This window comes from Solea senegalensis, linkage group LG19 (genome assembly GCF_019176455.1).
Source record: "Solea senegalensis isolate Sse05_10M linkage group LG19, IFAPA_SoseM_1, whole genome shotgun sequence".
Lineage (NCBI taxonomy): Eukaryota > Metazoa > Chordata > Actinopteri > Pleuronectiformes > Soleidae > Solea > Solea senegalensis.
The window spans coordinates 11,908,558-11,971,368 of record NC_058038.1 but is presented as its reverse complement, the minus strand read 5'-3'; the positions used below and the strand labels follow the sequence as shown (position 1 = coordinate 11,971,368).

Here is a 62,811-nt window from a genome sequence, read left to right as displayed (position 1 = left end):
GTTCTGAAATATAGTCCTTATAAACTCCAGGTAAACCCCACGACACATTAGAAAGTGAAAATCTTTGGGAAAATAGGTTACTTCTATAAAGAACAATTGTGGAAAATATAAAGAGAAGGGAAAGGCGTGGATTCCCACAATTGCTCCACAGCAAGCAGAGCTGAGTGGCTCGACGTCATGGTCACTGGGAGCCCACGCACCCTCAGCATGCCAGAGGTAACCGATACGCCGTCAGCACTCATCCAAGCTCGGAAACCCACTAAATCTATGCTTCCTTCCAATAAAGTGCAAGGAGGGGCCAACCCAGCACACCACAGTTAATCATATCACACCAAAGGGAAATCATGGAGACTTGAGAAAGGGGCACTTTTAAGTGGGTAAGAGACTTGGCATGATAACCAAGATAAAGACAGAAAAGTGTGCATGTATGGGCGAAGACTTGTCCATTAAAACCAGCACGCACCAGAAGCACGACCATGCGTCATGCATTACTCAAGTAACATTTTGCATGAAACATGGACTTTTTCCAAGACCAAGTGGTAATTGTGTCATTTTTTCTTCGGATGCAGCCCCAATTTGAGGAAATGGTTTGGAGAGTGCTTGAGGCGTCTATGCTGCAGGAGTGTTTTGAACCAACAAGGTTTGGCTCTGGGCTGGATGTCAACCTCACTTCAAATTATCCTCATTAACGACATTTCCAAGGGGAAACGGCCATTTGTATGTGTGTGATACTCATGGTGAACAGGGAACTATAATAGTCCTGAATGCAGCCCAGTATGAAAAGTGGCATTTATTAGTTGGGGTCACAGGTTGAACCAAACTGCCAATAGCAGCTTTTCTGGCTCTGATACTGTGGGAGAGCCCAAGATTGGTTACTTGACGTCATAGACCAATGAATGGAGAAACACCCCCACAACCTCCTTTTTTCAAATGGTGGCTAAATAAAGAAGAGGGAAAAGGTTTTATCTGTAAAAGTGTCACTACTCATTTCTTCGTAAAACAAATGAATAAATCCCCAAAAAAATCTCAATGGATTGAATTCATTAGATAAAGGTGAACAGAAACATCATCTGATGGCGGATCAAATATGCATGAAACCCCCACACTGCCTCAGCGTCTTCAGAAAATGAAATGTGGGCAGTGTGTGAGCCCACCTCTCTCTCTCTTGTGATGACCCCACATCCTCTGTCCCATTAACACACACACACACACACACACACACACACACTCTCCCTCCTTGAAACTCAGACCGGAGAAAGTAAGACACAATAAAACTTGGCAGAGCTTCAAGTGAGGGTAAGTGGTCGACACAAGCTTGAAATTAAAAGTCTGTGGCTCGACGGTATTTGCTGAAATACTTTTCACATTGCAGAAATAGCTACATTAACACTTCCCATGAAGAGCGGGGAAGAAGAACAAAGAGGGGAACCACTATTATGTCCAAGACGGTGTCTCCCATACCTCCCCTTCCTCATCTCCCCCTATCATTTCCCAGAGTGTTTACTGCAAACACAAGAGCAACGCAGCCTGAGCTCATTATGGACAGCCAAGCTGTAATATACTGCCAAGTCCTGCCCCACAGCCTGGGCCTAACTGTTGTCTTGGCAACCCAGCATCCAAGTACATGGAGTGGAGGGGATTGTTGGTTGCGATGCGTTGGAGGGGGGGGGGTGCATGATGTCATCCTGTAGCATGGAGGGGGCCAATCAAGCCCTGAGAAAATTATGTCACCTTTTGTTGCGCGGGTCCATTCAAGGCTATAGAAGTGCAGTGAATTGAAAGCTGCAGAGAGGTCATTTTCCCCCTGAGCCGTGTATGTGTGTGAAAAAAGCAATGGGGGGCGGGGGGGCGGGCCAGCAAGCAAGCAGGGAAGTGCATTGTCGACATGCTAATGTTGTTGACCGTAAGCAAGACTATAAGGATGTCACGAAGCTCAACCTCCAAAACACCAGCGCTGGGACCTTCACAGGCCTTTTCTCTCTCAGATAGTGAGGCTGACCTCCCCGGCCCAGAAATGTGATTTTTAACATGGCCTATGATGCTACGAACGACTTGTCAGGAAAATTGCGGCAAAAGCCTGCGCACATAGCAGCGGAGAGCGGACCAGTCGGCTTTGTTTTATCACAGAGAAAAAAAGACAACAATAAAGCAACCCCTTGAGGAATAATCACCCCCTTGGCGACTCTCCTTCACCGCACTCTCACACCAGCATCCCATCCCCGCCTCCCTCCTCAGACAAACTTTATTGAATCACAGCCTGAAATTGACAGTGAGAGACAGTTGAATGGGAAGTCACTGGTGAATTGTCAAACTCACTCAAGCCAACCGAAAACGAAAGGACTTTGTAGTGTACACCGGAACGTCATTTGGCAGCAAACTGATCCAAAGTATGACACTGAAAGTTTTCATGTTGTGCGTTGAGCGTTAAAGTAAAAAGGGGACGATACATTTTCCCAGACAGTAACAGGCAGGGACATTCTAGCAAAACTAGAAATGATGCCAGGATGACTAACAATAACAGGAGGCACACATTTGCAGACATATAACGAACGCAAATGACCTTATCAGTTATTAATCTCACAGATCTGCAGCTGCAATAACAAAACAAACAGCGGGTTAGATATTGTGTTTTTATTTCTGCACATAAGGATTTCAAAGACACAAGAGTTGAGGAGCCATAAATCATCATCAGAATAAGAATACTGACAGGATCATTAACCACACACAGAGGGCCAATGTGTCACACTGAAATGCAGTGTTGGTAGGAGAGTTTTTTTGGTTTGCATTCATTAACACTGCGCCGATAATGGATTCTTTGTCATTAGAAGATGTCAGATGATTAAGGTGCAGAAATGCATCTGCGGAATCTTGGTTGAAGGAGTATCAATTTGTTTTACACCACAGGAGATATTTGTTGTTCTTTTCACAAGATAAACCTTGTGTGCACGCCTGCTTTGGTGTAAGCAAAAGGGCACTTTGCAAATATAGTCTGAAAACAGGAAAGTACCGTCTGATTATTTTCCATTTACAGATCCAGCACTTGTTGATTCTTGTCCCAGAATAACACAGTAAATGTCACAACGACAGTACCGTGTTTGAACAGCGTGAAAAAGCACTGGCTACTGGAAAATTGGAAATATTAATCCCAGCTCCATTTAGACAAAGTCACATACTATGTAGATCCATTACCAGTAACGTTGGTTAATGCACATTCATCAAGCATCTCCACAAATGGGACTGACTAAAGTCTGAGTGGCAGAATACCCTCTTCTCTGCTGTCCTGCTGAGATTATGTCAGAGCTTCTCCACGTCCAAGGTTGTCAGTGATGGAGCTGCTGTTGTCAGCAGCTATGCCAGGAGCAAACATCTGCTGCAGGGGATGCTGGTCTGCCGTCCAACGCCAGGATTTAGTATGATCCTAGAAACACAATACAGAGGCCAAACAACTGTTTAAAATGTTGACATCGACACGTGTTTCTCATACACATTATAAAGAAATTAGAGGCTTTTCTGGCAGTGTTTCTTTTCTAAATATTAAAGGTAACTATTACCTTTAATATTCAGCCAGCGATCAACACACAGCACATTTCAATCCTAAATTGATTCCATTACAAAATGGGCTAGAGAGTTCAAACTGGCATGAAGAAGCTACAGAAGAACCACCCAGAGCCTCATCCACAGCTGAAATGATCACATTAAATGTGGTGACAAATCCCAGGATGTCTTTTGCTCCCAGCGACGTGGATACAAATCACCAGGCCTGCACACTGTGCAGTGGAAATGATTATTTTTAAGTCCAATACCAGAAATAAGATGTCACTTTAGTGCTGCGTAATCTGCCTCACAAAAAAACGCTAATCACAAAAAGCTGTCTCAGCCCACTGATGAAAGAAAAAAAATAAATATCATGTTTGTGTGCAACATGTGTGTGAACAGATGAGAGGGAAGATTGCAAAACTGATTTATATCCACAACAGCAGCTGGATGAACACGAAGCAGTCTTAATCAATGTATAACATCTGCTTTCTCACAACAATGCAAGAACATCCCAGGGTGAGGTAATGCAGGCAGGTGGCCTCTTGTCAACTTCTGCTTTGCTTTACCTGTGCTTGTGCATGCACCCTCCCACATAATGACATAATGTTGTCTGCACCCACACACCATCCACACAGTCCTGTGGTTGTCAAGGCAGCAAAGTCACCAGACCGGCCCATCCTGCCCATTCTATGCCCGGGGAGGGAACAGCATGTCAAAGTAGTCATCCATCAGTGTTTCTAATCTTCTCCCTGTCTGCACCTCTGAGCCGGTTTCCCTGCAAGAAGTCACGTTCCACCAGAAAACCGGATATGACCTCCCTCTATTCAGCTCTTTCTTCATCTCCCTTCTCCTGCTTCTGTCTCATTTTCCCTTGGGCCTCACACATCATTCTCTATGTATTTAAAATGGTATTCTCTACCGATTCCATCCAGTATCGATATACCCCCGCTCAACTGCTCAACAACCTTCCCTGTACCTGACCTCTCCTATGGCCTCTACTCTGGGTTTTCCCTTCCCACGTTTCTCTCCTATGCCTCATCGTGGAACGGAGCCAAAGGAGCAGCATCAGCATACAGGACCAGGCCCCAACCTGCCTCTGAGCGTCAGCCTGCCCGTGTACGTCTGTCTGTGCCTGAGGCTGTGACCGAGCCTGTCCCCTATCTCCCTCCCTCATCAGCACATCTACTGTACCCGTCTGTTGGCTTCCTGCCATCCACAGACACACAGGCCCGCTTCATTTAGTGAGAAGTCTAAGATTTAAAAAAAAAAATGCAAGTATGAAGTCTGTAAAAAATAAATAAATAAAGCAAGTTTGACCTCCACTGAGAACACCCACAGCTACCCTGAGAGGGCCATGCCTACAGTGCAACTCATTCAGTCCATTGGCTGGTGAGCACAAACCCATCAACAGGTTTGTTTGAAGGTTACCGACTCTGCGGTGGGCCATCAAAGCATATCTTCATTCAATTCCACTGAAAGGATCTGAGGCACCTGAGAAAAGCAGTGTTTGAAGTGATATCTCTGTGCAACTACATTCTTTACGGCGCTGTCATGACTTGAGTTACAAAATTAAGAGAAAAAAAAATAAAAATAACGTGAGCATTAAGCCAGTAGCCAACCAACCCTGATCGTGTCTCTTGAACATGTGAAGTACCACCGCGACGAGTGAAAGAACCTAATTGTGCTTATTTATAGCAACTGTCAGTGTTCATAATGAAACTGAACGATGAACATCGAATATTCCTCTGACTGAAGATCAAACAAAAAAAACAGAGTCATCCCTACCTGTTGAGTTTCTTGAGCTCGGGTTTCCATTAGTCAGCCTCTTCTCAGTGCTCATCTGAGATCATCTGTAAGAGATAAAGGGTGAAGAAATTAAATATCTCAGCGAGACGTTCAAGTGTTTAAAGGGAGGATCACATTTAAATTGTTGTCAAGTTCTGCCTTACCCCGCTTTCAACAATAAACTTAAACTTCATTTTGTCATTTCTTACATGGAAAGGCATCCAAACTCTACATTATTCAAATACACACATTCATTATTTGTCGGAATGGGCCCTACGACAGAAACTGTTTCAGTATACATCTAACTACTTTAGTGTAAAAGGTCGTTTTTAAGTGTTAGCAGACAGAATTTACAAGCCTGGCAAGCTGCATTGTCTACCTGGAAAAACGTATGTTTATGATAAAGAGTAAACATTCTACTTTTTAAAAGATCTGGGAATTTCTTGTTGTTTTTGGGGGAGGGAAGGCCACCATGGCTTTACTGACCTAAGACATTTTACCATGATGCTGTTGTTTTGGACACATAGACACATGGTGACTGCTCTGGATTGAAGTGTATTGCTGTCATGGAAGTCTGTACTGTGTATGGATGCCTTGCTGTGGACACTTTCCTTGGCACCTTGCTTTATTTCTCTTTCTTGCTCTAACTGTGCAAATGTAAATTCGGAGACAAAAAAATAAAAAATACGGCTCCACCATGTCCTTTTACTAAGGCTAAGGTAGCACTCAGTTGCCCTGACTACTGTCTTGTTGCATTATTTTTAAGGATCTTTCCTTAAAACTGGTTTTATAATGACCACATGACTCAGACCCTCTCCGGTATCTTCACAGAACATTTAAAAAGTCAAAGCTGGAGTAGCGACATAGATCACCCTAAATCAGTTTTATGTAAATCTAAGGTTTCAGCGGAGCACCACAGCACCTGGCAGTTCAGGAGAATGGAAGCATTCAAAGTGGCTTTTCCAATGCGCCATTTGTGTTGGATTTATTTTATAAGGTCAACAGGTTTAGGTGGTTATTGTACCAGGAAACGTGTATGTTTCTTAATACAAATATGCGAATGAAGTTGTGTTTTCTGGACCACTGACAGCTCAGGTCCCTCCTAATCCAATCACAGACAAAGGTGCTGTCAGCCCCTGAGTTTCACTATCCCAGACCGGTTACCCTGGAAACAAATGCACTGTTTCCGAGTGACACAAAGCCCGAACTTAAGAACCTCCTTTCAGGTCGAAGGCTCCAAGAGTTGAGGGAAAAACAGCAATAACAGGGCGGCGGGGAGAGAAACTGAATACCAGCAAATTGCTTCCCAGAGTTTCTGGAGGACATGGTAAAATAATTCTTTCTTTCCTCTCCCTTTTGAAATACCTTTCCCTGGCACCAGGCACCATAGGTAGTTGTGTGCTGGTCCCATTTCTTTTATATCCCTTCTCATATTCCATTCATGCTAACCATCGCACTGAGCTAAGTGAGTTATCATGTACACCAGCAGGCCGGGGCGGCATGTGGCTATGGCTAAGCCTCCAGATGAGGTAATGTTTACGGGATTGGTAGGCCAGGAGAAGGGTTGGTCAGGTCTTGATTAGACCTGGGGTAGGGGCTCACTCTAATATTGGACAACCCTTTGTGTGGTGAGATTACGACCTTATGAAAAACCGCCCCTGCTGACACGCCTGATGGGATCAGAGCTTCCTGCCTGCTGCATCGTCCTGCTTATGAGCTTTCCACACATGGGAGAGAGAAGAAAAAAAAAAAACACAGTCAAACACCACTAACACACATCTGCACCTCTCAGGAAAGACAGTATGGACTGTGAGAGAGCATGTGCAAGACTCACAAGTTTCTGTACACGCTCACAGGTAAACAAGCACGTGTGCGCAGACTGCGAACCGTAAAGTCATGACCCTGACTGATGACCACCAGATGGAAAACAACCTGCATCTATTAACAAGGCCAGATGCAACACACACACACTCATGCACGCCCACTTGCTGTTGCTGAGGTTGTCTCCTCCAGCCACTTACCAATGAAAATCACATGATGGACCACATCCAGCTCTGAAAAACAACAGAATCTCCACCCCGAAAAACATCAACAAACAACGTTTCAAAAAGCCCAGAGGATTCAAAGGCAGAGCTTTCAGAGGACTTGATCCCAGTCGTCCTCTCAAGAAGGCTGGAGATATAGGATGATTTCAATTATTTGATATAATTTCTGATGGTCCATTAGTTCAAAATAATGCTCTGATTATGCGAGATGTGTAAACACAAGGCCGCATACGAACCTTACATCGGTGTCTGAAGCAGAGCTGTACGTTTTCCAGATGTGTAATCGGCTCTTAATTAGAAGAGGCCTTACTTTCCCACATAAATCTCATTTAAATTCATCCAAGACGTGAATAAATGCACCATTTTGCTTTCTTCAACCATACAGCAAACTTCCACACCTTCCTATGTCTACTGTTTAGGAGCCTCCGCAAACAAATGCTCACATTTCTGCAGCTCACAGAGTGGAAACGGACAAATAATGCACGCACATGCACCTTAACGCACACAAGCACGCACATGCACCCGGGGCACTGGCACAACGTTGCGCCAGTGGTCCTTTAAACCAGTCATGTGAAAATGACCCATTCCCTTCTGCAAATCAGATTACATCTCCGAGGTGAGGTCTGCAAGTCCACCCACACACACACACACACACGACATACACACACACACACTCAAAGCTTGGGCCTCAGGTCTGTGCAACACACACAGCACACACAGCTTAATCAGATTTTGCCCCACAAACCTCGTCGCCTTTGCGAAAGTATAAGCCAGGCCCAGAAAACAAGAGTTCAGAATGTCCCTTTAAACTTACAGAAATGATATACAGTATATTGGCTATGGAGGATACAGTGGATGAGAACAAGTGCATCTAAGGCCACGGATTTCTTGAATAGATCAAAACAAAGCGAGGTCTATGTCAAAGGAAATCATAGGGGGCTGTGATAAGCCTCCTTTCAGCAGCGCTCGACTGCTGTTTGGCAGCTCTGCGATGGAATGAGCACATGTGGAAACACGTTTCTAATATGTTTGGCAGAAATGCAAATGATAGACGATTTGCAAATCATCAAGTCATATTCAGGTTTACCAAAGACTGATGTATTACAGCAGGGGATCAAGGAAACTTCGTTTGTTGTACTTCAATTCTAACCTAATTTTCTTTCTTTTTTAAGTGATCAAGTAAGCAAATAAATGAACGGCTGAATAAATCAGTAGGATGGAGCACGTAGGCTACTGCATGTATTTTCCTAGTGTTAGCTTCTGTGGTGCTGGACACTTGACGTCGTTGCACATTTTAGATTTACTGATCAGATTAGCAGCTATTGCTCCAACTGTTTCGTTTTAAGTCATAGTGCAAAAGCAGCTTGTTGGCTGGCTGGTGGTGGACTGGTCTGCTTAATCATACCCAGACAGCTGGAGCAAGTACAAGTCTCAGTCCCTACAGGATCTACATTAAGTCTGCTAATCAGAAAGCCCTTCAACTACACCAGCAGTCCCCTCTGGCCCGAACCAGCAACAAAATCAGATTTGTCTTTACAGCTTTTTTTCAGGAAATTTGAATTACTTCTCTAGTGAATCTGGGAACAACAACTGCTGCTAACTCAGTGTTTATTATATTAAAGTTCGCTATGTAGCCTACTGTCTGTGGTCCTTTTGCCCTTGAATCCATGGAAGTCAGAGTGTGGGAAGTTGTGGGTGGCAGGAAGCTGAGATAGTTGAGGCTACAATGGGGTGGCAGGATTCTGTCAGTCAGCCCAACTCAAGTTCAACTCGAGCAGGTCATTTTCCCTTCACAGTGACATCTGAGAAGACCAGTGATGGAGACCAGCAGCGAGGGGAAGGGAGAAGCAGAGGGACTGTGCCCTGGGTTAGATTGCACTGAATGCTCAGATAAGACAACAGCAAAGGGCAGATTTAGGCAAGTCAACAAGGGAGGCTGGCTGAGGCTACTGTTACCCCAGGAAGAGCTCACTCATCCCTCAGATCACCTCCCACACCTGTGGAGGCCAGGATCTGATATACAGCACCACCAGCGTTGGTGGTGTTTGGAAGTGGTCACCAAAGCCAGAGATTAGTTATTCGTAAAGCAATGGACAAGAAACAATTGTTCTATTTCTGAGGTTTTATATGCTTTGGTTTTTATTAACATTACTGGGAACCACTTTAGAAAGCCAACCAAGTGTTTAGATTTAGAATTTGCAGGTAAACATGCATGCAAACACTCGTCAAAGTTACATCACTGTGCCTTAAAGGAACTCTCAAAAAAATTGAGGTTTGAAAAAAAAAAAAAGGTACTTCTTAATCCAACAAATGACCACATGTTTGTCATTGTATTTATTTATTTTGGACGCTCTGCTTCTCTTGTTGTGGATTACAATTTGTGACAGTAAATAATTCCAACGCCGCAATGGACGGATCCTGTATTTATTTATAGGACAAGATGATAAATAGCCCTTAAGACTAACTTAAGAAAAAGACGAGCCCATTTTTAAATAAGTCCATGTTCATCTTTCCATTGTATTTACACCGTTTAAAGTGTGGGTAATTGGAACTTCTTTTTTTTTTTAATCATATCATAGTGGAGCCTTCATCGAGTGCATTTCCTGCCCACTGAATTTGCATACGGCTCCTAGTTCCTCTTTTATATCACTGCATGTCTCTGTTATAGTTCCCTACCTCGAAACAATATAGCTCTCATAGCTAAAGCTGGGACAGAACTGTGAGCTTAGACTTTCGTTTTGGGTGTTGAAAATCTGAAGAGCATATACTCCACATGGGGGATTATGTTGGCTTAAATTTCAGCTCCCAGTTCTGTTTAATTCTTACATCAAGGAATGGAGAGTGAAATCATCAGTATCATATGCTGACCCAAAACCCCCTGTCTTAAAAGGGAAATTTAAGAGGATATTAAAGTTACACAAAATCAGCGTTTTAATAACACACATTAGCCAGCTCAACCCTGCTCAATCACTATGCTGTGGAAAAAGGCCTAATTTGTGCACCGAATTTTACAAGGTGAGAAGTGAGGAGACGGTTCTCTTTAGCAGGCACCAGCAGTGATAAATCGTCTTGTTTACCTTGTTTATCCCTATAGAAGAAGTGACCAGGAGTGGTCACAGAAGCTGTGCAATGTTAGTTTTAGAATGAAGGTAAACAGCCTCTCCCATGGTGGGCCTGTGCCCTACACGGAGTAAACACATGTTTCCCATCGCGGTTAAAAGGGAAGGGGATTAAAGTGTAGTGCAGTCGATGCCATAGCGATGCACCCCACGGTGGGATCGCAGTACTTTCAGGTTCAGTACTGCTGATGCAGCCTAGTTGGAAGTGACTACTGTGCAGGGAGAGTAGTGAATCAGGGCCTTCTAGACCCTACTGGTCCTGTCATCTTGGGTGATCTTATTACTAGTGGACAGGCAGCTCTATGTCACAGGACGAGTGAATCAATGCAACGCAAAAAAAAAAGTTGGAAAATGAAATGTGACGGACAATGTTGACTGAGAGAAATCAACATATTTTGGTTCATTATTTAAATGTAATGTGTCCGAGGACATCAGCTCAGTAGGTGGATCTTCATTGTGGCTATGGACACAACTCTGTTTACACTGCTACAAACAACACACGTGTGCCCGTCCCACTTTTGAATGTGGCCTGATTAACTGGATCTAATGTGTTTTTAATGCATCTTAAGTAAACACACCTGTACTGCACACTCGATCGGATCACGACAGACGACGACTGCGTTTGAGGCCTTTATTTGGGGCTGAGGCATTTTTACCATGTTGACAGAAGGGCCTGACTACGGCTGGCAGAGAATCATACAAACACGCGATACGTAAGGATTATGAAAAGGTGTTGAAAACACATTTGCCTTTTAGAGGCCCAATACTTTCTTTATGATAGAAAGCACTATCAGAACTCACTGAAACATGAGACTGGGGGGAATGCAGGGTTCGACTTAAAAACCTAAGTAAGAACAAAATGTCTAATTGTTGTTGCTTTGGCTGCTAAATTCACTCCTGGGCCATGGGGTCAAATATGCCACAATCACATACCACAGGGGAGAGTTAAAGCACAAGACTGTGACTGTGCAGCCAATTAAAGGACACTTAATAAAGGCAAATAGTGCAAGGGACATTGAGGAAGATATGCATAGTGGAGCATATCTGCACATACCAAAAAAACTGCCAATTAACCAACACCCCATGAAGCTCAGCTGTGACCGATTCAGCAGGAGAGCTTCCATGTGCAGAGAGTAAAACCTCTTTCTGTGCAGGGTCAGAATGGCTGAAGAGGGAGGGTGGAGCATTCGACCCGTCAGTCTCATTCAGTATTAGAGTCTCTCCTGAGCAGCTGAAGAGAATGATTTGTCATCTCGTGATTCAGTGCGTCTTAGATAAAGATCATCACTAAATGAGGAGTAATTGGATTGGATTTGCTTGTTGTTTCCTGAAGATTTTCACCTCTCATCCAAGAGGCAATTAATTCCACAAATGACCCTTCATGAAGTCCAGTTAGCTCTAATTTGACACCTTAAGATGGACTGGCCTTGGATATTTTAAACATTCACAACAGTCTAGGGGGAATAAAAACATACAACTCTAGGCCATTTACTTGCATCATGACATGTGACTTGTTGTGGATGTGACCTAAATGACTCGAAACTGCTCCACCCAGTGAGATGGGATTCTCACCCAGACAAGCTGAAGTCAAGCATTCCAAAAAAATTACAAACTGTCATTCTTAACCTTTTGGCCTCAGAGCCCACACACATAAACAGAGATAATTACATGCTGTACTTCTGTCAGTCTTACAGAGTTGGTGTATCGGCTTCTGTCTGTGTTTGTGGGAGGAAGTGGGGAGCATGAGTGGGGAGCAGAAACTAAGTGTTTGTGCCGAGTTGTGTGACTTTCTCACCCACAAAAACACTGTGCGGGGGGAAAAAAAAAAGAGTAAGGCATGTTAATGAGCACTATACGCTTGCGCCGCTCTCTCTTTTTTTTTTTAATGACATAATTTAAATGTACATTCAGTGTCACAAATCCATTGGTTCCTACCGGGTTTTTAGAGATGCTGCTTCAAAAAAAGGTTTCTCTGAACTGTTGGATACAAACATGCCTCAAGCTCAGCCACATGACGCACATGATGCCCTGAAATGATCACAGCATCGCATAGGATGTCTGTGAAAGTCACTTGACTGCAACACACACGTATGCATCACCACTGATGCCGAATCATGTGACCGCATTCACATGAACGTGCACATAATATACTCAACTCGTGGAAGAAGGTGGGATGAGGAACACGTCGAGGCTAATCTCGCCAGGGATTAGGGAGGAGGTATATATCAGCAGTAAACAAATGACTCACATTCATCCGTGTGGTTACGAGCCCCCAGGCTCCAGCTAGAGCGCAACAGGGTCTGGATCCAATCCCTGCTGTTTATCAGTGCAAATAGAAGCGGTCACTTGTCAAACCTCCATGGAAATCACTCGGGGACAAACCCAGAAATGGCAAACAGAGCGAGACAACAAATCACGTCCCCCAAATTGATTTAGAGCGCAGACCTCAAAGACCATAGCCTAACATTGGGACTGAAATTGCCATTTTGTTGCCACTCCATTATTCACATTGACACAGCAAACTTGTTATCCATAGTCCATGTGGGATCACTATCTGATTTTGAATGACATACGGGGCCTGCGTCATTTTCGTTTCATACCGAGGCTGCATTTTCTGCGAGGAGTTCAAGTTTATAAATATTATTCTTAATACAAAAAAAATATATGGGACAATGTTCATTCATTAATTTGAATTTGACACGCATGGTTGGACTGATTGGAAAATTTAAATATTAAAATCAACTGCTGCTATCAGTTGTTTCACATGTTCCTCGCTGACCCACTGATACCAAACGACATCGTCACAAACCGGAGGTCGACCCGTGAAGGGCAGCAGAGCGGCACTGCTGTTTGGCATTATTGACAAATATTGATTACTTGTCTCGGCATCGCCATGGAGATCACTGCAGAGGAATGTTGGATAGATAATGTGATGAGCCATAAATGACCCAAGCAGTGACAAGGTTGGTTAATTAGCAGCATGTGATGAAACTGAGACCAAAGGTAGGGCGGTGGAAGCAGGTTGTGAAGCCTTCTGCAAAGGGGAAATAATGCATATAAGAAAGGGCTACTGATCACCTCTCTTTTGCCCAATGTGACATCAGATAAAAGAATCTTCTAAAACTTAATTTAGATTAGATTAAAAAGTCTTTCCCTGGCTCTAATCCACCTATTGTGTTTCTCAGTTGCTCCGAATCAAGGTAGAAAAGTACAGAGACAGCAACACTTTTTCTTCACTGTCTGTCTGTCTGTCTGTCTGTCTCACAGCGTTGTACCTGCTAAGTCCAGAGACTCACCAAGCTTGAACGACTCTGTTGCTTTAACCCTGGTCCCTATGTCTCTGGCCAGCACAAAAGCCATCTGGGGTGCAGCTGAGAGCTTTAGCAAGGAAATAACTCTTTCAGTCTGCTCTCTGCATGGCTCCGACTGCAGGGTGTTGAGGTCGCCAATACCAAGACTCTTACTGGACCTCCTCCTCTTTCTCCTCCACCCTTCTAATCCTGGCCTACATGACTGACTCCGAGTGGAAGCCCCACACACGCCAGAGGTGGGAGCCAAAAGCACTGTGAGATTCAAAAAAGACCACCTGCTCATCAAACTAAATTGCACTCACTGGAGGCAATGGGCGAAAAGAAAAGGGAGAATGAAAAGGAGGGGCGCAAGAGGGAAAAAAAAAATGAGGAAGAACAAAACGAAATACAAGTCACAGCTCTCCCTCTGTGATCCTGGCAGACAAAAGAACAAATTGCATTTATGCATCACGGCACCCAAAGGTCAACATCGAGTCCCACTTAGTACTGTTTGTGTGTGAACATGTTGATATAGGTTCCATCAGTTCCTACAGGACAGCCTTTCATCTTTGTATCTTTTGTGTTCCCCTACACTTGTGTCTATTGTCTCTCTCCTCTATTGGACAGAATTGACTGTTATTATTCCAAACAGCATTATCTTTATTAATGCCACAGGTCTCAGGACTGTGCACTTCCTGGGAGCTGGGTCTGGACAGAGCTGCAAACAATCTCCCTAGATAAAAGCTCAGTGGAGAGCTGTATGCACGCCAGACAGCTTGGGCAAGCCTTCATCCTCACTCCTCGTTCTCACAGAGGAGCGTCGTCCCTACAAAGACAGTGATATGGCTTTAATCTTGGCACTTTCAGTCAGGCAAACATTTGAGCTCAGTGCAGCGCTCTGAAAGGCTATCAGAAGTCACTCCGGGTTGTTAGATGTGAGTCAGAACAAACAACAATTGTATTATTAGCAAATACATTTCTATAATATTTGAAAATTGGAAAAGAAAAACATCAATGATGGAAAGGAAAGTTTTGAAAAGCGAGGGAGAGCTTTGGCACGAACCAGCCAGGTTATAAATCATGAAACTATATGTGCGAGCGCGAATGAGGTTGCCCTCTATTTTCTACTGCTGCTTATACTGGTGGTGGCTCATGTGAAGCTGGAGCTGAGGCCGTTTCCCAAAGTAAGCCATGCGTGACAAGTTATTTTAAAGGTGGTGTGGAGAGCTGACGTGTGGCCAGGCCAGGGCAGGGCAGTGGTCGGGGTCTCGGCTTAGTGACTCAAGCCCTTCGCTCCAGTGGTCACACAGCATCAGCTCCCGGCCCAAGTCCTAACACTGATTTATGGGACAGGGGGATTACCAGCCATGAGGACCACCCAGATGGTGGCACAGGGTGACAGCCACACACACAAACACACACACGCACGCAAACACAACTCTGATGTATATACATTCACACGCGCATATTATGCACCTCTGTACACATATGTCCACAGAAATAGTGACTAAAGAAAATAAACAGAAAATACTGCCCTTAAATGATGTTTAAATATTAAAGATTAATCGTCCTGGAAATAACCAAGCATCGGGAGCTGCATAGGTAACTTGTGATAGCTCCGTTAACCACTCGAGTGCAGTGGGGGGGATTAGTGCGCCAAACTTTCCTCATTACTACAAATCCAGCTCATCAGGGTTCACATAGATATATATATATATATATATATATATATATATATATATATATATATATATATATATGTATATATATACACATATATATATATATATACATATATACATATATATATATATATATATATATATACACATATATATATACACACACATATATATATATATATATATATATATATATATATATATCCCATTATTTCATCTGACATCTCAATTAAGTTGGCATAATGCATCTTTGAATATGCTGCTTAATAATAAATAAATGAATAAAACCACGAGGCCTCTCTGACTGTGTAATCCCTCTAACGTGACGTTCACCTTGATCACGACGCCTAATGATTCACTTTTCTCATTTGGAGCCGTCCCTTAATTATTTTTACCACCATAAACACTTTGCCGTCGACTCAAACGTCCATCCAAGAACAAGAGGGGGGGGGAAAAATAAGAGAGGGAGGCAGATATTTTTCCACATGCCAGGGCACAGCACAACTCAACCTCAAGGCACCAGTTGGATGAGCTCAACAATAAGAGTCAATGACAAATCGGACGCAGTGCATTCCTTGGGCAAACACTCACCTCATAAAGGGAGACAGGTAGGCAAACACTCACCTGCCCTAAGCTAATAATGCATGTGGAGGCAAACACACACACACACACACACACACACACACGCGCGCTTGAGCTTGTCGATATGTGGAGACAATGATGAGAATTAGACCCGCACAAAACCGTGTTAGCGTAAAGATGAAACTAGATTTTCGAAGAAAAACAAAGACAATCCCTCTTTCAGAAAGACAAGGAGAATGTTTCACACAAAAAAAATCACTGTCACTGTGTCTCTTTGGACTCTTTGGACAAGTGCATACTGTGACGGCCATCTGTGGTATAAAGAACAAGAAGAACGAGCAAGGTTTTTCTTAGTCAAAGCACAGCAAAAGAAGAAAATCCAAACTCATCACAATGGCAGCAGGAGGTGTCCATCGCAAACCTGCACGTACTTAAAAAAACACAGTGAAGTGTCGTCAAAAAAAAAAAATCTGTGACAATCTTCAAAAAATCTACAAAACAAACATCATCATCATCATCATCATCATCACACATTTCCCCCTAAAGGCCAGGATTCCCAGCGAATCTTCGACGGCAACACTGCTCCACTCGATGGGACGCACCCTCTGCACTTCCTGACCATGTGACCCCCCCCTACCCCCCCGCTGCCCGCAGATTGGACGCTCATAGGCAGAGAAGACGCAGAGACAAGGGGGAGGTGAAACTGGCTGGCAGCGGCCGCGTGAGAGAAAACAAATTCCTGTACTTTGCCATGGAGATGAGTCAACAGCAGGTTGGGGGGCCGGGGTGGTTGTGGGGCACAGGCTGACCTGCTGTAGTTAACAATTCATCCCCGTATCCGGCTCCCAAATGATTGGGCAAACACGGAGTGCCGTGGAGTCAAAAGGTCTCCGAGCGTCTGAGAGAGGGGCATCAACCCGAGGTGACAGGCGCACACTGGACGGAAGAGGGCGGACGAGCAAAAAGACAGAGACTCGGGGCTCTATTGGGGAGGAGGGATGCAGGAAGAAGGTGATTGGATGTGGCAGAGAGCATTATTGATGGACATGGCTTTGTAAAGCAGCGTGTTTAAATGATCTGTGTCAGGACGCCAATTTGGAGATGAAAACATTCCCTTAAATGCGCCACAACAAACATCACCCTGAACGTTCGGTTTAGATTCCTCATATTAAACTTGGTTAATAGCGGTGCCCACAGTAAAACGGGCGTTTTATAAGCCTGAACCACACTAACACTACAAAACTCTGACATAGGCCCTTTTTGTAAGACGGATGATTTCAGCACACGAGCATAACATGACAACCTGTCCCAACTGGCTGCTGTACATGTCAGACGTTTGTATTAAAGCGACATGTGAATATATTCAGTGTCTTCAGAGACATACAGTACATACTCACCAGAATATTCCTGGGAAGCAAGTAAAGGTTGACGTCTAATTCCAGGAATTTGGATTCCTTCACTGTGAAAAAAAAAATTAAATAATCAGAGGACAGACGTCACTTCACACACTGAATATTATAATATTCCATTGCTATACCTGGTTCACTCTTTATTCTCAATTTGTACAGCTGGCTTCATTTAGGTGTTAGAGCATGCGATAATATATGAGGTACGAACGGAAAATAGTCGTCTCAAAGTCTCAAGCCACAGGACCGGGATGCAGAATGCCGTTTGACAATAATGGGTCAGAGGCGGAAAGAAAACAGTTGACAGATGAGCGGATCTCATCGATGTCACTTAATTGTCAGGGTAGACGTCACGTAGCGCTTGGTTTTGCCTCACACGTTGCCTGACGTAACTTTATGCGGTGTCACGGCTCCATGTGGTCCCCAAAATGGCAAACCAATTCCCATTATCTCATTGGCCATCTGACTGTGAAGGGTGGAAGTGCCACCATTACAACAGACCTTTGAGTAAGCAGCTGTTTAAGGAGGGTGTGTTAGCAGAGAGGACCTGTCACTGGTTCGCCACTGCTACACACGTCAGACGAGTGTTTTCACAAACACAGCTGAAGCATGTTCTTCTCCTCTGGTTGGAAGTAGTGCATCGTCTGTCAAATCCTCAACGTGAAAAACAGAGCTGCATAATTTATAGAATTTCTGTGGGGAGAAAGGCGTTTGTGAGAGAGGAGGAGGAGAAGCCGAAGAAAAACACCAGAGAAAGTAAGATTAGGATAAAAATAACAGATGTTAAGAGTCACTTCTCGAAAGGTGTGTCATTCGGGGAGTTTGGGACACACGTCTGTCTGTAGCCAGGCTCTAAATTTAGCACATTTACTAAAATATAAATGAGTTCAGTCACTGGCACTGGAACTCTCTAAACCCCATTCATGATCTCAGCGGTGCAGCAGGCGTCACTCATGACGAAACGCTAACCATATAAAACAACAATGAAAGACCTCCTCAAATACGGCGAGTACATAAGGACACAACCACAACTTAATGCTCCTCATAAAGGATCTTATTATGGGATTGCAAGCCAGGGTCAATGGGAAAAGTGTGCTTTTTTTGACTTTCTATTTTTAGGAGGAGTTTGAGCATAGATTACCTTTCACATAACCAACCAACGCCACTATTGATCAGGCATATTAGGCCTTTTACTTACGTCTGTACTGTACTGTACCAAAGGTGATGCTGTGTGACATATGTATGAAGCCTCTGTTGTTGACTCTATCTATCCATACATGCTGAGGATGAGCCTCTGTGTGTGTGTGTGTGTGTGGCTGTCTGGGGAGGACGCCTCAGGGCCAGGCTGAAAGGTAAGTGAAGCATAGGTCCTCACTAAGCTCCAAAGCATGCGAGTATCAGGCCTGTAACTAAAAACACAAGCATAAACACAGGTGATGTTACGGATTACACCCTGCAATACTGCCGCAGGAAACCGCACAGAGCACAGGTGTAACCGTGACATGGCTACGGACACATTCCTCCCCATCTCTGTTCTGCCAATGGAAGTCTGACTGACAGCTCATCATCTGCTCCTGTTGTCTGTGTGAAACTTGTATAAATATCTGCAGGCATTTGTGTGTGTGTGTGTGTGTATATAGTGAGATCATTTCATTTCCCCTCCAGATTTGACTAGTATATGCTGTATTGTATAAAATATAGATCTCTACGTATGGGAATACATCAAAGAGAGGCACGGCAACATTTCACTGGTTGACCCAGAAAGGATGTGTTTAAAGCTTTGAGTTTGTGAGACAGCAAAAACACCCATATTTAGTCAAAACAGCAGGGAGGAAACGAGTAGGCTGCCACATTTATTCAGTGAACAGCACCCTCTAGAGCAACCCCTAATCCCCAAATCCGGCACTGCTCACTCTCACTGTTTCTGCATAAACTGCAGGGAAATTACACTCATCCAAAACAATTACAGCATTTTTCAATTACTTGAAAAATGAGAAAATCTGCGCAGCCTCAGGTTTATTCATATATCTTTTTTTTCTAAATGTATAATCATGCAGGTTGTCTTGGTCTGTGGCTTATTTGTGAGCCATAATCAAGAGGTGAGGCAGCACCACTAGTTTTCCCAGTGTGAGTTTGTAACAACGCGGGCTGTGTTATTAAGATGTTTATTTTAATCGTGTGGAGGGTTATTAGGGGCAGTTTACAGTACACACGAGGGAGTAAGGTAGACCGTGCATGACAGAGAGACGAGGAGGCCAATGATAAGCCAGCTACCCACGACGGTGAAACGGGCTGAGAAATATGAGCGCACAGTAGGACATGAAACACACGGCAAGACAAAAAGACTTTTCTCCCTCTGCTTTCCTTTCCCTCCTCCCGTCTTATTCTCACTCGCCGTTTGCCTCAAATCATGTTACACAATCACAAAGAAATGCCTCGTACATGGAGGCTTATTACAAGAGGCAGAAAAGAAAAGAAAAGAACAGTTTGGAGCGGATCGCACAGGGATCGAAAACAAGCGGTAGGTGTTCGGTTCCTTTATATTGACATAAAAAAAGGACGACATGGCAGAGAGACGGGCAAATACAGTTAAGACGCACAAGTACAGACACTGACTCCCCTTAACTGCTTCACACATGCTTAGTTGGCCCGAGAGACACAGTTCTCTGCACCAACCAGGGAGCACTTCATGCTTCCTCCACGTTTTTCCATGCCATTAACAAAACTAGACATTGTACGGTTTAAATACATTTTGTTGGAATTTAGGGAGCAATTGGAAAGCCATCATTTTATGAGCTTTCAAAACTTTCCCACAGATTTCCCTTTTTATTTTTTTTTTTCCATGGACTTGACCCACACACATTCAAGTAGCCCTCAGTAAGGGCCAGCACACGAAGCCTGCAAGGCTTCAGTGGTATGATACTTAGACATATCCCTCACCTGTGTTGCATTATAACAGCTGTTCTATGTGTTTTTCCCTGACATGCACACAATGCACCATTTTGTATATGATGATGGTGGATGTGCATGCTTGTGATATTAATAAATGGCATTTGGTTTGCATCAGCGTCTTCGGGAGTCTTTGTTGCTTCATTCATGCGGTTGCACAACAAACAACCACAAAATTCCAAGAACAAAACTAAAAATGAATTACACACATCCTGTAGCGCCGCCTGGCTCGAGTGCATTAGCAAAAGGTGTGCGTGTGTTTGTCTATGTGTTTATCAAGTTAGCAGAAGGTCAGAACGGTGAAGCATTAGAGCCGTGTTTGCTCTTTTCCGCGCACTCTCGGAGACAAGCCTGTTTGAGAGTTTGAACAATGACGTGTGAAACCTGTAAAAACAGGACATAGTGCCGCTCTGTTTGCTTAAGAACACCTAAAGAATGAACTGCCATTACAAAACAAATCCCTCAGCCTCTGCATTCCTCCTGTCCATCAAAAACTACCTGTTGAACAAGATATGACACACACTGGAAATGGTAGCTACAGGAAGCGGTGGGAGGACTTGCAGTTTGTTTAAATGTTGTCACCTCTCTGACCTCCACGTCTGACCCACAGAGAGTGCACACTAACACGGCGACGCACGCGGATGGATGTTCGTACTACTTTCCAAATTCAGTGAGAAATGTTCTTAATGGCTAAATTCTTTTCTTTCTGTGAAATTTAAAATTAATCTGAAGAAAAAAACAACAACTTATTAACTACAGTTCTATAGGGATTTAATCTACTGCACTCATGATAGACACAATGTGCCACTTTCACATAACAGCTTATTTACCCCATACAGTGTATCTTACATTTGCAAAAAGCACCAACAGCAAAAGCTGTTTGTTTTTTTTCTGCCTTCTGTGCAGCATCTGCTATGTGAAACATTTTAATGATGTTTTCAGTCGAGGTGCTGGACTTGCTCTTATGCAACATGTAATTAAACCCACAAAAACAAACTGACGGATCCAATAGTTAAGTCGAGGTGACACTTGCTGGAAATCTGTCAACTGGAACACATGAAAATGAGAGAGGCACCACGAGATTACAGCCGCATCCCCTCTCTGCCACCATCCTTGTATCGGAGCAGCCATTGGCAGAACTGGATGTGATTTGTATGTGTGTTTTTGAAGAGGAGTGCTCATAAACAGCCATGAAAGGGGCCCCTCTATTCAGCCCGCCAGCCGAGATGCGCTTCACTGGGCCAGTCTTTTGTTTACCCCTCTTCACAAAACCTTCAGCACAGAAAAAAAAGGGGTTGATTCCCTCGATGTGTGCAGGCCCAAATGATGCCATTAGGTTGGTGCCCGCTTTGGGTGAAAAAGGCTTCAGCAGTGCTTGAAGTGATTTAAAAGATGCATGAGAGAGTGGCCCGCAAATCCTGTTTGGAAATAACACTGGGAGAGAATGGGAAGGCAAAATGCCAAGCTTGTGATATTCTATAGTATGCAAAATTGCTCTCAACTTCATGAGTGCCATGGACGCTAAAACAAAAGACGCGGCGCATTCCTTTGTCATGTGACGAGGGCCGATGTGCCGCGTGGATGCGTCGGGTCAGGAAGTTCACCAAACTTCCCACGCTACCCTCACACCAGAAGACCACGGTTAGAACCGCAACACTCGAGGCAGCGTGCCGAGCTGCCCACCCAGGGATGAGGACGCGTAGAGCACACATGCACGCCGTATGAATCAAACATCCTTATCAGCAGGAAGAGAGGAGAACACGTCAATTACACACCCACAACGAAAAAGAAAAAGAAAAAAATTGTCCATTCTTGGACAGCGACCTAATAGGCATGCGAAGGTGACGGCGTCAACGAGGGACAGTGCCAAACAAAACCACACGCCGTGGGCTCATAAAGAGACAAGGTCCAGTTCCACTGCAGTCCACTCAGCCCTCATGTCCAGCGGAAAACGACGTGTCCTGACTGTCTCAGCTGTCGGGAAGAACATTCCACGTTTGTTATTCTTTCGCAACGCGAGTGCTATTTTTAGCAGGCTACCCACTCACACTTGCACTTGACCTTTTCAGTGTTTTAATCCTTTGTGTCTCTATTTAGTGCAGAATGAGTTGCTATTTCACTGTTGCCGCCTCTAGGCAGAGTGACAAGTCTTTATCTACCGAGCAGCTTGATAAAAAAAAAAAAAAAAGCAACTGATTAGCAAACAGAAAAAGAATGTAATTATTGAATTAATTAGTAATTATTATTTAATGCTTCAATACTTGTGTAGTTTTTCCTGATTCCAAAGACAGACGGAAGGAGGAATCATTATATTTAAATGTTTAGATAAGACTTTTAAAACATTTGGTAAGGAAAGTGAAGGAGGATGGGGACCATGGTAGTAAAGGAGATTTGAGATATTGACTTTTTTATTTTGAACATAGAAAACTGTTCTATAGAATGGACTAAACGCAACACTCGTCGCTCATCGTCTGCCTGAGAGTTTTCCCTAACATGTAGGTAAGTTGAATTATTTGGAATATGTATTCCTACAAATACGTTTCCAAAACGGTAAATTAAGATAGAAAACATAATAATGTATCACATAAATAAATAAATAAATAAATAAATAAATAAATAAATACAAACGGGCGTTTTGCATCGGCCGTGAGCTGCTGAAAACACAATTGTGCGAGGCCCTCTGGTAAGGGTACCAGAAAAACATACATGCATCAGGTGAGCTAACAGTGAGTCAGCGGGATAATTAAGTGACTCAGGTAGACGACAAACTGACAAGATTTTTCCCCTTCCGTGGTATATTTGTCAGCCGTCTAGCCGTGCAAACCAACATCACCTCCAACGGCACGCAACAGTGCAATCGAATGCACTGAATGTCTTTTTTTTTTTTTTAAATCAGTGCCTGTTGGTAACACAGTTTAAGAAGTTTGCGATTAAGTTTCTGCTGTAAACTGTTGCCACATCTCGGAGGTGCAGGCAGCAACTTTGTGTTTGTCTGTTTTTCATATCCGTCCGCTCAGTCTCAAGGTTTGTGCACAACTCAGGGGAGGACGCAGAAGCTCGGCGGATGAATCAACGTCTCAGTTCCAGTGCAAAGTAATTAACCAGCGCTGACACCTGCTTTTTAAGGAGGATTCATATTGAACCCGACACAACTGCAGCTGCTCCTGGAGAGCTCATGTTTCCGACATCCATAACAGACGGCATGTGACGTAACAAGCAAACAACACTTTTTAAGAAGAAAGAAAGAAATATCGATTTAATATTGTATTTCATTGTTAAAAAACAACAACACACTTGTTCTTTGCCCTCCCTGGTTTGTTCTTTGCGCCACGCTTTCTTTTTTGTTGTTGCCATGATGTCAGTGGAAGTCTTTTCCATGATGCTTGATATGGGTCCTGTGGGCTCCTGCAGATAAGATTGAGGAGCAGGTCATGAGGAGACCCTCAGAAATCTGCTTGTGTAACAATGCTGCCTCAGTCCCAGCTATCAGGCCATCTCACCGCAGAGCACTTGTGGGCTCGCCGGACGCAGGTAATCAGGGCTGTCAGAATGGGACCGGCTCCTTCTGCAGAAACCACTATGTCAACGGTGCAATTTCTACCAAATATCCCGGACGCACACTTGTAAAAAGTGGTGTTGCGTGAGTTTTATTCAAGAGCAGGGGAGTTTGAGTTAATAGCTTGGACTCGGCACCGTCACAACACAAAAGTGCCACTTCTACACTCTTAAATGACCCTCCTTGAATAAGCACCACCACAGACTCTCTGTCAAACCAGTTGGTGGCGAAATCACTGTTCATTGTTGTCATGGATACACCCAGGTGTTGCTCATGAGCCAATACTGCAGAATCAGAAGCCAAGGTGCTCGCTAATCCTTCTCCATACCAGTGTGTCAATAATAAGGAATGCACTGCCTAAACTAAACTATTGTTCCTCTGCCAACAAAATCACAAATATGAGCACTGACGCTGCCTCTGGGCACTGCTGTCTCTGGGACTGGAAAAGAAATTAAGTGAAGAGAGACAACAAGAGTCATAGATGGAAGAAAGAGGCTTTGATATGGTTCCAGGCAGCTTAATACTTTCTAAATCACACAGCTTTCTACTACAATACATGGGGAGATATATAGTGTTGAAAATAAGTAGCTTCTTTATGCAGCCTGACAAAGTCAGAGATCCTGAGAAGACCAGCTGTTGTCAACAGTTGGATAGCTTTGAACTAGCTCTAAGCCCTGAGACAGCAGGAAATATCCTCTTTATGTCTTTTGAACTTGTGCCCATTAGTAATAGAAATAGATAGAAAAATAATGGAAGAGAATAATAATAGGAAAATAATCCCGTGAGGACTTATGTGGATGCACTTGACAAGTGGAGTGAGAGGACAAACGAGACCGTACCAACTGTCACAAAGTCAGTTTATAAATGTTTTTGCCTGAGCATGATATGTGGTACGTTGGCATTTTCAGTGCCAAAAAAAAAAAAAAGTCTTTGTTTTCTACATCAGTAACGTAATTACATATGTGTCGCACCTTTAAAAAGGTTAAGTGGTAGCCGAGTCTTCCTGACATGAAGTAGCACCAACTCGACTGTCTTACAAGAAAACACAGCTCATACTTTATGATCAGACATGAATAGTTTTCCAAGACAAGACAATGGCTTGCCTGTTGTGTCTCTCCCTCTCCCTTTCTCCTGTCTTTCTGTTTGCGAGTAGTTTTTTTCCAAATATTGCGGTATGACACAACAGACAAGCGCAGTGCCAGGCAAGCGGATGCGGCCGGAGTGGTGAGACCATTGAGGAAGGCCCTGGCTCTGAAAAGGTCCTGCTGAGAGCTTTATTGTGTGATGCATCGAGCCGCAGCATGTTGTGTCCCCCCCAAGACACGAGGCCTCGCTGCGAGCCACAACAATGAGCATCTTTGTCAAGCAGCACTATTACCCGTAAATCACAGGCAGAGGGGTAGTTGAAGGACCTCCAGGTATGTGCTCGTCATAAAACAAAACTAATTTCTACGCGCATGCAAGTGTTGATCGGTGAACTACTACAGAATGAGATTTTAGAGGATTCAGTTTGGCGGAAATTAAGTCTGAATATTGATATGGTATTTCTTACAAGCAACCTTCTGGACGTGAAAAGGGGGTTTTTCAAGACAGATTTTATATTTGAAAGTGTTCAAGGTCTTGAGTCGCAAGGCTTTTCTTTGGCCCAAACCAGGGATATAATGTTTATTTTGCAGCATACCCTTATTTTGTTTAGCTTTACACTGCCAATGACCGCTAAAACAGGACAACAGGTTCCTTGTTTATTAGACAGAATTGCGGGTGCGCTTTTGGTCATTTCAAAATTCAAACTGCGGACGCGTCTTTTACAAAATGGTCTTCCAGAGCATAACGTTCAATTTAATTTATTTATTTATGTTATTTCGTTTATTTTGCAGTTGGCATATTTTGACTTTCAATCAACAAACCACAGCTTGGATTCAATTTTTTTTTTTTTAAAGTTGATGTAAGAACTAAAAACACAGATTATCTTGTTCAGTTTCGAAGGTCAGGGCCAGTCAGACAGACAGTCAGACAGACAGACAGTGTGACAGACGGAGGCACTTGACCCTGTCATCCTGAACTTGACCTCTGTGTCTGTGTCTGTGTGAGGCTGCATTTGACATGAAGCTCACTGGCTGAGGACGACCTGACCCCCTCAAACTTGTAGAAGTTGGCTCTTTTCACCTGCGCTGCGCGGGGTGTGACGTCTGGTATAAGGAATATTGCTGACTTGTGTGTGTGTGTGAGAATGTGTATGTCATCAGGAACCAAGCTTACACTTGCCTACAGCAACACACACTCACACACACACACAAACACACACACAAACACACTCATGTCTTCACCCGCCACAACCTATCATTATTGCTGTCATGGAGCCACCTCCGCAGCGGGCCTCACAAGCCCCGACAACCATGGGCACACACACCTGGAGGGCCGAACACTTAGTTCCCAGCCCTGTGCTTCGTAAACACAGCCTTTTAACACTCACAGACACCTATTCATATCCTGCAGCCTCCGCTTCGACCTTGCCCCTCCCATTCTCTGTAAAGTATGTCTCCGTTTTCTATCTCCCTGACCGCAAATGCTTTACTGCTATTTCATTTACTTCCTTTGTTATCATTTTCCCCACCGGCTGAGTGAAGCGGCAGACAAGGTGCAGTGTCAGGTTGGCAGCAACCTCAGAGCTGCTCCTTCAACGGCACAAACAACGGGCCATGGGTAGGTTCTCGAGGGCAAACACAGTACGGAGAATCGGATTGAAAACTTACAGGTATAAAGACTCTATGACAACGTCCTCGTGTATTTGCTTCAGCCGGTGCTACCACTGTGTAACGTGTACTCGGTTTAAAGAACACAATAGTCCACTGGCAGCTGCTAAGACAAATCACAAGAAAAGCATTTGAAGATCCCGGTCCGTTGGTTTAATGTTGCTTTGTGCAAACAGACACTTGAGGCAGACTTAATCAAGGGAACAAAGGAAGACCTCTGGAACATGCTACCCTAACAGAAGCCCTTAAAAAAAAGAGAAAAAGCATTGTTTGCCGTATTTAGTCATGTTACAAGGTTGTCTCAGGCCTATGCTTGCTCTGAACTGGTCTATTCAAACAGGGCTTAGCGTGTAGCAGGTTTCTCTGAAAGGTGTGTGAAGCCTGAAACTCACAGGCAAACTGTGCAAACGGAGAATCAGGAAAAACTGCATGTCACACCTTGGCAGGTTCAGTGCCCAGAAAACAAAAGCACATTGTGTAGAAAATCCATGTTTCTCTCTTGCAATGTCCCTGAATATCACAGTCTTTACTTAAAAATGGCTGTTGCACACTGTTGCACACTGTTTGTGTGTGTGTGTGTGTGTGTGTGTGAAATATGGTGCGGCTGGAAGCATGATTCCGCTGAGCATGCAGAGAGATACGGTGGCACATGGGCAGGGAAACCAGATCACCGGGGATTATTTTAAGTGTGCATCTGAAGCTTTGTCGTGTGTTGCTTGCAGTGTTCTCTCCCTGAGCCTGCGTCATTTCTCCGTCAATGAAACATATAGCTTACACAAATTCTCTGCAAAATGTAAAAAAAAATAAAAAATAAACTGCCAATGTATTCCATGCATACAGTATGTTCTGTCTTAGTCAGCATTTTTCGTGTATACTTTTACCAGCCGCATAATAAACAGCGTTGGCGCTGCATTTGGTGTCTACCGAAATAGTGGCGCGGCCTGTTGAAATGTATTTATTTACTATATCCTTTCAACTGTATATGTCCTGTGTGAAGGACACGTGTTGTGTTCGTAAAGGGAACTTTCTCTCTCGCTTTATTACTGTGCCTGTACAGTTGTGTATACACGTGTCACCTTTGTGTGTATGCATCCGTATAGCATGTGCATGCGTATGCACACGTCTGTGTGTGAGGGATGACCTCATCAAACGCGACAATACACAGCAGAGAGGTCTGGGCAACATCAGGTCTGAGCTACACCGAGGAGTCCTCACTAGCCCCGCGTCATTTACATCCAACAATATACAGGACCACAGCACGATCCCAAACGCACGTACACAAACTCTACACAACACGCTCAACTCAATCTCGGTCAGAGTACACACAAAACTGTGCGCGTTTGTGAGTGAGCTCGGGGAAACGCAAGGTTTCCAGAGGACATGTCATCTTCATTCAGCACGGCGAGAGTAGTGCGGTATAAAGATGGTGGCCACAATAGTTTTATTGTTCGAATCCAAGCAATCCCCGATTTCATTTATTCACTTTATTCGATTAATTGGACAGGACAGCACAACTGTAGTAGCCCTATGCAATTTGATTGCTGTGAGAAAAAGGCAGTGTTGTCTCCAGACTGGGGAAAGATCCAGCCTCAGGACATATCTGTGAGTTGTTTGTATGTGTGTGTGTGTGTGTGTGTACACTCAGAGGACTCAGGCATGATTAAACACAGCACGTCCAGGTAAAGTATGCCATCTGCACTCCCCCCCCCAACCCTTAAAAAATGTACTTTCCCCTGTCCTCTCCATCTCCACTCCAGTCTTTGTGGTTTATGGAGTGTCAGAATGAAAGAGGCCTTGTCTAAGAGCCTAATCCTTGAGCGATTAGTCAACGCATCTCAATTAAAAGCTGGCAATGCTACCACGCTCTCCTCAATTCCCACCAGTGGAAATAGAGGCCCCACAGGTGTCCATACAATGTGTCTCATTCGCAAAAAATGGTTGGTCTGAAGTGGCTCGGGGGCGAATTTCACATGAAGAAGACAAGAGGAATGAGGAAGAAACACAGTCTTAACAAGACGCCTGACAGCAGCAGCAAAACGAAAACCGACGTTAGAGAGTTTGGTTCAAGAGGTCACCTAGAAATGTGTGGCCCAATTGCTGCAGCCCTTCATTGGTGCCATTAAATCCCAGGTCAAATGACTTTGCAATGTAAAACTACCACAGTCGTTCCTTCTTTAACTTTCTTGTCAAAAGCAGAAAGACAAACGTTGCCTGCAACGGCAAAAAGAGCCCGTCAATGACTTTACCCATTAAAAAAAAAAAAGTGCTAATTTGAGTGGAAAAAGTACATGCCTTTGCCGTCTTAAAAACATAAGAGCAAGAAAAGCCAGTAAGTGAGAGAGGAGAGTGAACAAAAGAGAGAAGTGGCACATATATTTTTCACAGATTATCCCTTAATCAGTTTGTGTTTGCTGTAAACAGCCGTTTTGATGTGGAAGGATCGAGAGCAGAGACAGGTATTTCACCTAATCAGTCTCATACAGCCTCGCTTTCCATCAACACCTATACTTTATCTTCGGTGTATTCCCATGCCAGAACATGCCACATGACTACAACCCTGCACACAATCATTACTGTTACACAGGGAAGGAAGAAGCTGCAGCGCACAAATGGAAAACATCTGGTAAAGGTGCAGTTTGATGACCAGACCAACGGATTGACCGTCGATCACACACAGTGAGTGCATATCAATGGAGATATTTGTTCAATTGTTTGTATTTTCTTTTTATTTGTAATGATAAGTAATGCATTTTCCCTTTGGCTTAATAATGAACGCAAATCAGTCTATGTAATCACTGAGCTGAGTGGCTTAGTTCCTCCATTGTCACTGTGAGTTTAAGCCGTTTTTCTTAATCTGGTCCTAGTTAACCTGTGGCAGCTTGAATATCAGGAAATGACCTTTGGCCCTGGGGACAGACTACTGTACTTCCCCAGTCACATTCATCGTGTGTCTAACCTTAAATGAAAGCTCCGAAAGGGAGGGGTGTGTCTTTAGAGACCGGACACAGAGAGGAATCACTTACCACTTTCCCCAAAAGACCCCAGTGGAGTTACACAGAGAAGGGATTCAAATAACAATGGCAAGAGGGAGGGACTGAATGTTTCCTCAGATCACAAGAAGACCACAGCACTTGCCAACGAGCCAGCCATGCAGCGAGGCCGGCTGTGTGTGGACGTCCAGAGGGTGAGAACACACATGGTTTGAGTTTAGCTCCATGTAGGACCAGGAGGAAAGAAGGGGCCTGGTAGCAGGAACCCTCCAATTCTCACTTCCTGCTTCTGCTGGAAACATGATCTGTGTGCCCATATCCCCCATCAACACAGAGCACAGTGTTCAGCCAGCAGCCAAGGGGTTAGCATGTCCATGTCCATGCACAGGGCACCCCATCACACCAAATCAGCCTGTCAGCGCCACAAAACCCAGGCTGTTTTGTTCCCCCCATTGAGCTCAGAGTGGAGCTCTGAACAACGCATCGCTCTCAAATCAGAAGTCGCTCTTTAAGACAATGCAGTTAGCAAATGGCAAAAAGGCTGCTACTGAACTGTTCGTATGTGCCGTGTCTATGTTCTATCTTTATTGTTAACAATTATGCAATCTCACCCGTAGATGTCGTGGTAAGGCTCTGTCACATTTGGAATCTGTGGCAAATCAAACCCACGACGCTGAAATACATATTCTAAGGCCATTTTTGAATCCCTCAGGGCTAACTAAACAATTACTAAAGGACAATGTAAATCGCTATCGGACGTTTTAATCAAAGTCCAAGTTTCCCCGTGGCGACAATTGACCAGAAGTTAAGTTAGTTGGCTTATATTTTAGCGGAAGCTGTAATTAATGCTCTGTGCCTATATTCCATTCGCATTTTTGTTTTGTTTTGCAACCTGGAAGTAAAACACCCAACAGGCGGGGGAGTGTAGCAACACCATTAACAAACAGTATCTTAACACCCATGAGGAGACCAATGACCTGTTTTTGAACTATGTACACATTAATATTTACAGCTGATAAGACAGACAAGATATGCAGGGTTGGCATAATTGCCTTTACTACTTGAAAGGAGGATCGATGTCACTCCACCTACTTCTGCAGCGGAAAGAACTGCAGCTGACCTTGCCGTTCCTCCTCGACAGCGGAGGATGACTCGCCTCAAAAAAGCCAGCGGGTTATATTCGAGCAAGTAAATAATACTAATAAACCCACTAAAAAGGGCCCACACGTATACATCTTTGACCCAAGTTTGAACCAGCTATTAAAAGGACTCATAAACATACCAGACATCTATTTGTTTTAAGAATTTCAGGAGTAAATGTCACACATTTTGGAAGAAATAAACAGCTCTGGGGGAAAAAAAGGCAAAAAATAGTGCTGGGCAATGGCAATGTGTGTCCATGTGTGTTGCCAAGGCCTTGGGTCTATTGTTTATGCTCTGCTGTGGCGAGGTCAGCTGGTTGTTGACTGAATCCTTGCCCCAGCATGCGTAGCGTTTTAACAGTGTTGTTGCAGGAGGAGGAATGATTACATTACAAAAATACACCACACCATATGTCCCAGAGAGAGCCAAAACCACACGATAACATACAGTAGAATCCAGCAGGCCTTTAACCCCGCCTCTACACCCCGTCAGCTGACACAGCCTTAATGTGGCTTTCAGGCATCGACTCACGTCACGTTATTTTCATAAAAAAAAAAAAAAAGGGACAGGATGAAGTGACTTTCAAGAAGGCAACCAACTAATCAAAAGATAATATAGGACAACCGACTCGGAGACGGCATACATGGTTGCCCCGACTGTGTGAAGTTCAAACTGGTGAGGAGCCAGTCAGTTCCCTCAGTCAGCATTTCACCCTTTTTTTCTTCCTCTTCTCCATTTCACTCTCTCTGTGCTCTCCTTGTGTCTCATAACAAGATGCGGCATGCTCACTGTAAACCTCTTGGGGGGTGAAAGGGTTTGGGAGATTACATTTATTTTGAATTCCTTTCCCTTAATGTGGCAATTACCCCCTCTTCCCTTTCGCTCACCTCGTCTCTCCTCTCCTAGCAGCACAGCACGGCGTCTGTTCCAAAAGGCATCTCTGGTTATGTTTTGTACACAGAGAAGTGTTTCTCTCACCCCCAGCCGAATCTCAAACTTCATAGCAGAAATGTTCTGCCACTCATTTGGCTTAGGGTCGGATTAGATGCTTGTACTGCAGAAAACGGTGTGCCGTGTTTGGATTCCTTCATAGGACGGTCAGAAAAGCTCCGACCGAAACCCGCTCCGAGTTAGTGCTCATGAAATGTTAGATAACAGTGAAAGCAACCGCAAAAGTACCGACTTTGGCAGAAAGTATCCGACGTTCTCTTAATTGAAATTGTGCTGCAGATTAAGTGGTAAATGGTCCGTAGTTTTATTGCACGTTTCTAGTCCTGATGACTACGCAAAACTGCTTTACACTTCAGTTTTTGCCACTCGCACGTTCATCTATGTGCAGCACTTCACATCTCTCATACCCACTCACGTGTTGCCAGCACAGCGGTCAGGAGCAACATGGGGTTAAGACCCGATCCACCCTATTCTTTGCCATTCTGAAAAACCTTCCTGTAAACACGGCATCATTTCAGGAAAGGCCTCCATCCATATGAAATCCTCCAAAACGACTCAAAATGCTATAGTGCACATTAGGTCTGTAAAAAGTAAAAGAAATTTAGGAGAAATTTAAAAAAAAATACCACAAAGTACACAGACCACACAATGTTTCCAACTTAGTGACTTTATCGATATATTCGGCAGCTTTTCAGACACTCTGCAACTTTTTTTTTCTGACTAGTAACAAATCTAGGGACTTTCTGACATAACTATGATTATGTTCCAAGAGGGAAGTCGCCAGTCAATGGATACAAGTGATAATACACACATGTTCTGCTGATATGTAGAGTCTTTTCAGGCTGGTTTTCGTTACTTGTCACTGAAAGTAGTTGGCTACACTGTCCAACAGTCTCCAAACACAAAAGGATGACGACGAGAACGAACATAGGGACAGTGAATGAAGACTAGCTTTAAGCAGGGAATCGAACCCAAGACCTTCCAGTCAAAAGAAGACTCCCTCAACCGCGGAGCTGCTATCGCCCCTTAAATTGTGACTATCCTGGATGGATCATAGTCGCACTATTTTGCAAACCAGGTAATTTGTGTCTAATCTTAACTAGCAGATCAGAAACTCTGCATGTATTCGTTTGCTGCGTTCAAGATAAAGGTCGGGAACGCTAAGGACTGCAAGCAATGCTACAGTTACAAAAGTGTGACTGTGACGTCCCAAAATCCCAACATAAACCACTCGTGTAACAAAACCAGGCCTTTTTCTCGATTCCATGTCTGTGCCACTTCAACAGTGTATATCTAATCTCCCAGAAGCAATGTGCTTGCCTTTGGTACAAGAAATGCACCAAAAGGCTTCATTTCCCTCTTTTCTTTGTTTTGTGAGTCAGTCAAAGCCCATTTTACTGCACTTCCACACATTGCATCAATCCAACATGGTCAGCTAAGCTTCTCAATTGACTATTTTGTACATGGAGGGATTAGCTGACTGATAAGAGGGGGGTCAAAGAAAGGGGGAGAGAGAGAGAGAGCGAAAGCAAAACAAAAAGAGGAAGTAAATAGTCAGTTGGGGGGTGGCAAGACACCAAAGGATTACCCCTGTCATCTGTTCCGTAATAAAAGACAAATACATCTTCAGATGTGTGGAAGGAGGAGGAACGACTTTGTGAGGACTCCAAGAAAAACACACTCTATCAGGAACCTCAGAGGCACCAACTCACCAGGAGAGAGCAGAGGAAGACCCTGCAGTGAGGAATCACTATTTCCTCCCCCAGTAGCTACAATTAGGACACTCTGTGGACCCGAGACTCTTTCCATAGGTCTGTTGTCTGTGTTTGCTCACAATGCTTGCACAGCATCTCCTCTGCTTTCTGTGTCTTAACGTTCTTCTGCACCAGCTGCTGAGGGCGCATAATGTGCTAATCTGCCATTGCCATCGTGTGTTGGGTTGCCAGTGTGTTCTATGTTTTTGTTCGGGGCAAGGGTCATATTGTAAGGTTTCAAGGGTCCGCTGAGATCTCCAAACTCTGGAGCAAAGCTGGGGGAATGATGCTGTGCAACAGGGTGCAACCGATGTAGTCTAGAACCTGCTGGTGAGCACACACAAACAAACACGCACACGCAAACACAGTGCGCCAGCTGTGCCTGTGACGTAGGTGGAGTCTGAATATCAGGCCAACACAGGCCTTTATATTGTACTAGATTTATAGGTGTGGCGCCTTGTGCTGTAGATCTAATTACAGATTTTTTACAATGATAGCATGTAAGGTGAAATGTAATACGACGACTGCTTCGACCTAGACATGGCAACCCATGAGTCTCTACCTTATAATTTGGTCATATAGGGTTTCACCCAAAAAAGGGCTGATACGCTTCCTGCACAGGTAATGCAACTGGCATCAAGTAGATAGGATTTTCTTTCTTTTTCGTCTGTCTGCATCTTTCCTCTCATTTTTCATTTTCTGTCTCAGACCTCTCTTGCTCTCTCTCTCTCTGAAAAGGTGCACATTTATTTTACCTTCTATTTGCCAAACAAAGGTGCCATTAAGTGGCATGCCCTCTGACAATATTTAATTAGGTTAACACTAGTCTGGATGGCCAACTCTACCTCCAGGGGAATTCCAGCAGGGGATGACAGGGGCTGCAGGATTTGTCAGAGGCATTTGGTGAGGGCAAAGCAGTCAGACAGCATTTGGTGAGGGCAAAGCAGTCAGACAGGGTGGAGGGAGGGTAAGAGTTTGAGCACCATCTCTTTTTGATGGATTGGTACAAGCACGCGGAAACTTTACACGCTATTTATTTGACCATGCTTTCCATATGAGTGTATCATATTAAAAACCACAAGTGATGGGGTAACTCTTTCCTTTCCTCAACAATGCCCAAGCTGTTCGATCGGACGCGCGCTTCGCAGGGTTCTCGGCAGAGGAAAAAGAAACGCACACGCTGTCGATCTGACGTACACAAAAACACCAACGCACGTGAACTCACGCACAAACTTGATTTCGACCCGACACCTGCTGATCGAGCGAGCAGACCCCGTGGATGTTAGCTCGCAAGGAAAGGACAAGGAGGTCAAACTGTAGAGGCGGATTTCTCGTGAACTAAAAGCATTTGGTTTTATTTCTTTTTATTACATTTATGAATTATGAAAACAGAAATGTCGACGTCCGTCCGCAGCATCACAATCACAAACCAAAAGACCACCCGTGTTTGCTCATTAAACACACACACGAGCGCGCGCACACACACTATGTCTCTCACGTCCAATCACGTATCATAGATCAAACTGTTTATGAGGCAACCTGTAAAGACCAGAGGCTGAGGCTTAGCCACATGTTTTACTGCTCTGTTTGAATAATCAGGTACAAGTAAAACAAACAGCTACAGAGGGGATGTTTAGCAATGAGCTGGGAATCCAACTCGGGGGTAATAAGTGTTCATTAGTTTTAATGGCATGGCTCCTGGACCAAATGAAATGAAGACCATGAGACCACATCCACTTCATGGAAATAAACCATCCAAAGTCCCCTCCAATGTCACTTTCTTAAGAGATTGTGTAAAAATTAAAGCAGAGACATGAAGATGACGCCACCCTGACTGAAATGTGCAAGTATTGATGTTGCAGAGACGAGGGGAGAGCATCTTATACTTTGAGAACATGAGTTATGCAGTGTGCTGGACTTGAGTCAAGGACTGTCTATCTCCAAAAAAAAAAAGTTTAAAAAAATATATCTCCTGTGACGCGGCGGTTATGCTTTAAGCTTGTGTTAGTCCATGGAGCAGATGCTGGTGTTTGGTGGCACATCTTGAATCCACCTGAGCTCAGAGAGCTTGTGAGGCAGGCCCCGTGGTCCAGATGCCCCCTCCCCCCACCCCCCCCAACACAGGCCTGAACATAAACATGGCTTGGGTCTGGTTGAGGAGAAGGAGACCCCGTTTATTTATGGACATGTCTGAGTCTGGGACACAATTACAGAAAGATAGATAGAGGAGCAGGAGGGACAAAGGGAAAGAGTAGGAGAACTTACACATGGATGACGTGGATGACTTGCACAGTGCGGTCAGACAGCTGTGTGATCTAGCCCACCTACAGAGCAATAGTGGAAATAATCGAGTGCCAGTGCGACATTAAAAGCACCGATCCTATACTCTGCTTTCTTATCTACAGACACAGTCCAATGTACAAATTATAAAGTGGAATATATTTCAAGAAAAACAATGACTCGCCCATTTGAGGAACTAATCCATCTCTTTGTGACGTCAAATGTGCCACAAACAAGACCATCTATCTGAGGGTATTGACTGCGGGGCGGCAAAAGTAGAGTGAGGGTGTGAGGCTGGGGAATTCAAAGAATTTCCCCGTGTGCTTACCGGTAAAACCAAGCCCACAGTAGGTTTATGAAAGTATGGCTGAGCAAGCCCTTTTTTTTTTATCTTTTCTGCTCTTGTCCTCATCTGTGTCGCTTCAATCTAGATTTTTACAATAGGGCTTTACAGCTTAATAGCCTGGTTACAGAAAGCCAGACATCGTAAGGTGTTTTTATGGCTGCTGTAGCTCCCTTATGACTGTGTCAAGTGTCATTGATTCACTGTACAGCAAGACGGTAGTTTTGAAAAAAAAGGGGTGGGGGGAAGACGGTTATTTTGCTTTCATAATCGCTGCAGGATCCTCGACACTGAGAAACTGTTCAGACGAGGAACCAGACGACAGCTTAAACGTAACTGCTGCACATTGGCTCATGAACCCCGCCTAGTCATGCGTTTTCTGTTGCTATTGTTACAAGTTTTTTTGATTTCCTATTTCCAACGTTTTGTGTCAGGGTAAAAAAAAAAAGACTAAGTTCATATACATGGTTGCTTTTGCATGTTTTCTTGGTGACGGTGACTAATGTCCCCGCGACATGCGTCCGCTCTCCTGCCTCTGTGCTAATGTCCTCCGCTCGTCTCACGTCGGCCGTATTTTTGCATCGCATAGGGTCATAAAACTCAGGCAAGGCAATTAGCACGGTGGCCTGACAACACACCACGCCCCCCCCACACGCACACACACACAGAAAAATAAACATTACACAATCACACCGAACATGAGCTGCTTCAGTTAATTAAGACCACGCTGCCTTTTAATGCCTGTTTATATGTGTCTCTTCAACAAATGCTGCCCCTAGAGCTCCTTCCTAAAGAGCTCAGTCAAAGGAGGCAGAGAGAGAGGGAAGGTGATAGTGAAGGTGGGGAGAAATGGGGACTGGCAAATAAATCTGCTCCACAATGATCCACAGCTTTCGCTAACAAACCAAGGCAAAAACACAAATACAACTCGATTGTTGACTTAAACTCTCAGTCGGAAAAGTACTTCCACCCTCATGGAGAGTTTATTTTATTAAGCAAACCATTTCTTTAAATGATTAAAGGGAATCTATTCCTAATCTATCATTATCATCTATCATTATGATCTTCATGAATCACTGAATGCAAGCGAGAGAAACGGAACCATTGATACGTCGCGATCAATAGCATGTGGTGCTTTATTGGCGTGCCACTACCACTCACGCTGCCTCGGTGGACACGAGGGACACGAGGGACATGGAAACCCAGGAGAGCCGAGGGACTGGCCATCGCGCGCTCACATCGCTAGGGTCGATAAGCTGGCAGCTTGCGCGAGGAAAAGCCTGCCATCAGTAACCACCAGGTCCCTGACCACCTCACTCACATTTTCCAAAATCGGCTCCCTGCATCTCCTCCCTGGTTAAACTATACCCAGCCCACCAGAGCACAGGCCAACTGGTCTGATGTGTGGCGCCGCAGTTTTGGGAAAAGTTTGTGGAAAAGTTCAGCTTCACCTGAGTGACCCCTGTCCTGTCCTTAAGGCCGCCAGGCTCTTTGTCGGGCCTCTGAGTAAGAGTACGCAGCTCCTCCTCTGACGCATTGCGCCGTCTTGGACTGGACACGCATAACGCATGATACACAGTGTCTTTCCTGATGTGAGAAATCAAATATAGGTGTGTGTATATCGAATATAGCGGTGTGTTTTTATAGGCGCACATTTTCACATTTTGGGAAACGGTGTTTAGATTTCATGTCGCAGCTTGGTGTGTGTGTGTGTGTGTGTGTGTGTGTGTGTGTCTCAGAGAGAGAGCTGTCTGGAAGAGGTTAGGTTAGCAGCATTTACGACGGAGGAGTCCACCTCACACAAAATCCCCTCCTACGCCACAACAGCCGTGCACCGCTGCTAATGTCCTCCTTGTCTGTATACGTTGTTGTTTATGCACTCCTATGCACACATGCACTCCATTTAGGCTGCTGCTGCTGCAGCACTGTCTGAGGGAAGATGCGTTAGGAGGAGGAGACAGAGTCTCCCCCTGGATTTTAATGGCTGATGGACCTGTGGAAGGTAACAAAAAAAAGTGTTAAGTGAAGGGGTGCAACATACACTTTTAGAAAGGCCTGTAAAGGAGCTGCTGCCACTAACAACACCCTATTAACATAAACCAGAGAGAGCAAATGTACAGCGCAGAAAGATTCAGTGCTAAACGCTCCCTGTGCTATGCTTTAGGGCACAGTTGCAAGACGTGGTCGATGCAAGAGCGAGAAAATGTATTTGCAGGTTTTAAATGTTAAAATAATCCTCAAGATGAAAGGCCCACCTGCAAAGTACAGAAGGACAGTGAAGGCCAGAGTCAATGATTAACGTGCAGAGTAGACGAAGGTTTACTCGAACCATCGACTAGACAGATATACCGTCAGACTTCCTCCTTCATATCTCGCCCCACCCTTTGGTTTGCTCACTCTACCCGCCTTGCCATGCCTCAACATAGTGTCTGCAATAAGCAGAACGGGGAAAACACAGTTGTTGCCCCTGAAGGCAACAGAGCTCCTGCAGTGCCGGCGTGCCTGCCCTGGGCACGTCTGGTCAGGTTCACAGCTCAACTAGTACGCGGTAGCTGTTATGGGGAGCTGCTGAGGGATTTAGTTGATCGATTACAAGGAAGAGATGAATAACCCTGGAGAGAGCGGCGAGATATAGCAAAGATAAGCAGCTGTGTTATGCAGTGTTGCAACCAAAATGCACGAGACTTGATGACAGTGCTAGTGTCAACAAGAGTTCCACACAGACCGGAAAGCAAACAGCAGGCAGAGCAATTTGATGATGGGAAGACGACGTATTGTTGAAAACATTACGGCAGTGATGCAGAGGCCTGTGTGTCTATGCATTTCTGTAGGTGTGTACACAACCTTGTTGCGCAGCTCTTTAAGGTGGCTCAAGTCTCATTACTGACGAAACCAAAAGGGAGAGATCTGATTTCCTGAAGATTAGGGACAACTTGACATACACTAGTGCCAGTAAAAGAGGTGTGGCTATGTGTGTGCAAAGTGCACACTCGCTCTCGCTCTCCCACACACACACACACACACGCACAAACGCACACACACTGCGTTTATACAAGTGAACTTTTGTTAACCTAGACTGCATTGCCACACATGATTAATACACTTCATGTACAGGTAAAATACTTTGATGAAACACTGCATGTGCACACACACACGCGGCACACGGATGAAACCCCGGTGAACAATTCACTTCTGATTACAACCTGTAACTCTTTCCCATGGTCTCCAACTGACAGGAACCTGAATAACTACATAGTCATAAATGTGATTTGTTGAAAGCAACCTGGTCAGCGTTCAACAATGCGGTGTACACACACACACACACACACACACACACACAGAGGAAACGGAAGTCCGTTTGTGCAGCACGAAGAAGAAACCGATCAATATGCAGAAAGGAAATTCATGCAAAACAAGGAGCGGATGAAGTAAATGATATCCCCGACAGTAGTGGCGTAGGCTCTTTTTGTAGGTATTATTGCTTCATGTACAGTGCATGGAAGAATAAATACAATACAAGGACACCTGCGGGAAGCTAACCGTAATTGTCGTCGTGTTTGTGCTATTACTAGTCACCCACACATGAGCTGCCCCACCTGTTCCTTAAACATGTCGCCAGAACATTTCTCGTATTCATTCGCCGAGTTCTAAATGTCTGGCAGAGGAGTAACACCAACAAAGAGCCGCAGCACTTGCCAAGTTTCTGTGTCACAATTCAAACAACAGACACAAACCTGGACGCTGATACTTGTTTGCTTCTTTTTCAATTGCTGTCTCTCTTGTTTCTCTCCCTGAACTGCACTATAATACATTTAAAATTAGCTGACATTATTCTGAAAGCTCTTGTATAAGCAACGCACCAGAAGCGGCCGCACAACCAGTCGACTTCGCTTGCTTCCACAGCATTTCATCTTGCAAGGGGCGACAGATGTACAAATTGAGCAGTTGGCTTTATTGAAGTTCACCGTGGGTTTATCACTGTCGGCAAACACAGAGGCACACGGCTGCTTTGATCTTCAAAGGCCGAGGAGTTGGAATGAGGGGCAATAAGAACATAATAATGCCAGTCTACATCCATTACTCCATAGATCACATGGTTGCAGACACGCAGAGAAGCTTCTACTTTCCTCAGGAACGTTGGCTTCCATGTGGCCACATTGCCATCTAGTGGTGCAACTGAGGAGTGGCGTTGTTGTGAGCGGAAATGGAACAGAAGCAAATGTGTTGTCTGTACTGGAATCACAGTAGCAGTCTGACTTACTTGATGTTGTGATTGAAAAATCCCAATTAAAAAAATGACAAAGCTCAGAGAACAGAGAATGTTCTTTTCTGTGTGGAGTCTACAGAGCTCTTCCACCTCTGAGTTTTTAATGGCGAAAAGTTAACACAGTCACATGGTCTTATGCAACAGAGACACCTTGTGGAAAACACGGGGAGTTGCACTTTGCAAACTAATGTACACACACACCAAGAAATGAACAGAGCAGCGTTCAGTACGGTGACAATGAAGACAATGAGGGAGCAAATAATAGAATTAAGAAGGTAATTAAGAGGGTCAAATCAAGGCTTTTATCTAAAGGTTCTCAACATGAGGCAGAGCTCACACTTGTCTGTCCCTTGTAATGCACTTGAAATGTCATAAAATATAAAAGACTGCTCATGCCACCAAGGGGATTACAATAAAAAAAACAAATATAAATAAACGTATTGTACTGATGTATGTTGCATTAACTGAGAAGAGTGGAGTATTCCAGTATGTCTCAGGACAAGGATACAATGCTGACCTCTAGTGGTGATGTGAAGACTGCCTGAAGCAAGCCTGAATGTGTATCCATTTACTACTTCTTATCTACTCTTATAAAATCCCTAAACATTAACTAAGCCAGAAATATCTCCATATAACATTTTTTTATATTTATGTTTAATCTCCTGCATTTTCAGAACAATCGGATGCGCCTTGTATGCATTTGTCGGTGTGAATCGTCCTTTTGCTGCAACTGTAAAGGCCGTGAGAAACAAATATCTCAAGACCTGGTTCGAGCTGCAATGTTTTTTCTGGGCGATTATACCAAATGTGTGTTTAAGTTCATCATCAAGGACCGCACCCACTCACAGCACACACTGTTCACACTCCTGCCATCTGGCAAACGCGACACGAGTGTGAAAGCAAGGACAAGCAGACTTTAAAAAAAAATCCTTTCCATCCGCAGACCGTCTGACTACTGAATCACTGACTGTTGAACCTTCCAATGCCCTTCAATACCCTGACGTGCACATTTTCATAAAATGTAGAAACAAAATCTCTGTAACAATGTATCATGTGCACGTTTATACAATACAAACAATATTTGCACATGCTGAGTGCTCACTTTATATTATTTATTTTCTACTGCTTGGATTTCAGTTTATTCCTTTATTTTTATTTAATTTTACTTGTTTATTGTGTGAAGGGAACTCATAAAGTAAGAGTTTGGATTTGCGCTGTGTATATGACAATAGACGTATCTAAATCTAAAACGTGTGGAGGTTATTCACACATTTAATGTACGACTAAGAGGTGCACGCTATACACAATGGCGTGCAAAGTCCCATGCACATACAATTCGGATTTTTTAATTCATTTGAAATATTTATACAGAAATCGCAAAATAATATTTCACTGAATATGATTTAAGCAACACTAACCTTTGCTGGATGTGCTGTCAGTATACCAAACACACAACAGGGAAACTGTAACTGATTTTAACTAGTCAGCCACTGATTATGATGAGGTTCCACACTTGTCACTGTGTTCCATCCTGCTCACCAAACAGAGGTTTAGGTTAAAAGTGGGAAAGAGGAACCAATCTCCCTACATACAACTCAGTGTCAGCATCAGTGTCAGCATCAGTTTTAGAATACAATATTTTTGCAGGACAACCAAGCACACTGAAAGCAAACCCCCATGTGCAAATGATTAACAACAACATCAGCGCCGCCAAACTAAAGAGGCCAACAGGAGGAACTGCAGTCCCAATAAACTATATTCCAGTTGTGCCATCATTGTCCACATGGGCGCAGCAGAGTTTAAGAAATAAGGAAAGACATTTTCATGTTACAACCACTGGACTGTAGAGCAACATTGCAGCGGCACACAAAAGCAATGGTTCTGCAAAATAAAGAAAAGTTCTTTGTTCAACCTAACACATGTCAGGTTTTAATCAGCAGCAGCACATTAATGAACTGATGACAGTGAGGCGTCTGGATAGCCTGTAATTAAATTAGCTGTCATTACAGCATTTGGCATTGCAGGGTAATCTGGGCTTCTGTCAGGGACACTCACAGCCACTTTCACACCACGTCTGTCAGCAGTTTGGGGCTCACTGTGGCAGCCTGACGCCTCCTGGACAGGCCTACAAAGAGCATTTGCCACCCAGTCACCGAGCCTGGAGCTTTTATAAGACACGATCATTTGTGCACACCCTCCCCGAATGTCACGACATTCGACAATCTACCTTAATTGGACTTTTTATATGAAAAGGAGGGGAACGTGGGCACAGTGAGTGTTCTTCAGATGAACCACATCACAACAGGCACGCACCAAAAGCTGTCAGCGTCACACAGATCCCCTCCATGCAGGGGTGCAGGACTAAACACACACATACTTAGTGAACTGAGGAGCCTGGTGGTCTTGCTGTGTCCCAGGGAGGTCACACAGGAAATTTCACGGTCCTCTTCACACTGAAAATGTGTCCTTTATCCACCCCACGGAGGACGAAAGAAAGGGGGAGAGGAGTGAAAGCGTGGATCAAATGAGACGGGGGGGGGACAGACAACTCCTGAATGAGGATGGCTTACTACGTGTAGGTGTGACTCGCTGAAATGCAGTGATGCTGCCGTGGTGACCCACACCCACCCAAGTAAAGGGCCCAGTGTTGCCACAGGTTTGGTGGAATGTGACATTTGTGAGGGCAGAACACAAAGGGAGGAATTTTCCCTCCAAAACGGGAGCGTGAAAAGAACAAGTGAGGTCAGTTCTTGAGACAAAACATGTCTGGTATTTAAAGCATTGCAGACTATTTTTGTATGCACAGGGCAGGTCAAGAAAACATGTGACGGTGTGTTTCAAATGGAGACAAACTGAAAAAAAAGTGTGCGTGGCTACACTCCAGTGGCTCCGTCACCTGCCTGTTCTCCAGTTTGACTATTGTCTTATTCACTTCTCTTCCATTGTGTTCTTGTATTGAGATGGGTGGTGCATGCAGCTTCCCTGTGGTGCAGGGATGATTGGAGTCTGTGTCTGAGCTGACAGAGATGCTGCTGTGCTGAGCTCTGAGCCTTTCGCTGGTTATGCTTTGTGTGTGTGGAGAGACCCCTCCACCCATCCTCCCACAGTGTGGCTATGCTTACACAGGAGGTCAGGGATAGGATAGGATAGGACAGTCAAAATGGAGGCATGCCACATTTAAACTGTGGATCCTATGAGAGCAAAGTCAATTAATGAAGAATAACAGAGGGTTGTTTGTGACGACAGCATTTAGAGTGTCTGACCCAGAGAATCCCCCAAATCATGTTCACCAGTCCTCCAAAAGCACCTAGCCGCAGTCTCTCAAGCACTGACTGTCGGCCTCTCTCAACCTCCCACTTCCTGATAACTCCCTAAGCAGAATGATACCCCCACTCAATCCCACTTAACGCTAAGCTGTGGTTTTTCTGTAGGAAATCAGCAATCTGTTGCCATTACCCACTAAAATGTAGCAAGCGACAGGTTAATTATAATCTAATGCCATTATTCTGTGGTGTTATAGTGTCATTATTCATTAAAGCATGTAAACTTGTGTTTTTTTAATAATAAAAAGTACTTATTCATGGTCAAGACACTGTTAATGGGGGAAAAAAGAAAAGTTTTTCAAATTGTGTTATTAACTGACCTCCATTTGTAACAGGTCTCCCTAGTGGCTCAATAGTTTGAGAAAAACTTGAAGCTTTGAGAAAATCACGGACGGAGGGAAAATCACCAAAGCACCAAGGGGAAAAACACTTTACAGCGCTCCCAGCTTTTGAAAAACCTCTCTTCTTCTCCCTCACACACATTAACACACGGGCACAAACACATACACCTCAAAACAAAGGTGCCATTTTACTCAGGAAGGGTCAGCAGTTCTCTCCATCAGACAGGGGCTTGTTCTTGGTCAGAGGCTGCTGCCCAATCTCAGGCCACCCTCCCATGGCTCCACCGGCCCCCTCTGGCCCCCACCACCCCTGGAGACAAGCTCCCCATTGTTCCTGCACTACTAATAAATGACAGTTCTCCTGTTCTGACAAACTTTAGGGCCTATTCTAAACACACTCGTGTACAAACTGGATGTAAATTGCGCTCTCCATATGAAAGGATACACAATGGCCTTTTTTTATATATATCTCATGAGGCTATAGAAGGTCATCTGACACCGACCATGGAGGAATTTATTCCCTTGCAATTGTAGCTATGAGGCCTGCAGACCTGGTGAGGTAATGCTCAGGGCATGTTGGCTACAAAAACACGGGGTGATAATATGTAATAAATGCTTCTCCCGCTTTCCATTTCCCTTCAGTGGTCAGAAACAGTCGAGACATTAAGAATCAGTTCACCAAGAGGTCACGCTGCTCAGTCCATGTTGTCACCTGTGTCTAATGTCACACACACACACACATACACACTGGACCGAGTCCGAGTTAGATCAAGACCAAGACGCAGAGGTGAGCCCTGAGTTTAGACATGATAAATCACCACTCAACTTAAGCTCATAAACACACCATTAACACGCTCGACCACAGCAACTCGATCTGTTTACCTTAACCACTCTGCTGGGGGACTATTGCTCCGTGGGCAGGCGTGTGTTAGCATACCTGGGGGCCTGATGTACATGTCCATCACTGGGGCCGGCCAGCTTCGTACAGCGCTGGCCCACGGAATCGTGTCAGTTGCGCTGGCTCAACATTGCCTCACCACTGTATGAGGTCATTTTCCAGCACTTTGGGGTCATTTTCATACATTTTATTTTTATAAACTTCCAGGACTGGACTGTAGAGCTCTGTAAAAACAGTGAATAACACCTCTCCGGAAACGCTGTGAGACTGTTTAGTCTGAGGTGTATGATACCTGATTTGATCCGATTTAAGGGAATGGAAACGTCTGCACAATACATGTCTGGATTACCGTAAGTGTCACAATGCAGCTGAAAAGTGATGGGAAAGTTCCTCAGAACTGTTGAGTGGGGTAAATACAGGGTTGTTAAGCGAGTCCGACCCTGGTGAGTACATTGCTCTCCGCTGTGGCTCACCACAAGCGTATCGTATGACAACACACACAACCTGTGAGAAAGCAAATTCCTGCTCCGCTATTTTCAGCTGAGAGACCCAGGTTATAAACAAACGCATCAAAGCGGGAACTACATCTATTGAAATGTTACGGCTGCTAAAAGACAGAGATGGGTGTGCGCATGTGGGCGTGCTGGGGTGGATCCGCGTCTGTATGGGAACTTACACAGCACCGGGGTGATGTCGGCCATGTGTAGGACAGATGCTGGGCAAGAGGGGTCACGTCAGCAGACATGCTCCCGCTCGGCCGTTCGAATGACAAAAGGAGGAGGAGGAAGAAGAGGCAGAAGTTGTGAGAAGAAGAGTAAAAAAAAAGCCCCAGTCTTTAGTCAAGGCCTGCTCACTGACACAAAGTCTGTCTTTGTCTGCCTCCCAGGGTACCAGATAAAGGAATTCTTGTGTGTCGGGGGCTCTGACCGAGTTTATTTGACACTTCAGCTCCTTTTGTGGAGCAAGTGTCCCACCGTCAATGCTGGCCATGAGAGTCACTTGGCATTAGACAGAGGGTCCCTCTTCAGCGGAGAAAGGGGGTCTTGTTTGGAGATTTTTTTTAATGGAAGGGGTGTGTGGGGGGTGCCGATTTGGAGCGGGGGTCCTCGGTCTGTGCTCTGAGCCGTATACACAAACTGATAGTGGGGCTCTGTCCACTGCCCCGACAATAGACGGAATTCTTTTAGCCAAAGGAGGTAGAATGAAGGAAGCTTCATCAGATACCTCTGACAAATGCACGCCTGATATGAACGCAATGCCAAGAACTCGTAGTAGGCTGTTTAAAAATGGAAACGTCATCCTGCTCAACAGGTACACAAACACCTCCGACTGCATAAGGTTCACCTATGAATGATGCAGCGTGCACCTGTGGGTTCAATGAAGTGCTTCAATGTTCCACTGAACCTCGGGTCTCAGTGCGAGTACAGTTATGGCACTCACACACTGAATGGAGTCACTGTAGGAGAGGTAAACAAACACGGACACTGTCATTTATTTTTGCTGCACCTGCTCACCCCCTTATTTACATGTGGCGGCTCAGTGGATAGACTTGCAGAGTGCAAACCTGGCACTCGTACGTCCAAGACGTAAAAGTGTCCAGCTGTGACATGTCATGCCACTAAAACAGCTGTCAGCTCGAGTGAGCGTGAGGTGCACCCAGTGGGTCCAGAGAGTAACGGAGCAGTTAGCAGGTGAACTTTGATATGTGGCGTTTCTTGTCCACAACATCTCTACAGACACAAATTAGACTTAATCCATCCCAATCCAAGTGGCTTTGAGTTGTATTATTCAATTGAAAGTGGATGGAGTGGTGAACATGTAGCTCTAATCTGGTGAAAATCTTTCATGAAATATTGGAATAACTAGTCGTCACTGGGACACCTTTAAAAAAGTGTAGTTTTGAAACAGTCTGCACTTCACATTCAACATCCACACCGTATCGTGTCATTTTTTTCTTTTCCCACATACCTGTTTGATGAGCTGTCGCGTGCCGTCATCTTCCGAAGATTGCTGAACATCTGCCGAGCATCACGTCCAAAATATATTCCAGGATATTCCTTCTCGTGTGCCACAATCGACGCATCTCCAAAACCAATATCAGAGCCCCTCTGTAACACTGGGCTGCAAATGAACACGCGTGAACTTCCCCCAAGAGACTCGTCTGTCCGACACGCTGCTTGTCCAGCGACAGACGCTGGGCAGCCGGAGACAGAGACAGAGACACCGCTCGTCCCGCGTGAGACAAAGTATTTCCTTAAACCCAACAGGACGAGCCGCACACACAGGCCGACTGTAGAATCCTGCGGCGGTTGCCATTGTGATCACTTTTTGTTTTGTTTTGTTGTTGTTGTTGTTTTTGACAAATAATAATAACTTCACGCGGGTCAGTGATGTTCTGTCAGTAGTTAATCCTCCTTGGTGCGTCCACAGAATCCGCGCGTAAACAAAAATGATTATCTCTAATGAGTACTCAAAGAAGTTGACTTCTCGTTCAGGGTCCAGTTCGGTGCTGGTCCCTCCATCAGATCTGCCACAAGTGAAGCGTCTCTGTTACAGGACCGATGTGCTCTCGTGAAGAGCCTGAGCAGCACTGAGCCATAGTTTGAGCAGAGCACAGAAGCACATGCTGCGCTCAGCCAACGTCAACGCGCAAAGCCTCACGGTACGTGTAGTTTACTGTTGCTGCTAACTTTTTTTTTTTTTTTGAACGGTTTCATACAATAGAAACACTAACCATCATGTGGGATGATATTAAAACCTAAATGATTGTCTATCCATGAATAGACATATTCTCATAAATATCCTAATAATAATGATTTGATAAAGTAAGTTTATATGAATATAGAAGCTGTTACACTGTTGCCTCGATCATCTGTCAGTTTGATCCCGGGTTGCGTGTGAGCCTTGTGTGAGCGGCGTGAGTGAGTAATAATGATCATCTGTCGCTGCGCAGAGATACAAGGGATGTCGGTGCCTTGAATCACCTTCCCATGAATGAATCTCTTGTCTTTCTTACCTCACTTTCATGTCCTAACCACCTCCAGGCTTGCTTGTATTTCTGGAATCATAGCTTCCATGAAACCTTAAAACAAGGACTGGATTCTGAGGAACGGAGCACAGATTCCAAGAGAGGGCTATGAGAGCACAACTGAACTTAGGTACACTGAAGAATTTTTTTTTTTTAATTATTATTATTATATATACACCAGAATAAAAAAAAATAAAAAAACACCTAATAATGATTATGATAGATTGTTCTAAGATCTGTATTTGACGATAATTTCAAAAAATATATAGTGATTAGATAAATCACTTTTGTGAGGATTGTTTTATGCCAAAGTCAGATCTGAAGCTGATATAAGTGGATTAACTTAAGGCAAACCTTAAGAAATGTTAAGAATATTTTCCGAAAATCAAATCGTTTACAAAAAGATGTTTTATCAACGTAAATATGAATTCACGTGTATGCAGTGACTTAGATCACTGGATAATAAACTGTGTGATGAACCAAAACAGAGGGTTTTTTTTATTTTAACAACTATACCTGGTCCACAACGAGAGACTGGGTTTCATTTGAAGCAGGTGAGGCTCCACTCCACCTTTTCCACAACTCCCCATTTGGCTGCGCTCCAGTACAATCCAGGAGTAACTGAATTGCACGCGATTCTGTCAATTGCAGGTACTTGATGGCTTTCTTGTGTGCTGGGGTTGAACAGTTGCTGGAGGTTTGCACACACAGCATTGCGTGACTAGAGCTGGGGATGAAAACACAAAGACATTGTTTTCAGTGATCAAACCCCCTTTATAGTAACTGAACAGCATTCCTGTCTCACATTCCTAAGCCACCGCTGCTGTGTGAAGGTTTTTTTTTTTTCTTTCTTTCTTTTTAAGGAAAAAAAAAAAAGAGTGGGGGGGAAGGAAGGTTAGACATTTTTTAATCTGATTCGCCGTGTTGACCTCGCCTTGCACAAAAGGTGTCCCCCAAACTCATTATTCATTCATGTCGGCGGAATTTAAGCATGACTAGCAGTAATTATCTCGTAGAGACAATTAAAATGTAATTATCTGCTTTTCGAAAAAACATGCAATGAATTCATAAAATGTGTGACGTCACGTCGTGCACATGTGCACGAGTGAGGACAAATTTGGTCTGAATCCAGAGGATAAAATGTTGTGTAAATGTTGTGACTGCAAATGTTTATTTCACGTCATAATATTTTTCAGCAGGGCCGCGTAAAGATCATATTGGATCATATGGTGTGTTCACAGTATATCTACAGGCCCTAGTGTGTGTGTGTGTAGGTATGCGCTAATGTGCACTCAAATGTTTTCCAGACTGGTGTGACAGAGATAATCATATGCAGCAGAGAGCACAGGACCCTTCTGAGCGCCTCACACACACGTGAGTGTGATGGGGAGAAAATGAATGAATGAATCGGACTGATCGGGGGAAGCGAGGCCGACTCAGCTCAGCAAAGTTTCGTTTGCGTGTTTCCGCAGCAGCATAAATAAATTGTTTATAGAGTTAAACAACTGTGGAGATGTAACGTAATCTGCACAAAGAGCCCATACACGGCACATGTCGCAGTGATCACCTGGCAGTGGTGGAACAAATCAAATAATATTTACAGGAAGCAATGACCTGTACGACTTCTGCTTTCAACATACAAAACACAGAGAGGAGGACAATGGAGTCACTCATATCTCCAGTGTGCACTCTGAGAGTGATTAAGACTAGAGGACATTCATTACTGGCTCAGCTCAGACAGAGAGGGGCTTCAGAGTAGAGCTCTTGTGGTGGACTGTTTGGATGTCCTATCCCTTGTATCTCTTTGACTACCCCCAACACAAGGCTCTATTCAACTCCACCATGAACAAATGTTTCCTTATGTGGCTCCGAGTGCCCGAACTCAAGCGACGGGACAGACCAAAAAGACAGAGAAGGTTAGAATAATGCAGGCCATATTGTTGCTATTTAACTGCTCGGCCCATGATACAGCACGATGTGAACTGCATATTAGTGGAGGTGGGGGTGCATGGAAACCAAGGAGTTGATGAGAAAATGACAAGTATTTCCCAAAAGCAACATGGCCTTTCACTGGCACGGCCCCCACCGCAGGCTCACCACGCTGCCACACTTGGTTTCCTCTCCTCATTTTCCTCCTCGCCCACTTTTCATGGGTATTATGACTTCCACGTCCACCTGGGAATTAATTTGTTGAATGTCAGCCAGGAAACACGAGGTTGGATTCAACGCTGGCAGTCATCGTGAGTTCACACAGGGTCAGCACACAGACGTCCATCAGGTTGTTGGGTTGTTTTTTTGGCCTAGGCGTGGGAACGGGCTAAATGGAGCTAAACAGGGGTCACAGCAAGGTTTCAGAGTGACGTGGGTGCAGAATACTCCTGTGAAATATGGCGGAGAAAAAAAATGGCTTGCGCCTAATCTATATAATGAGACATAATGTAGCGTGTACCTCCTTTCTTTAGAATCAGCGAGGAGAAAGGGCAAATCCTCTTGTGCTATGAGACTGATAGTACTGGACTCCCTCCAGCGCCACGGGGAGTCAGCTCTGTGGAAGGAAGGCTCTTTCAAAGGCAACCATGTAATCAATGACCACCACTGTCACCACCCCACTAACCATGTTATTTTTCACGTCTGATTGGTGCTAACTGTTTTTGTTTATTCCGAGTGTCTCCCTTTATCCCGTGCTCCCCTCAGTCTAGTTTCCCCCCTCACCCTGAATTAAGACATCAAACTGTAAAAAAGGTTTTTTGTTGTTTTTTTTCCCAAACATGTTTTCCCACTTGAGGAGAAAATAAATGAACATTTGGGCCAGTCTGGCTGTACAGTACAACAGACATGTGCATGACTCATGCCTCCTTCTTACCCACTGTGCACACTTCCACTGAGCACACAGTGAATTTCTTTGGACAAACAAAATCCTCCTCGAGGCTTAACATAGTGTGACCGCAATATTTTGTTTCACCTTCAGGTCTTATTGGGTTTCGGTGTTGAAGAGAAAGTATTGACCACTTGAATTAGAAAGCAATAAATTGACAGTAGTCCCTGCAGCGTGCAGCTATATGCCCAGGCATGCACATTTTAAAAGTATACACATGTATTTCTTTAAAATGCTTAATAATCTCCAAGAAAAAAAAAATAAAGTTTTAATGTAAGAATTGTTCTTAGGAAAAACTTCAAAACAGGGATCTACTGTGAATGGAAACAACAAAAAAATCGTTTCTGTAATTGGCACAAATATTTCGTGGACGCTTAGGCGTGTGTGAGTAAGTGCATGATCTCAGTGGCAAGTAGTGTGTAGGCAGCTGGGAGTGTGGCAGGGCTATGCGTGACTAGGAGAAATACACCTGTCTCTGTGCTCAGGTACGGAGGGGGAGCCGGCACGCAGGGGCCTGCCAGCTGAACAATGCTCTCCATTGTACCTGCGCTCTGACTGCAGACGCTCACAGGAGAGGAAACCCTGAGCCCAGTGTGTGTGTGTAGCTCGCTCTCTCTCTCTCTCTCTCTCTCTCTCTCCTCTCCCTCCCTCCCTCCCTCACTCCTTGCTCACACAATCACACGACATACACAGTCAAATTATTTATAGTACACATATTGTGCTGACCGCAGGCGCCCGGGGCTCAATCCCAATAACTCTGCCTTTTACACGCAACCTGCCAATCAGAGCTGTGACGGACGGATTTTATTTGCCGTCAAAGACAAGAGCTGGCAATGTATAGAAGAACACTTTTGTTTGGATAAATCCTAGCATTTTGTACGCAGATTATGAAATTAATCCTAATCTTCATTATTACGTACAAGTAGAGGATATATAGATTGAAATATCATATTGTATGCTATTAGCCTACACCTAAACACACCTGTAAATGATTTACACGTGTTACTGTAAAGCTCCTTCATAACAGAAAGCACACGACTCTTAACATACACCCACACTTTGACTGTCTTATTCCAACACCAGTGCATTTTATCAGGGCTTTCTTTCATTCCCAGCAGAGATAAGGCAAGATACTCTTGATGTCGAGACAGACAGGCGCGAAACAGACAGACAGACACACAGAGACCCAGAGAGAGAGAGCCTAAGAGGGGCCGCTTGTCAGTACATCACTGGGGATCTTTGTGGTTTCCACAACAAAGGCCGACTTTCATTTTGTCTTGATTTGTCAGCCAATTATGATGAAAAATGAACAGGGCAACCACGGGGAAGGCTGGGTACGAGATGGGAATGCCGAACATCTGCTTTGAGAGGTTTTGGCCCTGGGTTGGGTTCTGGTGGACACAAGTACCCCTTCTGTCAAACAGAAACTCCAGCTGTTCCCCAGATGGGGCCGGTTATTCGCTCCCATTTGGAGTGTGCCCAAAAGAGCCCGAGACTCTTTGATCCCCTTCACTGGAAGCCACAGCGTCTCCCCACGTCTCATTTGTGTGCTTCTGCAGTGTTTGTGTCATCATTCATTTACCTGTGAAGTTCCTTGACACCCTTGTCTGTGTGTGTGTGTGTGTGTGTGTGTGTGTGTGTGTGTGTGTGTGTGTGTAGTATGAGTGCATGTGAAACACCAGCTATCTTACGTGAATATGAGTATGAGTATGAGAGTGTGTGTGTGTGTGTGTGTGTGTGTGTGTGTGTGTGTGTGCTCACTGACTAACGCAATACAGTCTTCATAAAGGTAGTATTGTTAAGTTGCGTGCGAAGCTCATGCTTCAGGCTTTGGGGCCCCGCCCACCCCTGTAAACCACGGCCTTTTTTTTCCTTCCCTTTTTTTTCCTTCTTCACCTTCCCCTTTCTTTTTGTTACAGGTAAACATTTGATGTCCGCACGCAATCCCCAGAGAGACTCCTCCCCTTGTTCTCTCCTCAGCTCCCTTGGTTTCCACTCGGTGTTACTCACACCCTCTCTCTCTCACACACACACACACACACACACACACACGTACTCTCTCTCGTGCTCACTCAGACACACTACCCTTCCCTCCCCATTCTTGTGACATTCCTCCTCTCACTGACTCAGCACCTGTTTCCTGTGAAGGTTATGAAGTTTCGTCCTCTCTATTTCTAATTGACTCAAAACACCATGAGAGGGGAATACACACTTGACAATGTTCTCCCTTTGACTTGATCGTCTTTATGTTTGTGTTCAATCTCAAAACGAGCCGGCGCTTTAGTTTCTATATGGACATTTTTTTTTTTGTTAGTGTTAATATAAATGCCATGATTTTTACTTGACGATCTGTATCCAACGCCTATATTTTACAATTTCTGTCTAGTGAAGCTGCACACTTCAGAACAACAAGCACACAAGTATATCCTCACCCTTAAAATGACAAAAGCTTATCACTCAATTCATTTCTTATACATTTTGCAATATTATTAGTTTATTATCCATAAGTAAGAACATTTTTATTTCTATAGCAACTTGCACAGATATAAAGTAAAATATAACAAAATCATAAAAACAAGCAAAGTACAGAACACAATACAATACGTAAAACATAGAAACGGACAAACCCTCACTTTCACCCTCACTCAACTCAAAGGTTGTTTTAACTGTTCCTTTTTAAATGAGTGGACACAAGCGTTAGAAAGTGCAATGTGGTGAGTGGTGATTCCAAAGTCTCCTCTAGTTTGTTCACCTGTGATCTGCAGACCTGAAAGTCTTGGGAAGTACAAGTGTGGCAGATCAGTGGATGTATGAAGGAGCCTGACCATTTAAAGCTCTAAAAGTAGTAACAAGGACTTGCCTTCTAAAAAGTAACTAGTAACCAGTGAAGGGAGGCTAAAATAGGGGAGACATGCTCTTTTGCCGTTGTGAGTTAAGAAAATCCAGCTGCAGAACTCTGGACAGTCTGCAGACGGTCAAGTAAAAAAGACGAATCCGAGGCGGAAATAGCAGTTTCTGATTAGCTTAAAATGTTGCCTTCATTTGGTCACTTCACTGAACCGTTTTACAACACAATAACAACACAACCCTTATAAACTTCCATTTTGTCGTTGCCTCGGGCTTTTCAAGCAGCTTGCTCAAAGGAAATACGGGTGAATAGCATTGGAAATATTTATTGGTGCGTGTGAATGATTGCAATCTACCAGATGTTGAACACTGAGGGAAACGTAATAAAACAAGTCCAAATCTGGTCTCGAGACTCTCTGTGCAGCAGCTCTGTTACAAAAATGCCAATCTCAGTCACGCACATCCCTCAAGCATCTCTGCACAAGAGATGCACAAGGGGGTGGGGGGGGTGGGGAGGGGTGCTCCGACTGGTTCTGACATATCGCGGGTGACCGTCGTGTCCGCGCAGAGAGAAACACGAACCCCCCTCCGTCGGCTACATGCAGCACACATGTGACTTCAATCAGAGAGCAGAGAGAAAACGTTGGAGCTTGTTAGCAGAACCAAACGCTCCCACCCACACTTGCATGTCCACACACATTCTCATGGGCTACTTACTGAAACGAGGGATAACTTGGAGATAGAAAAAAAAGAAAAAAAAGTGGAATTTGGCTTTTCTAATGTCATGCAAGAGAGTATAAGAGATATCATTTCAAAACCCTACATAATTGTGGCTGCTGCTCTCTGGCATCAGGGCTGTTTTTTTTTTTGTTTTTTTTTATTTGGCTCCCTCCAAACAGCCCAATTAGTAGCTCAGCTGAGGTGGGAGTGTATTATACAAATACAGTTACTGTACCAGCATGAGCAGCCTGCAATGAGGCTATGTTAAATGAACATTAGATTTGTTGTGCCCACAACAAGTTACCTATTGTTGTACTGGCCTTTTTTTTTCGGCTGCTCCAGGAAAAGCCATTCAAACAAGATAATCCGTCTGCGTCTCGTCAATGCAGCGCAGTGTTTTCCCCCCCGTGCTCGGACGTAACAATCAGACAAAGGGGCCGTTTGATTGGGAATATGAAGCAATTGGTGTTGGGAGGATAGAGGGACACTTCTTGCAGTCCCAACACCGTGTGATCCAAATAAAGACGACAGAAATGACGCGTCCAGATACCCATTTCCATTTTTGTTTTTCTTCCGGAGATTCCGTCTTAATCCTGTCTGTGTTTAATGTGTGGTTCATATCTGCTACTCTCTGCTCTCATGGAGAACAATGGCTTTTATCCATGGAGGCAGTGGATGTCCTGGATAGTGAGGTGTGGCTGTTGGGTCAGAACAGTGAAAAGAGCTGCATTGTTGTCGCCCCCCCCCCACACACCACAAGGTGTGGTTGGCTGACAGCGTGGCAACGTAATAATGAAGCACGCGCTCTCAGTAAGTGTGTACCACATGGCTGCTAAAGAAACCATTGTTCCTTGTAACATGTATGATGATAATAAGATGCTTTTTTTTTTTTACTACGTACTTTACCGTTTTGTGTTAGGCCATAATTTTTTTATCAGTTACAAAAAAAAAAAAAGAAAAGAAAAGTGCAGTCAGATAGGCAGAGTCAGACAAGTGTGGGGTATGATGTAGTACATAGCGTGTGTCACTTTCTCTCTGGTCATGTCAGGCAGTTGTTTGTAAACAGTACTCCCCACACCCCCGAGCCAGCTAATGACAGGGTTGAGCTAGAACACAATGGCTCCCTGGCACGCTCGAGCAGAGAAAAGCACAGCACTGACAAAGCAGCTTTGAAATGAATACAAGTGCTTCCATCAGCCACGTTGGGATTTTCTTATTGGATGTGTTTGATGTCGTCAATGTTTTGCAGAATTATGCAAAACACGGACACACACATGCACAGTGTTAGGGCTCCGCCTGTGTAGATCAATGTGCTACTCATTTATCAACATATCAACAACAAAAACACATTACAAAACAGGAAGATTGGACTGCTATCTGGGTGTGGTTAAAAAAAAAAATGACCCAGAAAATCCTCAGTCAAGAGGGTGAGGAGCTAAAAAGCCTTTAATAGTCCACGGCTATTGAATCATATCAACAGTAAAAACATGCCCAAATGCATTTCTCGCCATCATTATCGTCATCATTGTGACATAAAGTATGGCACATGAGTGTACGCCAGTGATTGACAGCTGGTATTCTCTAATCCTGGTTGCAGGTCACGCCTCTGAACTTCAGATTGCAATAATGTCAACATGGCAGCAGCCGTATCACGGTTCCAGAGGCTTCGAACATGAGAAGGTGTGAAACAGCCCAAGTATGACTCTTCAGCATTTGCCCTGTTCTAAGGTCTCAATGGCTAAATTGTGTTGGCATGTTTTCAGCTATGAAATATTCACATCAAACAAAAGAAACAACACTTTTTTTTTTTTTCCCTCATTAATTCAATGCAGGCCCTGTGATGGCAGCCTGTCCAGGGTGTGACTCCAACTTTTGCCCTATGTCAGCAGGGATTGGCTCCAGCTCCCCCATTGTAGTAACCCGAGTGGTTTAACTTGTAAACAACAATGCAGACTTTGAGGACAGTTGATGCTCTTTACTGAACTGCTTCTCAACAGTTAACATCCATTACCAGCAGCCACAACAGAGTCTGAACAACCAGAAGTGCCACCCCCCCCCTTTTTAGGTAGTGACACACTATTCACTCTATAAGCCCCGTGACCCTCGTGTGGAGGATAAAGTGAGACAATGAGTGAGTGAGTGAGTAATTCAACGCAATTTCCCCAAATCTCTTCAACAGGCAATGGTTCATTCAATATATTTACCGAGCTGCGGAACATGAATTTGAGAACAAGACACACGCGGAACCAAAGAGTGCTGGATTTTCAACGGAGGTGGAAAGAGTACTCAAGTATTCTACTCCAGTACAAGTACCACTATTTTTGATAAAAGTACTGGTCTAGAAATGTACTCAAGTACAAAAAGGAGCTGGTTTAAAATGAACTCCGAGTAAAAGTTAGTTACTTTTCTAGTCCGCGTCACTCCCCTGTCCTCATCAGCAACAGGTGTGATTTAAAACGTAGCTAAGTACAGTACCACATATTTAATTAAAAGTGAAATTACACATTTTAAAAAATACAAGTACACAAAAAACCTACTCAATTACAGTAACTCGAGCACATTCAATTCAATTCAACAGCAGTTGCATGTCAGCTGAATAGATGGCTATCTGTTGTCTTTACCTCCTCCGTGTCTGTGCTACGAAGAAACACCCATGCATATCACAGCCAACAATCACACTGAGGGAACTGTCGTGTTTTCTGACTGGCTATTCCTGTATGATTAGCAGTAACTCCTTTTTTGCTATTCTTGCCCTTTTGATTACCTGGCAACAAGAGCCATGCAGGTTACGCTCTCATCACATTTTGCTTGGGGACGACGTGAATGACCACGCCGCGGAGGCTCCCCCGCCGCATGGCGTCCCTTTAGCCGGCCTTTGATGTGTGACAGTGATACGGCGCAGGTCCCACTCTCGCTGACGCTGACTCACTGTGAGCTAGCGTGACAACCGAGGCAGGTTAATGTGTTCCCCCCCTCCAGACAAACACAATGAAATATGACTGACAAGCAGTGGCTTCAAGGCAAAGAACATGAACAAAAAATGGTGAGTCTTTCTTGTCGTGGGATTAACTCCTCCTTGTATTTAAGAGGTCAGAGCAATTAGTGTGGAACGACACGGTTACTTTGTGCACACATTAGGAAAGGATCACCGCAATCCGCATGCGAATGTAAGTCTACCCAGCCTCTGGGCAGACGGAGAGCACACCAAGCTCTCTTTAAAGCTCTTATGGGCGTTTGATATTTATTCTAACTCTGCATGATATCACCGCACAATAAAAGTTCCACTTTTAACATGCCTCATGTTGACTTTGCGCTGCAGAGTTAAGCTTGAAAACACAAGCCGTGAGCAGACTCGACTGCACGGTCAACAAGAAAACAAAAATCAAGCTGAAAGCTTATAAGTCGTCCCATTGTTTACGGAGGACACTGTGACAGCAGTGGTGACACATCTGACATTCAAGACAAACAGCAGCTGTCTAAATCAACTGTCATGGAAATTTACACACACACACAAATATATCTATACATCACACTTGTCTGTGACTGTATACTCTGTCGCTTTGACGGCTGTTGAAAGAGAGAAATGCACCTTAACATAAATATTGGCTCAAGCCAGCAGCTGTGCACTTTAAAGCAAAAATGCGTCGTGCATAGCCAGCGTTTTGATTTATCTGTTCATTTGTCTGTTTTTAAATACGTATTCCAATACACGCGTCAGCCTGGCTGACGTTGTAAAGTCATCATCACACCATCTGCAACAGCTTGTTACTGTGCGCCCGTATTGTGGGAAAATGTGGCTTTGAGCAGAAGCAAAACCCATAAAGAGTGGAAACCGTATCGCCATTATCATCATGCTATGTTTATTTACTCGCAGGTCCAAAGCGAAGGGAAGTGGGCAAGTTAAGTAGTTTGTGGTGGTTGCTTGCGGAGGCTGGATGATGTGCTCTGAGGGCGCAAAGTATGTGTGTGTTTTGGAGTGGCTGATGAGGGCTGAATGGGGCACTTGTTGTAAAGACGAGACATTGCAATACACCCGCTGATGGTGGCCTCTTGGTCCTCTTTATTGTGCAGATCTCAGAATCTCTTCATACGGGGAAGCAGAAACCAGGGGGGTCTGGTTTAGAAGAAAAAAAAAGTTTGTGATAAGATAAAGAAAGATCCAGCCCATTCATAAGAAACACCAAGCCCCTGAGACACACAGGAAGACAGAAAGCCAACAGTTGGTTGACAACCAAAGGTAAATTTCACCTGTATTTCCACTGTCCTGCTCTCTCACTCTCTCTCATTCTAATACAGTCGGTTGACATTTATAGCACCAACAATGGACTGTTAACCTCTCAAAAGCGCTTTATGATGGCGAAGGACATGCATTTTTATTAGGGGCAACAGTTGAAATCACAACTCATTGTTTTCCCCAGCTGTGCAATGTGTGATTGGTGCTTTGTGTGACACAAAGTCCAGAGTCTGCTGCCAACACACTGAGGATGACGTCTAAGACGGGTTCACCTGTGCACAGTCAGGAGCAGGTTACTGGGAGAGCATGAAAGTCAGGTGACCCCTGACTTCTCTGGGTCAGAGGTGACTGGCAAATGCAGAATAACGCCAGTTATACAGGTAACACCGGTGTTACACAACACAAACAAAAACTAAATGTATTACAAGAGAGCGTCTAGCTTAAACATTTATGGAGGAGCTACATGTGCACAGAGGAAGAAAAAAAAAAACAACAACATTCCAGCTCAAGGTGTTCCTTCTTGTAAACACTGTCATTATTCTACATAGCTGTGTATGGTTTGATAATATCTCTGACTCATGCACTTGTAGTAACTTTAATCATTTTTCCCTTGTGGAAGCTGCTGCAGGTGCTATTACGGTGACCGGTATCGAGAAATGAAATTGAAAGAGACTGATGACTGTGTCGGTGACAAAGTTTGATAAATGAAGACACCACCCCTTGAAAATGAAAAAAAAGTTATATTATATAAAGTCATATATATATATATATATATATATATATATATATATATATATATATATATATATATATATACATATATATGTATGTATACATATATAGATAGATATCTATCTATGTATATATATATATGTATAAAATCCCCTCGACTATATGCAGCATGTATCTAATTTGTAAAAAGTAAGAGACTGATTTATTGAGGGAAGCCAACAATCTGATGTCAGAGGTTTGCCCTCCTGCATGCCTGCATGCATTACTAAATGTATGGACATTAACCTCGGTATGATATGGGCTGTCGGAGATATTCCTTTGTTGTGTGGAGCGGTGTTGCCCTCCAGGCTGCAGCAGCGCGAGTGCGCGCTCTGCAAACAAGAAAAGCCGCTCTGTTTTTGGATGGCTGTCTTGGCTTTGTATGAGCACTTGCTGGCATGCAGTCAAGATCCTGCCCCTAGAGAGGGAAGATTAATGACAGCTAGTCACGGAAAGGCTTAACAGCAGTAGAGAGCACAGGAGTAAAGTGGGAGAGGGCAGATGGAGGATGGGGTGGTGGTGGTGGGGGTGGGGGTTACAAAGGTGAGGAACCGCTGTGTTAAAAGTCTGAGCGAAAGGAGAAGCGATGGCGTGTGACTGTGAGCGTTTGTGTCTGTTTGCATGTGAAACAGCACAGCAAACAGATTAAAGCGTTTAATGGAGTCCTCATCGACAACGATATAACTTGTAAAAACATTCTTCTATACCCTCCCTATAATTCACCACAATAATCCAGCTAATGTCCACATGACAGCTCTAACATCCACTGAACTCACAAAAACCCTCCCTTCACACTCTCGGTCACATGTGCTGTATATGTTCAACACCTCTGCCAAATACCAGGAGAATTGCTTGGCTCGGCTAATTGCACAGGTTTTGTTCGTTGCAGTCTAGACGTTACATCTATTATCCAACCTATAATGACATTAACTACGGCTGCAACTAACGATTGCTTTCATTATCGATTCATTGCTTAGTTCTTTGGTCCAAAAATGTCAGAAAATGGTGATCGGTGTTTCCCAAACTTTGAAATGATGTTCTCAAATGAGTTTAAGGGCAAGCACGGGTCAATGAGCTCCTCTTTCATTTCCCAATCACACAGCTAATAGATGCACTTTTTCATTCTCCACTGACTCAAAAAATAATCTGGTTTGGGACTCAAACATTCCTCGTTTTACTACATTCTGCAGACTGCTGCATTCTGCTGGATTCTTCCATTATAATGCATGTTGAAATGTTCCATTTTGTGGTGCCAGGCAATTCTGACCACAAGAATGAAGGAAAAGTTATTATTTCAAACCACGCTGATCCAGAGAACATCTCTCTGAGCACAGAAAATGGCTTGAGTGTATGCTGATATCAAGATGTGCTCAGCTCTCAGTTTCTGGGAATAATGTTTATATTGGCCAGTTTTGCAGAAATGTCATTAAAATGCAGAGGCAAGTCAACCGAAATCCTACCTACTCCTTCACAAATCAATTGGTTGCATGGGAGAATGGCTAGGATTTGCATGCATATTAAATCATTAGTCGACCAAACCTAGCATTTCAAATATGCCAATTCTGATGTGTTTATAGCCTCAAGCATAAAACATGGAAGTTGTCAGAGGATTCTCACGCAGACAAGTTAGTCTACTCTCAATATGCCACGATTGCTGTTGTTGTGTTAGTCAGCATGCAAACATCCTGTTTGGAAATAAATCCTGGAAAGCTGTACTGTTTCATTTATAAAAAATATGTAGTAATAAAAGTAACACAGATGATCGTCTGACAGAGGAGTGTTTAGTTGATGAGAAAAATCAACTACTTAGTTGGCAAAGAGAGTTCAGACAGCTACCTAGCGCAGTCAACCGTGACCCTGACTCCACAGTACATCTCAAAAAAAACTGTTGTCTCCTTTTTAAATCTTACGGCCAAGTATTTCAGTCATCTAATCAGTGCAGCTGCAAGGAACTTACACGCCCAAGTTGTTTATAGGTCACTGGGAGTATTCTTGCATGTGCAAAACATTGCTTTTGCAGCAGAATCTTGTTTCAGCGCTAGACTGGTAAACGTAAATGGTCTGTGTCGTTTGTTTCTGAAATTCCCTGATGGAGTATCAACGAAAGGTCGATATTATTGGACTTATCTCCTGCGTGAGTACTGAGTGATCTCGCAACTATAGCACTCTCTGTTATTGCCGATGCACGCAAAAAGGTGTGCAACTGGGGAGGGGTCAGTCTTACACTGTGCAGTTATGAATGTGAACCATCAGATCAGATCTGAAATGAATCAGAATTTAATCCGATTTGAAGAATGTGCGTAGCTGGTAGTCTGACTATAGCCTTTGCCTATCCCATAATACATTTTAAAGCCAATATCTATGGTGGCTGACAGGGACAAACACACTGCAATAACCAAAACACATGCAGGAGGAGAAATGAGCTGAGACTTGCCGGCGTTTTGGGACTATGCAGTTTGTTTCTCCTCCTAAATATCTGCCGATACAATATTGTGCAGATGGCATTGTGCATTCCCTAAAAGAAATTGCAGGCCAGGGTGCCCTCACTACGTTTGGAAGTGAAGGTGTCATTGAACTGAGAGGAAAGAAAGAAATCTATGGGATATTAGTCCCTGAATCCCTTCATTGCTGCACCTGGAGGAAATTAATTTCGCTAAGCAAAACAGTCACGCTCAATAGTACATTTCAGCATAGTTTTATCTGGCAGACTACGCCGTACATATTATCCACAGCTGTTAGATCTCTGAATCGGTGAGCAGAAAGTGTGAAAACCTCTAGCTGTTTTATGACAGCAGTAAATCAACAGCCTGCGTCCCTCTGAGCCAAGTCACATACACAATACTTTACTTCTTCATCCGCTCGACAACGTATTTTACCCGAACACCTGCCACCCCCTCTGCCAGCATGAAGGGCAAGAGTGGAGAAAGCAGCAGGGAGAGAGAGAGAGACTAAGGCAGGGGAGCTAATTGCTGCCAAACCCCTACAGTTCTATAGGGTGGGGAATGTGTAGAGGAAGAGAGGGGGCGATTAAAGAGAATAAATATTATTCCTCATACAAAACTGCTCTGAATCAGCACTGAACGGTGTTTAAAGCTATAACCTGAATGAAGCCATTCAGGGAAAAATGCTGACATGCGCATACACAGGTGAAAAATGCTCAGTGAAACTTAGGTCCATGGACTTCTGGTCCAATGCAGTGATGGTCATGTCATTCAGTGCATGTTAAAAGTCTGGGACTAAGACAATAATTCAGGTTTTTTTTAAGAAAAAATGAAGTTAACCACTGGCCTCAGTAGAGTGAGAATAGAAATGTGCTCTTTAACATTCAAAATCCCTTGATTT

At 44.1% G+C, this 62,811-nt stretch overlaps 1 protein-coding gene and 1 long non-coding RNA gene across 2 annotated transcripts in view; one reads left to right on the top strand and one right to left on the bottom strand.

Annotated features, from left to right (window-relative positions):
- Positions 1–321, top strand: part of LOC122785272 (meteorin-like protein) — a 5,122-nt gene extending 4,801 nt beyond the window's left edge. Inside the window, exon 4 of the mRNA XM_044051001.1 lies at positions 152–321. Within this exon, the coding sequence (XP_043906936.1) occupies positions 152–321 (170 nt within the window). The remainder of the gene's footprint in view (positions 1–151) is intronic.
- Positions 322–2,616: 2,295 nt separating this feature from the next.
- Positions 2,617–47,931, bottom strand: LOC122785798. Its single transcript, XR_006362352.1, has 4 exons — positions 46,963–47,931; positions 17,438–17,499; positions 5,323–5,387; positions 2,617–3,418 (listed from the first exon to the last, which is right to left on the bottom strand). It is a non-coding gene; the product is annotated as an uncharacterized LOC122785798 (long non-coding RNA).
- Positions 47,932–62,811: the final 14,880 nt, after the last annotated feature.